This window comes from Pseudophryne corroboree, unplaced genomic scaffold, assembly GCF_028390025.1.
Source record: "Pseudophryne corroboree isolate aPseCor3 unplaced genomic scaffold, aPseCor3.hap2 scaffold_645, whole genome shotgun sequence".
In the NCBI taxonomy this organism is placed as follows: Eukaryota; Metazoa; Chordata; class Amphibia; order Anura; family Myobatrachidae; genus Pseudophryne; species Pseudophryne corroboree.
This window is the reverse complement of record NW_026970234.1, coordinates 122738-192086: the sequence shown is the minus strand read 5'-3', so window position 1 is coordinate 192086 and position 69349 is coordinate 122738. Positions and strand designations below refer to the sequence as shown.

Here is a 69349-nt window from a genome sequence, read left to right as displayed (position 1 = left end):
TTCCGCGGCCGTGTTTTGGGTTCGACCGCGTTTTGGCAAAACCTCACCGAATTTTTTTTGTCGGATTCGGGTGTGTTTTGGATTCGGGTGTTTTTTTCAAAAAACACTAAAAAACAGCTTAAATCATAGAATTTGGGGGTCATTTTGATCCCAAAGTATTATTAACCTCAAAAACCATAATTTCCACTCATTTTCAGTCTATTCTGAACGCCTCACACCTCACAATATTATTTTTAGTCCTAAAATTTGCACCGAGGTCGCTGGATGACTAAGCTAAGCGACCCTAGTGGCCGACACAAACACCTGGCCCATCTAGGAGTGGCACTGCAGTGTCACGCAGGATGGCCCTTCCAAAAAAACACTCCCCAAACAGCATATGACGCAAAGAAAAAAAGAGGCGCAATGAGGTAGCTGTGTGAGTAAGCTAAGCGACTCTAGCGGCCGACACAAACACCTGGCCCATCTAGGAGTGGCACTGCAGTGTCACGCAGGATGGCCCTTCCAAAAAACACTCCCCAAACAGCACATGACGCAAAGAAAAAAAGAGGCGCAATGAGGTAGCTGTGTGAGTAAGATAAGCGACCCTAGTGGCCGACACAAACACCTGGCCCATCTAGGAGTGGCACTGCAGTGTCACGCAGGATGGCCCTTCCAAAAAACACTCCCCAAACAGCACATGACGCAAAGAAAAAAAGAGGCGCAATGAGGTAGCTGTGTGAGTAAGATAAGCGACCCTAGTGGCCGACACAAACACCTGGCCCATCGAGGAGTGGCACTGCAGTGTCACGCAGGATGGCCCTTCAAAAAAATACTCCCCAAACAGCACATGACGCAAAGAAAAATGAAAGAAAAAAAAGAGGTGCAAGATGGAATTGTCCTTGGGCCCTCCCACCCACCCTTATGTTGTATAAACAGGACATGCACACTTTAACCAACCCATCATTTCAGCGACAGGGTCTGCCACACGACTGTGACTGAAATGACGGGTTGGTTTGGACCCCCACCAAAAAAGAAGCAATTAATCTCTCCTTGCACAAACTGGCTCTACAGAGGCGAGATGTCCACCTCATCATCATCCTCCGATATATCACCGTGTACATCCCCCTCCTCACAGATTATCAATTCGTCCCCACTGGAATCCACCATCTCAGCTCCCTGTATACTTTGTGGAGGCAATTGCTGCTGGTCAATGTCTCCACGGAGGAATTGATTATAATTCATTTTAATGAACATCATCTTCTCCACATTTTCTGGAAGTAACCTCGTACGCCGATTGCTGACAAGGTGAGCGGCGGCACTAAACACTCTTTCGGAGTACACACTTGTGGGAGGGCAACTTAGGTAGAATAAAGCCAGTTTGTGCAAGGGCCTCCAAATTGCCTCTTTTTCCTGCCAGTATAAGTACGGACTGTCTGACGTGCCTACTTGGATGCGGTCACTCATATAATCCTCCACCATTCTTTCAATGGGGAGAGAATCATATGCAGTGCCAGTAGACGACATGTCCGACTCCGTAATCGTTGTCAGGTCCTTCAGTCCGGACCAGATGTCAGCATCAGCAGTCGCTCCAGACTGCCCTGCATCACCGCCAGCGGGTGGGCTCGGAATTCTGAGCCTTTTCCTCGCACCCCCAGTTGCGGGAGAATGTGAAGGAGGAGATGTTGACAGGTCGCGTTCCGCTTGACTTGACAATTTTCTCACCAGCAGGTCTTTGAACCCCAGCAGACTTGTGTGTGCCGGAAAGAGAGATCCAAGGTAGGTTTTAAATCTAGGATCGAGCACGGTGGCCAAAATGTAGTGCTCTGATTTCAACGGATTGACCACCCGTGAATCCTTGTTAAGCGAATTAAGGGCTCCATCCACAAGTCCCACATGCCTAGCGGAATCGCTTTGTGTTAGCTCCTTCTTCAATGTCTCCAGCTTCTTCTGCAAAAGCCTGATGAGGGGAATGACCTGACTCAGGCTGGCAGTGTCTGAACCTACTTCACGTGTGGCAAGTTCAAAGGGCAGCAGAACCTTGCACAACGTTGAAATCATTCTCCACTGCGCTTGAGACAGGTGCATTCCACCTCCTATATCGTGCTCAATTGTATAGGCTTGAATGGCCTTTTGCTGCTCCTCCAACCTCTGAAGCATATATAGGGTTGAATTCCACCTCGTTACCACTTCTTGCTTCAGATGATGGCAGGGCAGGTTCAGGCGTTTTTGGTGTTGCTCCAGTCTTCTGTACGTGGTGCCTGTACGCCGAAAGTGTCCCGCAATTCTTCTGGCCACCGACAGCATCTCTTGCATGCGCCTCTCGTTTTTTAAATAATTCTGCACCACCAAATTCAAGGTAGAGATGAGCGCCTGAAATTTTTCGGGTTTTGTGTTTTGGTTTTGGGTTCGGTTCCGCGGCCGTGTTTTGGGTTCGAACGCGTTTTGGCAAAACCTCACCGAATTTTTTTTGTCGGATTCGGGTGTGTTTTGGATTCGGGTGTTTTTTTCAAAAAACACTAAAAAACAGCTTAAATCATAGAATTTGGGGGTCATTTTGATCCCAAAGTATTATTAACCTCAAAAACCATAATTTACACTCATTTTCAGTCTATTCTGAATACCTCACACCTCACAATATTATTTTTAGTCCTAAAATTTGCACCGAGGTCGCTGTGTGAGTAAGATAAGCGACCCTAGTGGCCGACACAAACACCGGGCCCATCTAGGAGTGGCACTGCAGTGTCACGCAGGATGTCCCTTCCAAAAAACCCTCCCCAAACAGCACATGACGCAAAGAAAAAAAGAGGCGCAATGAGGTAGCTGTGTGAGTAAGATTAGCGACCCTAGTGGCCGACACAAACACCGGGCCCATCTAGGAGTGGCACTGCAGTGTCACGCAGGATGGCCCTTCCAAAAAACCCTCCCCAAACAGCACATGACGCAAAGAAAAAAAGAGGCGCAATGAGGTAGCTGTGTGAGTAAGATTAGCGACCCTAGTGGCCGACACAAACACCGGGCCCATCTAGGAGTGGCACTGCAGTGTCACGCAGGATGTCCCTTCCAAAAAACCCTCCCCAAACAGCACATGACGCAAAGAAAAAAAGAGGCGCAATGAGGTAGCTGTGTGAGTAAGATTAGCGACCCTAGTGGCCGACATAAACACCGGGCCCATCTAGGAGTGGCACTGCAGTGTCACGCAGGATGTCCCTTCCAAAAAACCCTCCCCAAACAGCACATGACGCAAAGAAAAAAAGAGGCGCAATGAGGTAGCTGACTGTGTGAGTAAGATTAGCGACCCTAGTGGCCGACACAAACACCGGGCCCATTTAGGAGTGGCACTGTAGTGTCACGCAGGATGTCCCTTCCAAAAAACCCTCCCCAATCAGCACATGATGCAAAGAAAAAGAAAAGAAAAAAGAGGTGCAAGATGGAATTGTCCTTGGGCCCTCCCACCCACCCTTATGTTGTATAAACAAAACAGGACATGCACACTTTAACCAACCCATCATTTCAGTGACAGGGTCTGCCACACGACTGTGACTGATATGACGGGTTGGTTTGGACCCCCCCAAAAAAGAAGCAATTAATCTCTCCTTGCACAAACTGGCTCTACAGAGGCAAGATGTCCACCTCATCATCACCCTCCGATATATCACCGTGTACATCCCCCTCCTCACAGATTATCAATTCGTCCCCACTGGAATCCACCATCTCAGCTCCCTGTGTACTTTGTGGAGGCAATTGCTGCTGGTCAATGTCTCCGCGGAGGAATTGATTATAATTCATTTTAATGAACATCATCTTCTCCACATTTTCTGGATGTAACCTCGTACGCCGATTGCTGACAAGGTGAGCGGCGGCACTAAACACTCTTTCGGAGTACACACTTGTGGGAGGGCAACTTAGGTAGAATAAAGCCAGTTTGTGCAAGGGCCTCCAAATTGCCTCTTTTTCCTGCCAGTATAAGTACGGACTGTGTGACGTGCCTACTTGGATGCGGTCACTCATATAATCCTCCACCATTCTATCAATGTTGAGAGAATCATATGCAGTGACAGTAGACGACATGTCCGTAATCGTTGTCAGGTCCTTCAGTCCGGACCAGATGTCAGCATCAGCAGTCGCTCCAGACTGCCCTGCATCACCGCCAGCGGGTGGGCTCGGAATTCTGAGCCTTTTCCTCGCACCCCCAGTTGCGGGAGAATGTGAAGGAGGAGATGTTGACAGGTCGCGTTCCGCTTGACTTGACAATTTTCTCACCAGCAGGTCTTTCAACCCCAGCAGACTTGTGTCTGCCGGAAAGAGAGATCCAAGGTAGGCTTTAAATCTAGGATCGAGCACGGTGGCCAAAATGTAGTGCTCTGATTTCAACAGATTGACCACCCGTGAATCCTTGTTAAGCGAATTAAGGGCTCCATCCACAAGTCCCACATGCCTAGCGGAATCGCTCCGTGTTAGCTCCTCCTTCAATGTCTCCAGCTTCTTCTGCAAAAGCCTGATGAGGGGAATGACCTGACTCAGGCTGGCAGTGTCTGAACTGACTTCACGTGTGGCAAGTTCAAAGGGCATCAGAACCTTGCACAACGTTGAAATCATTCTCCACTGCGCTTGAGACAGGTGCATTCCACCTACTATATCGTGCTCAATTGTATAGGCTTGAATGGCCTTTTGCTGCTCCTCCAACCTCTGAAGCATATAGAGGGTTGAATTCCACCTCGTTACCACTTCTTGCTTCAGATGATGGCAGGGCAGGTTCAGTAGTTTTTGGTGGTGCTCCAGTCTTCTGTACGTGGTGCCTGTACGCCGAAAGTGTCCCGCAATTCTTCTGGCCACCGACAGCATCTCTTGCACGCCCCTGTCGTTTTTTAAAAAATTCTGCACCACCAAATTCAAGGTATGTGCAAAACATGGGACGTGCTGGAATTTGCCCATATTTAATGCACACACAATATTGCTGGCGTTGTCCGATGCCACAAATCCACAGGAGAGTCCAATTGGGGTAAGCCATTCCGCGATGATCTTCCTCAGTTGCCGTAAGAGGTTTTCAGCTGTGTGCGTATTCTGGAAAGCGGTGATACAAAGCGTAGCCTGCCTAGGAAAGAGTTGGCGTTTGCGAGATGCTGCTACTGGTGCCGCCGCTGCTGTTCTTGCGGCGGGAGTCCATACATCTACCCAGTGGGCTGTCACAGTCATATAGTCCTGACCCTGCCCTGCTCCACTTGTCCACATGTCCGTGGTTAAGTGGACATTGGGTACAACTGCATTTTTTAGGACACTGGTGAGTCTTTTTCTGACGTCCGTGTACATTCTCGGTATCGCCTGCCTAGAGAAGTGGAACCTAGATGGTATTTGGTAACGGGGGCACACTGCCTCAATAAATTGTCTAGTTCCCTGTGAACTAACGGCGGATACCGGACGCACGTCTAACACCAACATAGTTGTCAAGGCCTCAGTTATCCGCTTTGCAGCAGGATGACTGCTGTGATATTTCATCTTCCTCGCAAAGGACTGTTGAACAGTCAATTGCTTACTGGAAGTAGTACAAGTGGGCTTACGACTTCCCCTCTGGGATGACCATCGACTCCCAGCGGCAACAACAGCAGCGCCAGCAGCAGTAGGCGTTACACGCAAGGATGCATCGGAGGAATCCCAGGCAGGAGAGGACTCGTCAGAATTGCCAGTGACATGGCCTGCAGGACTATTGGCATTCCTGGGGAAGGAGGAAATTGACACTGAGGGAGTTGGTGGGGTGGTTTGCGTGAGCTTGGTTACAAGAGGAAGGGATTTACTGGTCAGTGGACTGCTTCCGCTGTCACCCAAAGTTTTTGAACTTGTCACTGACTTATTATGAATGCGCTGCAGGTGACGTATAAGGGAGGATGTTCCGAGGTGGTTAACGTCCTTACCCCTACTTATTACAGCTTGACAAAGGGAACACACGGCTTGACACCTGTTGTCCGCATTGCTGGTGAAATACCTCCACACCGAAGAGCTGATTTTTTTGGTATTTTCACCTGGCATGTCAACGGCCATATTCCTCCCACGGACAACAGGTGTCTCCCCGGGTGCCTGACTTAAACAAACCACCTCACCATCAGAATCCTCCTGGTCAATTTCCTCCCCAGCGCCAGCAACACCCATATCCTCCTCATCCTGGTGTACTTCAACACTGACATCTTCAATCTGACTATCAGGAACTGGACTGCGGGTGCTCCTTCCAGCACTTGCAGGGGGCGTGCAAATGGTGGAAGGCGCATGCTCTTCACGTCCAGTGTTGGGAAGGTCAGGCATCGCAACCGACACAATTGGACTCTCCTTGTGGATTTGGGATTTCGAAGAATGCACAGTTCTTTGCTGTGCTGCTTTTGCCAGCTTGAGTCTTTTCATTTTTCTAGCGAGAGGCTGAGTGCTTCCATCCTCATGTGAAGCTGAACCACTAGCCATGAACATAGGCCAGGGCCTCAGCCGTTCCTTGCCACTCTGTGTCGTAAATGGCATATTGGCAAGTTTACGCTTCTCCTCCGACAATTTTATTTTAGGTTTTGGAGTCCTTTTTTTTCTGATATTTGGTGTTTTGGATTTGACATGCTCTGTACTATGACATTGGGCATCGGCCTTGGCAGACGACGTTGCTGGCATTTCATCGTCTCGGCCATGACTAGTGGCAGCAGCTTCAGCACGAGGTGGAAGTGGATCTTGATCTTTCCCTAATTTTGGAACCTCAACATTTTTGTTCTCCATATTTTAATAGGCACAACTAAAAGGCACCTCAGGTAAACAATGGAGATGGATACTAGTATACAATTATGGACTGCCTGCCGAGTGCAGACACAGAGGTAGCCACAGCCGTGAACTACCGTACTGTACTGTGTCTGCTGCTAATATAGACTGGTTGATAAAGAGATAGTATACTCGTAACTAGTATGTATGTATAAAGAAAGAAAAAAAAACCACGGTTAGGTGGTATATACAATTATGGACGGGCTGCCGAGTGCCGACACAGAGGTAGCCACAGCCGTGAACTACCGCACTGTACTGTGTCTGCTGCTAATATATAGACTGGTTGATAAAGAGATAGTATACTCGTAACTAGTATGTATGTATAAAGAAAGAAAAAAAAACCACGGTTAGGTGGTATATACAATTATGGACGGGCTGCCGAGTGCCGACACAGAGGTAGCCACAGCCGTGAACTACCGCACTGTACTGTGTCTGCTGCTAATATATAGACTGGTTGATAAAGAGATAGTATACTCGTAACTAGTATGTATGTATAAAGAAAGAAAAAAAAACCACGGTTAGGTGGTATATACAATTATGGACGAGCTGCCGAGTGCCGACACAGAGGTAGCCACAGCCGTGAACTACCGCACTGTACTGTGTCTGCTGCTAATATAGACTGGTTGATAAAGAGATAGTATACTCGTAACTAGTATGTATGTATAAAGAAAGAAAAAAAAACCACGGTTAGGTGGTATATACAATTATGGACGGGCTGCCGAGTGCCGACACAGAGGTAGCCACAGCCGTGAACTACCGCACTGTACTGTGTCTGCTGCTAATATATAGACTGGTTGATAAAGAGATAGTATACTCGTAACTAGTATGTATGTATAAAGAAAGAAAAAAAAACCACGGTTAGGTGGTATATACAATTATGGACGGGCTGCCGAGTGCCGACACAGAGGTAGCCACAGCCGTGAACTACCGCACTGTACTGTGTCTGCTGCTAATATAGACTGGTTGATAAAGAGATAGTATACTCGTAACTAGTATGTATGTATAAAGAAAGAAAAAAAAACCACGGTTAGGTGGTATATACAATTATGGACGGGCTGCCGAGTGCCGACACAGAGGTAGCCACAGCCGTGAACTACCGCACTGTACTGTGTCTGCTGCTAATATATAGACTGGTTGATAAAGAGATAGTATACTCGTAACTAGTATGTATGTATAAAGAAAGAAAAAAAAACCACGGTTAGGTGGTATATACAATTATGGACGGGCTGCCGAGTGCCGACACAGAGGTAGCCACAGCCGTGAACTACCGCACTGTACTGTGTCTGCTGCTAATATAGACTGGTTGATAAAGAGATAGTATACTCGTAACTAGTATGTATGTATAAAGAAAGAAAAAAAAACCACGGTTAGGTGGTATATACAATTATGGACGGGCTGCCGAGTGCCGACACAGTGGTAGCCACAGCCGTGAACTACCGCACTGTACTGTGTCTGCTGCTAATATAGACTGGTTGATAAAGAGATAGTATACTCGTAACTAGTATGACTATAAAGAAAGAAAAAAAAACCACGGTTAGGTGGTATATACAATTATGGACGGGCTGCCGAGTGCCGACACAGAGGTAGCCACAGCCGTGAACTACCGCACTGTACTGTGTCTGCTGCTAATATAGACTGGTTGATAAAGAGATAGTATACTACTAATATTATATATACTGGTGGTCAGGTCACTGGTCACTAGTCACACTGGCAGTGGCACTCCTGCAGCAAAAGTGTGCACTGTTTAATTTTAATATAATATTATGTACTCCTGGCTCCTGCTATAACCTATAACTGGCACTGCAGTGCTCCCCAGTCTCCCCCACAATTATAAGCTGTGTGAGCTGAGCACAGTCAGATATATATATACATTGATGCAGCACACTGGGCTGAGCAGTGCACACAGATATGGTATGTGACTGAGTCACTGTGTGTATCGTTTTTTTCAGGCAGAGAACGGATATATTAAATAAAACAAACAACTGCACTGTCTGGTGGTCACTGTGGTCGTCAGTCACTAAACTCTGCACTCTCTTCTACAGTATCACAGCCTCAGGTCAATCTCTCTCTCTCTCTCTCAACCCTAATCTAAATGGAGAGGACGCCAGCCACGTCCTCTCCCTATCAATCTCAATGCACGTGTGAAAATGGCGGCGACGCGCGGCTCCTTATATAGAATCCGAGTCTCGCGATAGAATCCGAGCCTCGCGAGAATCCGACAGCGTCATGATGACGTTCGGGCGCGCTCGGGTTAACCGAGCAAGGCGGGAAGATCCGAGTCGCTCGGATCCGTGTAAAAAAAGCTGAAGTTCGGGCGGGTTCGGATTCCGAGGAACCGAACCCGCTCATCTCTAATTCAAGGTATGTGCAAAACATTGGACGTGCTGGAATTTGCCCATATTTAATGCACACACAATATTGCTGGCGTTGTCCGATGCCACAAATCCACAGGAGAGTCCAATTGGGGTAAGCCATTCCGCGATGATCTTCCTCAGTTGCCGTAAGAGGTTTTCAGCTGTGTGCGTATTCTGGAAACCGGTGATACAAAGCGTAGCCTGCCTAGGAAAGAGTTGGCGTTTGCGAGATGCTGCTACTGGTGCCGCCGCTGCTGTTCTTGCGGCGGGAGTCCATACATCTACCCAGTGGGCTGTCACAGTCATATAGTCCTGACCCTGCCCTGCTCCACTTGTCCACATGTCCGTGGTTAAATGGACATTGGGTACAACTGCATTTTTTAGGACACTGGTGAGTCTTTTTCTGACGTCCGTGTACATTCTCGGTATCGCCTGCCTAGAGAAGTGGAACCTAGATGGTATTTGGTAACGGGGGCACACTACCTCAAGAAATTGTCTAGTTCCCTGTGAACTAACGGCGGATACCGGACGCACGTCTAACACCAACATAGTTGTCAAGGCCTCAGTTATCCGCTTTGCAACAGGATGACTGCTGTGATATTTCATCTTCCTCGCAAAGGACTGTTGGACAGTCAATTGCTTGGTGGAAGTAGTAAAAGTGGGCTTACGACTTCCCCTCTGGGATGACCATCGACTCCCAGCAGCAACAACAGCAGCGCCAGCAGCAGTAGGCGTTACACGCAAGGATGCATCGGAGGAATCCCAGGCAGGAGAGGACTCGTCAGAATTGCCAGTGACATGGCCTGCAGGACTATTGGCATTCCTGGGGAAGGAGGAAATTGACACTGAGGGAGTTGGTGGGGTGGTTTGCGTGAGCTTGGTTACAAGAGGAAGGGATTTACTGGTCAGTGGACTGCTTCCGCTGTCGCCCAAAGTTTTTGAACTTGTCACTGACTTATTATGAATGCGCTGCAGGTGACGTATAAGGGAGGATGTTCCGAGGTGGTTAACGTCCTTACCCCTACTTATTACAGCTTGACAAAGGCAACACACGGCTTGACACCTGTTGTCCGCATTTCTGTTGAAATACTTCCACACCGAAGAGCTGATTTTTGGGGTATTTTCACCAGGCATGTCAATGGCCATATTCCTCCCACGGACAACAGGTGTCTCCCCGGGTGCCTGACTTAAACAAACCACCTCACCATCAGAATCCTCCTGGTCAATTTCCTCCCCAGCGCCAGCAACACCCATATCCTCCTCATCCTGGTGTACTTCAACACTGACATCTTCAATCTGACTATCAGGAACTGGACTGCGGGTGCTCCTTCCAGCACTTGCAGGGGGCGTGCAAATGGTGGAAGGCGCATGCTCTTCACGTCCAGTGTTGGGAAGGTCAGGCATCGCAACCGACACAATTGGACTCTCCTTGTGGATTTGGGATTTCAAAGAACGCACAGTTCTTTGCTGTGCTTTTGCCAGCTTGAGTCTTTTCATTTTTCTAGCGAGAGGCTGAGTGCTTCCATCCTCATGTGAAGCTGAACCACTAGCCATGAACATAGGCCAGGGCCTCAGCCGTTCCTTGCCACTCCGTGTGGTAAATGGCATATTGGCAAGTTTACGCTTCTCCTCCGACAATTTTATTTTAGATTTTTGAGTCCTTTTTTTACTGATATTTGGTGTTTTGGATTTTACATGCTCTGTACTATGACATTGGGCATCGGCCTTGGCAGACAACGTTGCTGGCATTTCATCGTCTCGGCCATGACTAGTGGCAGCAGCTTCAGCACGAGGTGGAAGTCGATCTTGATCTTTCCCTATTTTTGGAACCTCAACATTTTTGTTCTCCATATTTTAATAGGCACAACTAAAAGGCACCTCAGGTAAACAATGGAGATGGATGGATACTAGTATACTTATGGATGACGAGCGACTGCCGACACAGAGGTAGCTACAGCCGTGGACTACCGTACTGTGTCTGCTGCTAATATAGACTGGATGATAATGAGATAAAATTAAAATATATATATATATATCACACTAGTACTGCAGCCGGACAGGTATATATTATGTAATGACGGACCTTCTGGACACTGTCTGTCAGCACTGCAGACTCCTAAAGTAAGCTACTAGTATCAAGAAGATAGAAAAAAAAAAACCACGGGTAGGTGGTATACAATTATGGATGGACGAGCGACTGCCGACACAGAGGTAACTACAGCCGTGGACTACCGTACTGTGTCTGCTGCTAATATAGACTGGATGATAATGAGATAAAATTAAAATATATATATATATATATCACACTAGTACTGCAGCCGGACAGGTATATATTATGTAATGACGGACCTGCTGGACACTGTCTGTCAGCACTGCAGACTCCTAAAGTAAGCTACTAGTATCAAGAAGATAGAAAAAAAAAAACACGGGTAGGTGGTATACAATTATGGATGGACGAGCGACTGCCGACACAGAGGTAGCTACAGCCGTGGACTACCGTACTGTGTCTGCTGCTAATATAGACTGGATGATAATGAGATAAAATTAAAATATATATATATATCACACTAGTACTGCAGCCGGACAGGTATATATTATGTAATGACGGACCTGCTGGACACTGTCTGTCAGCACTGCAGACTCCTAAAGTAAGCTACTAGTATCAAGAAGATAGAAAAAAAAAAAAACACGGGTAGGTGGTATACAATTATGGATGGACGAGCGACTGCCGACACAGAGGTAGCTACTACAGCCGTGGACTACCGTACTGTGTCTGCTGCTAATATAGACTGGATGATAATGAGATAAAATTAAAATATATATATATATATATATATCACACTAGTACTGGCGCCGGACAGGTATATATTATGTAATGACGGACCTGCTGGACACTGTCTGTCAGCACTGCAGACTCCTAAAGTAAGCTACTAGTATCAAGAAGATAGAAGAAAAGAAAAAACACGGGTAGGTGGTATACAATTATGGATGGACGAGCGACTGCCGACACAGAGGTAGCTACAGCCGTGGACTACCGTACTGTGTCTGCTGCTAATATAGACTGGATGATAATGAGATAAAATTAAAATATATATATATTATATATCACACTAGTACTGCAGCCGGACAGGTATATATTATGTAATGACGGACCTGCTGGACACTGTCTGTCAGACTCAGCACTGCAGACTCCTAAAGTAAGCTACTAGTATCAAGAAGATAGAAAAAAAAAACCACGGGTAGGTGGTATACAATTATGGATGGACGAGCGACTGCCGACACAGAGGTAGCTACAGCCGTGGACTACCGTACTGTGTCTGCTGCTAATATAGACTGGATGATAGTGAGATAAAATTAAAATATATATATATATCACACTAGTACTGCAGCCGGACAGGTATATATTATGTAATGACGGACCTGCTGGACACTGTCTGCAGAATGCGTTTATAAAAACACCACACGACGAGTGTTTAACTTTTTCAGGCAGACAATCACAATATACTGGTGGTCAGCAGACAATCACAATACTGGTGGTCAGTGGTCACTGGTCAGTCACACTGGCAGTGGCACTCTGGCAGCAAAAGTGTGCACTGTACTTAAAATATGTACTCCTGCTATAACTGCTCCCCAGTCTCCCCCACAATTAAGCTGTGTGAGCAGTGAGCACTCAGCACAGTCAGATAATGATATACAGTATTACATATAATGCAGCACACTGGGCTGAGCACAGATATGGTATGTGACTGTGTCACACTGTGTATCGTTTTTTTTCAGGCAGAGAACGGATTAATTAAACTGGTGGTCACTGGTCACACTATCAGCAGCAAGTAGTACTCCTCCTAATAATATGCTCCCCAAAATTTGTGTCTCTCTCTAGTACTCTAGTCTAAACGGAGAGGACGCCAGCCACGTCCTCTCCCTATCAATCTCAATGCACGTGTGAAAATGGCGGCGACGCGCGGCTCCTTATATAGAATCCGAGTCTCGCGATAGAATACGAGCCTCGCGAGAATCCGACAGCGGGATGATGACGTTCGGGCGCGCTCGGGTTAACCGAGCAAGGCGGGAAGATCCGAGTCGCTCGGCCCCGTGTAAAAAAACCTGAAGTTCGGGCGGGTTCGGATTCCGAGGAACCGAACCCGCTCATCTCTACCCTCTATACAGTACACTGACCTCTATATACCTGCTAGTACATCCCTGATGCCTATATTTCCTAAGCTAAATCCCTGACGCCTCTATACCCTACGCTACATCCCTGATGCCTCTATTCCCTACGCTACATTCCTGATGCCTCTATAACCTACGCTACATCCCTGACGCCTCTATACCCTACGCTACATCCCTGACGCCTCTATACAGTACAATGCATTACTGATCCCTCTAGACCATACATCCTCATTACATCAGAGAGATAGTGAAACACTGGAAAAAATAAGGATAAAGTGGACTACAGAAACTGATGCTCTAAACAAAGGAGAGAGAGAGAGAGAGAAAAGCACAAGGGAAAGTGGGCAATCGGAACACCATAGAGAGAGGAGAGATAGAAATGCCTGAAAAAGTAAAGGGGGTTGGGTATGGCATCCGGCGCTCGGGATTCCAGCAGTCATATGATACCTAATCCTAACCCTCTGGGGGGGTGGCGGATAGGGCTAACCCTCAGGGGGTGGCAGCTAGGACTAACCCCCCCCCCCTAGTGCCTTCCCTAACACCCCCTCCCCCGGTCCTAACCCTCCCTCCAATACTCGCCTTCGGGATGTTGGCTGTCAGCAAGATGCATCCTCATTTCAATGTCTACTGAAATAATTCAGGTTGACACCAGGAAACATTAACGCCACTGCATCCTTGCTGCTTTCTCATGTGGAAGTCTGTTTAATGTGAAAACAAGGTGATATCTAATTATCTAATTAGCACACAGGTAAGGAATTAAGAAAATCTTTATTTAAGGGTGAAGATGTTTCTCACAAAATCGTTGCCCCAATGCATCATTGAAATTCAAGCTGGAAAGATGATTTTAATATATCACTTGTACATTTTGTATTGCTCTTCTGGTGACAATGTAGTTTGTTTTTGTCAATTACCATTTTAATAATAGGGTAAATAAAATTAAGTGGATTTTTGAAAGAAAACAATACTGTCAATATACTATTAAAACAAATTAAAATGGTAAAAGTTATTGTACTTTAAGTAAAAATAAAAGAGCCAAAATATCAATCCCAGTTTTGGATTACTTTAATTAACAAAAAAAAAAGCATACAGCAGAGGATAGTTTCAATCTGCCTACCTCTGGGTTATGGGTCCAGCATGCTTCCATTGCAGTACTCTGCTGCACATGTAAGTGCAAGAGATCCTGAAGCACTCACTCATCATGGGAAAGTACCAATGTGTTTCTTCGTTGGTTGATGGAAGAAACATCTTACAAAAACTCTCCAGATTATTGACTTTTTAAAGTTTTGCTAGGAAACGTTTTAGATGAATGCTTATTAGCCTTTGTCAGTATGGACTTTTGCAAAGTGTCTCTGTGGCGCAATCAGTTAGTATGTACGGCTATTAACCAAAAGGTTGGTGGTTCAATCCCACCCAGGGACCTAATTGACCTTGTTATCAGATTTTGGTGATCTTTAAGTAGACTAGTCAAAATTTCAAACCCCCTGTTATGGTGTAGGGTACTTGGCCTTCTCTGATGTAATCAGAGTTAGATTTGATTCAGTGATTTTATAAAAACAGCTAGGAAGCACAATTTAGCAGTGGGTTGCAGAGAAAAAAAATATGCTGGCAGAAAAATCCAATTGAGTGATTAAACAGTTTTTTATTTTCTGGCTTTATTTTTATGCTAACAAATTTGTTCTCTGAAAAGTGTCCACAAAGCCAAGTCTCTGATTAACACCTTTGTAAGGATGGTTTTTCACCTATTACTAAATTAAACTTGCTTCATTGGAAAGGCAGCAAGATGCATCCTCATTTCAATGTCTACTGAAATAATACAGGTTGACACCAGGAAACATTAACGCCACTGCATCCTTGCTGCTTTCTCATGTGGAAGTCTGTTTAATGTGAAAACAAGGTGATATCTAATTAGCACACAGGTAAGGAATTAAGAAAATCTTTATTTAAGGGTGAAGATGTTTCTCACAAAATCGTTGCCCCAATGCATCATTGAAATTATAGCTGGAAAGATGATTTTAATATATCACTTGTACATTTTGTATTGCTCTTCTGGTGACAATGTAGTTTGTTTTTGTCAATTACCATTTTAATAATAGGGTAAAGAAAATGAAGTGGATTTTTGAAAGAAAACAATACTGTCAATATACTATTAAAACAAATTAAAATGGTAAAAGTTATTGTACTTTAAGTAAAAATAAAAGAGACAAAATATCAATCCCAGTTTTGGATTACTTTAATTAACAAACAAAAAAATGCATATAGCAGAGGATAGTTTCAATCTGCCTACCTCTGGGTTATGGGCCCAGCATGCTTCCATTGCAGTACTCTGCTGCACATGTAAGTGCAAGAGATCCTGAAGCACTCACTCATCATGGGAAAGTACCAATGTGTTTCTTCGTTGGTTGATGGAAGAAACATCTTACAAAAACTCTCCTGATTATTGACTTTTTAAAGTTTTTCTAGGAAACGTTTTAGATGAATGCTTATTAGCCTTTGTCAGTATGAACTTTTGCAAAGTGTCTCTGTGGCGCAATCAGTTAGTATGTACGGCTATTAACCAAAAGGTTGGTGGTTCAATCCCACCCAGGGACCTAATTGACCTTGTTATCAGATTTTGGTGATCTTTAAGTAGACAAGTCAAATTTCATACCCCCTGTTATGGTGTAGGGTACCTGGCCTTCTCTGATGTAATCAGAGTTAGATTTGATTCAGTGATTTTATAAAAACATCTAGGAAGCACAATTTAGCAGTGGGTTGCAGAGAAAAAGAAATATGCTGGCAAAAAAATCAAATTGCGTGATTAAACAGCTCTTCATTTTCTGGCTTTATTTTTATGCTAACAAATTTGTTCTCTGAAAAGTGTCCACAAAGCCAAGTCTCTGATTAACACCTTTGTAAGGATGGTTTTTCACCTATTACTAAATTAAACTTGCTTCATTGGAAAGGCAGCAAGATGCATCCTCATTTCAATGTCTACTGAAATAATACAGGTTGACACCAGGAAACATTAACGCCACTGCATCCTTGCTGCTTTCTCATGTGGAAGTCTGTTTAATGTGAAAACAAGGTGATATCTAATTAGCACACAGGTAAGAAATTACGAAAATCTTTATTTAAGGGTGAAGATGTTTCTCACAAAATTGTTGCCCCAATGCATCATTGAAATTCAAGCTGGAAAGATGATTTTAATATATCACTTGTACATTTTGTATTGCTCTTCTGGTGACAATGTAGTTTTTTTTGTCAATTACCATTTTAATAATAGGGTAAAGAAAATGAAGTGGATTTTTGAAAGAAAACAATACTGTCAATATACTATTAAAACAAATTAAAATGGTAAAAGTTATTGTACTTTAAGTAAAAATAAAAGAGACAAAATATCAATCCCAGTTTTGGATTACTTTAATTAACAAAAAAAAAAAGCATACAGCAGAGGATAGTTTCAATCTGCCTACCTCTGGGTTATGGGTCCAGCATGCTTCCATTGCAGTACTCTGCTGCACATGTAAGTGCAAGAGATCCTGAAGCACTCACTCATCATGGGAAAGTACCAATGTGTTTCTTCGTTGGTTGATGGAAGAAACATCTTACAAAAACTCTCCAGATTATTGACTTTTTAAAGTTTTGCTAGGAAACGTTTTAGATGAATGCTTATTAGCCTTTGTCAGTATGGACTTTTGCAAAGTGTCTCTGTGGCGCAATCAGTTAGTATGTACGGCTATTAACCAAAAGGTTGGTGGTTCAATCCCACCCAGGGACCTAATTGACCTTGTTATCAGATTTTGGTGATCTTTAAGTAGACAAGTCAAAATTTCAAACCCCCTGTTATGGTGTAGGGTACTTGGCCTTCTCTGATGTAATCAGAGTTAGATTTGATTCAGTGATTTTATAAAAACAGCTTGGAAGCACAATTTAGCAGTGGGTTGCAGAGAAAAAAAATATGCTGGCAGAAAAATCCAATTGAGTGATTAAACAGTTTTTTATTTTCTGGCTTTATTTTTATGCTAACAAATTTGTTCTCTGAAAAGTGTCCACAAAGCCAAGTCTCTGATTAACACCTTTGTAAGGATGGTTTTTCACCTATTACTAAATTAAACTTGCTTCATTGGAAAGGCAGCAAGATGCATCCTCATTTCAATGTCTACTGAAATAATACAGGTTGACACCAGGAAACATTAACGCCACTGCATCCTTGCTGCTTTCTCATGTGGAAGTCTGTTTAATGTGAAAACAAGGTGATATCTAATTAGCACACAGGTAAGGAATTAAGAAAATCTTTATTTAAGGGTGAAGATGTTTCTCACAAAATCGTTGCCCCAATGCATCATTGAAATTATAGCTGGAAAGATGATTTTAATATATCACTTGTACATTTTGTATTGCTCTTCTGGTGACAATGTAGTTTGTTTTTGTCAATTACCATTTTAATAATAGGGTAAAGAAAATGAAGTGGATTTTTGAAAGAAAACAATACTGTCAATATACTATTAAAACAAATTAAAATGGTAAAAGTTATTGTACTTTAAGTAAAAATAAAAGAGACAAAATATCAATCCCAGTTTTGGATTACTTTAATTAACAAACAAAAAAATGCATATAGCAGAGGATAGTTTCAATCTGCCTACCTCTGGGTTATGGGCCCAGCATGCTTCCATTGCAGTACTCTGCTGCACATGTAAGTGCAAGAGATCCTGAAGCACTCACTCATCATGGGAAAGTACCAATGTGTTTCTTCGTTGGTTGATGGAAGAAACATCTTACAAAAACTCTCCAGATTATTGACTTTTTAAAGTTTTTCTAGGAAACGTTTTAGATGAATGCTTATTAGCCTTTGTCAGTATGAACTTTTGCAAAGTGTCTCTGTGGCGCAATCAGTTAGTATGTACGGCTATTAACCAAAAGGTTGTTGGTTCAATCCCACCCAGGGACCTAATTGACCTTGTTATCAGATTTTGGTGATCTTTAAGTAGACAAGTCAAATTTCATACCCCCTGTTATGGTGTAGGGTACCTGGCCTTCTCTGATGTAATCAGAGTTAGATTTGATTCAGTGATTTTATAAAAACATCTAGGAAGCACAATTTAGCAGTGGGTTGCAGAGAAAAAGAAATATGCTGGCAAAAAAATCAAATTGCGTGATTAAACAGCTCTTCATTTTCTGGCTTTATTTTTATGCTAACAAATTTGTTCTCTGAAAAGTGTCCACAAAGCCAAGTCTCTGATTAACACCTTTGTAGGGATGGTTTTTCACCTATTACTAAATTAAACTTGCTTCATTGGAAAGGCAGCAAGATGCATCCTCATTTCAATGTCTACTGAAATAATACAGGTTGACACCAGGAAACATTAACGCCACTGCATCCTTGCTGCTTTCTCATGTGGAAGTCTGTTTAATGTGAAAACAAGGTGATATCTAATTAGCACACAGGTAAGAAATTACGAAAATCTTTATTTAAGGGTGAAGATGTTTCTCACAAAATTGTTGCCCCAATGCATCATTGAAATTCAAGCTGGAAAGATGATTTTAATATATCACTTGTACATTTTGTATTGCTCTTCTGGTGACAATGTAGTTTTTTTTGTCAATTACCATTTTAATAATAGGGTAAAGAAAATTAAGTGGATTTTTGAAAGAAAACTATACTGTCAATATACTATTAAAACAAATTAAAATGGTAAAAGTTATTGTACTTTAAGTAAAAATAAAAGAGCAAAAATATCAATCCCAGTTTTGATTACTTAAATTAACCAAAAAAAATGCATATAGCAAAGGATAGTTTCAATCTGCCTACCTCTGGGTTATGGGTCCAGCATGCTTCCATTGCAGTACTCTGCTGCACATGTAAGTGCAAGAGATCCTGAAGCACTCCCTCATCATGGGAAAGTACCAATGTGTTTATTCATTGGTTGATGGAAGAAACATCTTACAAAAACTCTCCAGATTATTGATTTTTTAATATTTTTCTAGGAAACGTTCTAGATGTATGCTTATTAGCCTTTGTCAGTATGTACTGTTTGCAAAGTGTCTCGGTGGCGCAATCGGTTAGTGTGTTCGGCTATTAACCAAAAGGTTGGTGGTTCAATCCCACCCAGGGACGTAATTGACCTTGTGATCAGATTTTGGTGATATTTAAGTAGACAAGTCAAAATTTCAAACCCCCTCTTATTGTGTAGGGTACCTGGCCTTCTCTGATGTAATCAGAGTTAGATTTGATTCAGTGATTTTATAAAAAACAGCTAGGAAGCACAATTTAGCAGTGGGTTGCAGAGAAAAAAAATATGCTGGCAGAAAAATCCAATTGAGTGATTAAACAGCTCTTCATTTTCTGGAATTTATTTTTATGCTAACAAATTTGTTCTCTGAAAAGTGTCCACAAAGCCAAGTCTCTGATTAACACCTTTGTAAGGATGGTTTTTCACCTATTACTAAATTAAACTTGCTTCATTGGAAAGGCAGCAAGATGCATCCTCATTTCAATGTCTACTGAAATAATACAGGTTGACACCAGGAAACATTAACGCCACTGCATCTTTGCTGCTTTCTCACATGGAAGTCTGTTTAATGTGAAAACAAGGTGATATCTAATTAGCACACAGGTAAGGAATTACGAAAATCTTTATTTAAGGGTGAAGATGTTTCTCACAAAATTGTTGCCCCAATGCATCATTGAAATTCAAGCTGGAAAGATGATTTTAATATATCACTTGTACATTTTGTATTGCTCTTCTGGTGACAATGTAGTTTTTTTGTCAATTACCATTTTAATAACAGGGTAAAGAAAATTAAGTGGATTTTTGAAAGAAAACTATACTGTCAATATACTATTAAAACAAATTAAAATGGTAAAAGTTATTGTACTTTAAGTAAAAATAAAAGAGCAAAAATATCAATCCCAGTTTTGATTACTTAAATTAACAAAAAAAATGCATATAGCAAAGGATAGTTTCAATCTGCCTACCTCTGGGTTATGGGTCCAGCATGCTTCCATTGCAGTACTCTGCTGCCCATGTAAGTGCAAGAGATCCTGAAGCACTCACTCATCATGGGAAAGTACCAATGTGTTTATTCGTTGGTTGATGGAAGAAACATCTTACAAAAACTCTCCAGATTATTGATTTTTTAATATTTTTCTAGGAAACGTTCTAGATGTATGCTTATTAGCCTTTGTCAGTATGTACTTTTTGCAAAGTGTCTCTGTGGCGCAATCGGTTAGTGTGTTTGGCTGTTAACCAAAAGGTTGGTGGTTCAATCCCACCCAGGGATGTAATTAACCTTGTGATCAGATTTTGGTGATATTTAAGTAGACAAGTCAAAATTTCAAACCTCCTCTTATGGTGTAGGGTACATGGCCTTCTCTGATGTAATCAGAGTTAGATTTGATTCAGTGATTTTATAAAAAACAGCTAGGAAGCACAATTTAGCAGTGGGTTGCAGAGAAAAAAAATTTGCTGGCAGAAAAATCCAATCGAGTGATTAAACAGCTCTTCATTTTCTGGCTTTATTTTTATGCTAACAAATTTGTTCTCTGAAAAGTGTCCACAAAGCCAAGTCTCTGATTAACACCTTTGTAAGGATGGTTTTTCACCTATTACTAAATTAAACTTGCTTCATTGGAAAGGCAGCAAGATGCATCCTCATTTCAATGTCTACTGAAATAATACAAGTTGACACCAGGAAACATTAACGCCACTGCATCCTTGCTGCTTTCTCATGTGGAAGTCTGTTTAATGTGAAAACAAGGTGATATCTAATTAGCACACAGGTAAGGAATTAAGAAAATCTTTATTTAAGGGTGAAGATGTTTCTCACAAAATTGTTGACCCAATGCATCATTGAAATTCAAGCTGGAAAGATGATTTTAATATATCACTTGTACATTTTGTATTGCTCTTCTGGTGACAATGTAGTTTGTTTTTGTCAATTACCATTTTAATAATAGGGTAAAGAAAATGAAGTGGATTTTTGAAAGAAAACAATACTGTCAATATACTATTAAAACAAATTAAAATGGTAAAAGTTATTGTACTTTAAGTAAAAATAAAAGAGACAAAATATCAATCCGAGTTTTGGATTACTTTAATTAACAAAAAAAAATGCATATAGCAGAGGATAGTTTCAATCTGCCTACCTCTGGGTTATGGGCCCAGCATGCTTCCATTGCAGTACTCTGCTGCACATGTAAGTGCAAGAGATCCTGAAGCACTCACTCATCATGGGAAAGTACCAATGTGTTTCTTCGTTGGTTGATGGAAGAAACATCTTACAAAAACTCTCCAGATAATTGACATTTTAAAGTTTTTCTAGGAAACGTTTTAGATGAATGCTTATTAGCCTTTGTCAGTATGAACTTTTGCAAAGTGTCTCTGTGGCGCAATCAGTTAGTATGTACGGCTATTAACCAAAAGGTTGGTGGTTCAATCCCACCAATTGACCTTGTTATCAGATTTTGGTGATATTTAAGTAGACAAGTCAAATTTCATACCCCCTGTTATGGTGTAGGGTACCTGGCCTTCTCTGATGTAATCAGAGTTAGATTTGATTCAGTGATTTTATAAAAACATCTAGGAAGCACAATTTAGCAGTGGGTTGCAGAGAAAAAGAAATATGCTGGCAAAAAAATCAAATTGCGTGATTAAACAGCTCTTCATTTTCTGGCTTTATTTTTATGCTAACAAATTTGTTCTCTGAAAAGTGTCCACAAAGCCAAGTCTCTGATTAACACCTTTGTAGGGATGGTTTTTCACCTATTACTAAATTAAACTTGCTTCATTGGAAAGGCAGCAAGATGCATCCTCATTTCAATGTCTACTGAAATAATACAAGTTGACACCAGGAAACATTAACGCCACTGCATCCTTGCTGCTTTCTCATGTGGAAGTCTGTTTAATGTGAAAACAAGGTGATATCTAATTAGCACACAGGTAAGAAATTCCGAAAATCTTTATTTAAGGGTGAAGATGTTTCTCACAAAATTGTTGCCCCAATGCATCTTTGAAATTCAAGCTGGAAAGATGATTTTAATATATCACTTGTACATTTTGTATTGCTCTTCTGGTGACAATGTAGTTTTTTTTGTCAATTACCATTTTAATAATAGGGTAAAGAAAATTAAGCGGATTTTTGAAAGAAAACTATACTGTCAATATACTATTAAAACAAATTAAAATGGTAAAAGTTATTGTACTTTAAGTAAAAATAAAAGAGCAAAAATATCAATCCCAGTTTTGATTACTTAAATTAACAAAAAAAAATGCATATAACAAAGGATAGTTTCAATCTGCCTACCTCTGGGTTATGGGTCCAGCATGCTTCCATTGCAGTACTCTGCTGCACATGTAAGTGCAAGAGATCCTGAAGCACTCACTCATCATGGGAAAGTACCAATGTGTTTATTCATTGGTTGATGGAAGAAACATCTTACAAAAACTCTCCAGATTATTGATTTTTTAATGTTTTTCTAGGAAACGTTCTAGATGTATGCTTATTAGCCTTTGTCAGTATGTACTGTTTGCAAAGTGTCTCTGTGGCGCAATCGGTTAGTGTGTTCGGCTATTAACCAAAAGGTTGGTGGTTCAATCCCACCCAGGGACGTAATTAACCTTGTGATCAGATTTTGGTGATATTTAAGTAGACAAGTCAAAATTTCAAACCTCCTCTTATGGTGTAGGGTACATGGCCTTCTCTGATGTAATCAGAGTTAGATTTGATTCAGTGATTTTATAAAAAACAGCTAGGAAGCACAATTTAGCAGTGGGTTGCAGAGAAAAAAAATATGCTGGCAGAAAAATCCAATCGAGTGATTAAACAGCTCTTCATTTTCTGGCTTTATTTTTATGCTAACAAATTTGTTCTCTGAAAAGTGTCCACAAAGCCAAGTCTCTGATTAACACCTTTGTAAGGATGGTTTTTCACCTATTACTAAATTAAACTTGCTTCATTGGAAAGGCAGCAAGATGCATCCTCATTTCAATGTCTACTGAAATAATACAAGTTGACACCAGGAAACATTAACGCCACTGCATCCTTGCTGCTTTCTCATGTGGAAGTCTGTTTAATGTGAAAACAAGGTGATATCTAATTAGCACACAGGTAAGGAATTAAGAAAATCTTTATTTAAGGGTGAAGATGTTTCTCACAAAATTGTTGACCCAATGCATCATTGAAATTCAAGCTGGAAAGATGATTTTAATATATCACTTGTACATTTTGTATTGCTCTTCTGGTGACAATGTAGTTTGTTTTTGTCAATTACCATTTTAATAATAGGGTAAAGAAAATTAAGTGGATTATTGAAAGAAAACAATACTGTCAATATACTATTAAAACAAATTAAAATGGTAAAAGTTATTGTACTTTAAGTAAAAATAAAAGAGACAAAATATCAATCCCAGTTTTGGATTACTTTAATTAACAAAAAAAAAATGCATATAGCAGAGGATAGTTTCAATCTGCCTACCTCTGGGTTATGGGCCCAGCATGCTTCCATTGCAGTACTCTGCTGCACATGTAAGTTCAAGAGATCCTGAAGCACTCACTCATCATGGGAAAGTACCAATGTGTTTCTTCGTTGGTTGATGGAAGAAACATCTTACAAAAACTCTCCAGATTATTGACTTTTTAAAGTTTTGCTAGGAAACGTTTTAGATGAATGCTTATTAGCCTTTGTCAGTATGGAAATTTGCAAAGTGTCTCTGTGGCGCAATCAGTTAGTATGTACGGCTTTTAACCAAAAGGTTGGTGGTTTAATCCCACCTAGGGACCTAATTGACCTTGTTATCAGATTTTGGTGATCTTTAAGTAGACAAGTCAAAATTTCAAACCCCCTGTTAAGGTGTAGGGTACTTGGCCTTCTCTGATGTAATCAGAGTTAGATTTGATTCAGTGATTTTATAAAAACAGCTAGGAAGCACAATTTAGCAGTGGGTTGCAGAGAAAAAAAATATGCTGGCAGAAAAATCCAATTGAGTGATTAAACAGCTCTTTATTTTCTGGCTTTATTTTTATGCTAACAAATTTGTTCTCTGAAAAGTGTCCACAAAGCCAAGTCTCTGATTAACACCTTTGTAAGGATGGTTTTTCACCTATTACTAAATTAAACTTGCTTCATTGGAAAGGCAGCAAGATGCATCCTCATTTCAATGTCTACTGAAATAATACAGGTTGACACCAGGAAACATTAACGCCACTGCATCCTTGCTGCTTTCTCATGTAAAAGTCTGTTTAATATGAAAACAAGGTGATATCTAATTAGCACACAGGTAAGGAATTAAGAAAATCTTTATTTAAGGGTGAAGATGTTTCTCACAAAATCGTTGCCCCAATGCATCATTGAAATTCAAGCTGGAAAGATGATTTTAATATATCACTTGTACATTTTGTATTGCTCTTCTGGTGACAATGTAGTTTGTTTTTGTCAATTACCATTTTAATAATAGGGTAAAGAAAATGAAGTGGATTTTTGAAAGAAAACAATACTGTCAATATACTATTAAAACAAATTAAAATGGTAAAAGTTATTGTACTTTAAGTAAAAATAAAAGAGCCAAAATATCAATCCCAGTTTTGGATTACTTTAATTAACAAAAAAAAATGCATATAGCAGAGGATAGTTTCAATCTGCCTACCTCTGGGTTATGGGCCCAGCATGCTTCCATTGCAGTACTCTGCTGCACATGTAAGTGCAAGAGATCCTGAAGCACTCACTCATCATGGGAAAGTACCAATGTGTTTCTTCGTTGGTTGATGGAAGAAACATCTTACAAAAACTCTCCAGATTATTGACTTTTTAAAGTTTTTCTAGGAAACGTTTTAGATGAATGCTTATTAGCCTTTGTCAGTATGAACTTTTGCAAAGTGTCTCTGTGGCGCAATCAGTTAGTATGTACGGCTATTAACCAAAAGGTTGGTGGTTCAATCCCACCCAGGGACCTAATTGACCTTGTTATCAGATTTTGGTGATCTTTAAGTAGACAAGTCAAATTTCATACCCCCTGTTATGGTGTAGGGTACCTGGCCTTCTCTGATGTAATCAGAGTTAGATTTGATTCAGTGATTTTATAAAAACATCTAGGAAGCACAATTTAGCAGTGGGTTGCAGAGAAAAAGAAATATGCTGGCAAAAAAATCTAATTGCGTGATTAAACAGCTCTTCATTTTCTGGCTTTATTTTTATGCTAACAAATTTGTTCTCTGAAAAGTGTCCACAAAGCCAAGTCTCTGATTAACACCTTTGTAGGGATGGTTTTTCACCTATTACTAAATTAAACTTGCTTCATTGGAAAGGCAGCAAGATGCATCCTCATTTCAATGTCTACTGAAATAATACAGGTTGACACCAGGAAACATTAACGCCACTGCATCCTTGCTGCTTTCTCATGTGGAAGTCTGTTTAATGTGAAAACAAGGTGATATCTAATTAGCACACAGGTAAGAAATTACGAAAATCTTTATTTAAGGGTGAATATGTTTCTCACAAAATTGTTGCCCCAATGCATCATTGAAATTCAAGCTGGAAAGATGATTTTAATATATCACTTGTACATTTTGTATTGCTCTTCTGGTGACAATGTAGTTTTTTTTGTCAATTACCATTTTAATAATAGGGTAAAGAAAATTAAGTGGATTTTTGAAAGAAAACTATACTGTCAATATACTATTAAAACAAATTAAAATGGTAAAAGTTATTGTACTTTAAGTAAAAATAAAAGAGCAAAAATATCAATCCCAGTTTTGATTACTTAAATTAACAAAAAAAAATGCATATAGCAAAGGATAGTTTCAATCTGCCTACCTCTGGGTTATGGGTCCAGCATGCTTCCATTGCAGTACTCTGCTGCACATGTAAGTGCAAGAGATCCTGAAGCACTCCCTCATCATGGGAAAGTACCAATGTGTTTATTCATTGGTTGATGGAAGAAACATCTTACAAAAACTCTCCAGATTATTGATTTTTTAATATTTTTCTAGGAAACGTTCTAGATGTATGCTTATTAGCCTTTGTTAGTATGTACTGTTTGCAAAGTGTCTTGGTGGCGCAATCGGTTAGTGTGTTCGGCTATTAACTAAAAGGTCGGTGGTTCAATCCCACCCAGGGACGTAATTGACCTTGTGATCAGATTTTGGTGATATTTAAGTAGACAAGTCAAAATTTCAAACCCCCTCTTATTGTGTAGGGTACCTGGCCTTCTCTGATGTAATCAGAGTTAGATTTGATTCAGTGATTTTATAAAAAACAGCTAGGAAGCACAATTTAGCAGTGGGTTGCAGAGAAAAAAAATATGCTGGCAGAAAAATCCAATTGAGTGATTAAACAGCTCTTCATTTTCTGGAATTTATTTTTATGCTAACAAATTTGTTCTCTGAAAAGTGTCCACAAAGCCAAGTCTCTGATTAACACCTTTGTAAGGATGGTTTTTCACCTATTACTAAATTAAACTTGCTTCATTGGAAAGGCAGCAAGATGCATCCTCATTTCAATGTCTACTGAAATAATACAGGTTGACACCAGGAAACATTAACGCCACTGCATCTTTGCTGCTTTCTCACATGGAAGTCTGTTTAATGTGAAAACAAGGTGATATCTAATTAGCACACAGGTAAGGAATTACGAAAATCTTTATTTAAGGGTGAAGATGTTTCTCACAAAATTGTTGCCCCAATGCATCATTGAAATTCAAGCTGGAAAGATGATTTTAATATATCACTTGTACATTTTGTATTGCTCTTCTGGTGACAATGTAGTTTTTTTGTCAATTACCATTTTAATAACAGGGTAAAGAAAATTAAGTGGATTTTTGAAAGAAAACTATACTGTCAATATACTATTAAAACAAATTAAAATGGTAAAAGTTATTGTACTTTAAGTAAAAATAAAAGAGCAAAAATATCAATCCCAGTTTTGATTACTTAAATTAACAAAAAAAATGCATATAGCAAAGGATAGTTTCAATCTGCCTACCTCTGGGTTATGGGTCCAGCATGCTTCCATTGCAGTACTCTGCTGCCCATGTAAGTGCAAGAGATCCTGAAGCACTCACTCATCATGGGAAAGTACCAATGTGTTTATTCGTTGGTTGATGGAAGAAACATCTTACAAAAACTCTCCAGATTATTGATTTTTTAATGTTTTTCTAGGAAACGTTCTAGATGTATGCTTATTAGCCTTTGTCAGTATGTACTTTTTGCAAAGTGTCTCTGTGGCGCAATCGGTTAGTGTGTTTGGCTGTTAACCAAAAGGTTGGTGGTTCAATCCCACCCAGGGACGTAATTAACCTTGTGATCAGATTTTGGTGATATTTAAGTAGACAAGTCAAAATTTCAAACCTCCTCTTATGGTGTAGGGTACATGGCCTTCTCTGATGTAATCAGAGTTAGATTTGATTCAGTGATTTTATAAAAAACAGCTAGGAAGCACAATTTAGCAGTGGGTTGCAGAGAAAAAAAATATGCTGGCAGAAAAATCCAATCGAGTGATTAAACAGCTCTTCATTTTCTGGCTTTATTTTTATGCTAACAAATTTGTTCTCTGAAAAGTGTCCACAAAGCCAAGTCTCTGATTAACACCTTTGTAAGGATGGTTTTTCACCTATTACTAAATTAAACTTGCTTCATTGGAAAGGCAGCAAGATGCATCCTCATTTCAATGTCTACTGAAATAATACAGGTTGACACCAGGAAACATTAACGCCACTGCATCCTTGCTGCTTTCTCATGTAAAAGTCTGTTTAATATGAAAACAAGGTGATATCTAATTAGCACACAGGTAAGGAATTAAGAAAATCTTTATTTAAGGGTGAAGATGTTTCTCACAAAATCGTTGCCCCAATGCATCATTGAAATTCAAGCTGGAAAGATGATTTTAATATATCACTTGTACATTTTGTATTGCTCTTCTGGTGACAATGTAGTTTTTTTTGTCAATTACCATTTTAATAATAGGGTAAAGAAAATTAAGTGGATTTTTGAAAGAAAACTATACTGTCAATATACTATTAAAACAAATTAAAATGGTAAAAGTTATTGTACTTTAAGTAAAAATAAAAGAGCAAAAATATCAATCCCAGTTTTGATTACTTAAATTAACAAAAAAAATGCATATAGCAAAGGATAGTTTCAATCTGCCTACCTCTGGGTTATGGGTCCAGCATGCTTCCATTGCAGTACTCTGCTGCACATGTAAGTGCAAGAGATCCTGAAGCACTCACTCATCATGGGAAAGTACCAATGTGTTTATTCATTGGTTGATGGAAGAAACATCTTACAAAAACTCTCCAGATTATTGATTTTTTAATATTTTTCTAGGAAACGTTCTAGATGTATGCTTATTAGCCTTTGTCAGTATGTACTGTTTACAAAGTGTCTCGGTGGCGCAATCGGTTAGTGTGTTCGGCTATAAACCAAAAGGTTGGTGGTTCAATCCCACCCAGGGACGTAATTGACCTTGTGATCAGATTTTGGTGATATTTAAGTAGACAAGTCAAAATTTCAAACCCCCTCTTATTGTGTAGGGTACCTGGCCTTCTCTGATGTAATCAGAGTTAGATTTGATTCAGTGATTTTATAAAAAACAGCTAGGAAGCACAATTTAGCAGTGGGTTGCAGAGAAAAAAAATATGCTGGCAGAAAAATCCAATCGAGTGATTAAACAGCTCTTCATTTTCTGGCTTTATTTTTATGCTAACAAATTTGTTCTCTGAAAAGTGTCCACAAAGCCAAGTCTCTGATTAACACCTTTGTAAGGATGGTTTTTCACCTATTACTAAATTAAACTTGCTTCATTGGAAAGGCAGCAAGATGCATCCTCATTTCAATGTCTACTGAAATAATACAAGTTGACACCAGGAAACATTAACGCCACTGCATCCTTGCTGCTTTCTCATGTGGAAGTCTGTTTAATGTGAAAACAAGGTGATATCTAATTAGCACACAGGTAAGGAATTAAGAAAATCTTTATTTAAGGGTGAAGATGTTTCTCACAAAATTGTTGACCCAATGCAACATTGAAATTCAAGCTGGAAAGATGATTTTAATATATCACTTGTACATTTTGTATTGCTCTTCTGGTGACAATGTAGTTTGTTTTTGTCAATTACCATTTTAATAATAGGGTAAAGAAAATGAAGTGGATTTTTGAAAGAAAACAATACTGTCAATATACTATTAAAACAAATTAAAATGGTAAAAGTTATTGTACTTTAAGTAAAAATAAAAGAGACAAAATATCAATCCCAGTTTTGGATTACTTTAATTAACAAAAAAAAAATGCATATAGCAGAGGATAGTTTCAATCTGCCTACCTCTGGGTTATGGGCCCAGCATGCTTCCATTGCAGTACTCTGCTGCACATGTAAGTTCAAGAGATCCTGAAGCACTCACTCATCATGGGAAAGTACCAATGTGTTTCTTCGTTGGTTGATGGAAGAAACATCTTACAAAAACTCTCCAGATTATTGACTTTTTAAAGTTTTTCTAGGAAACGTTTTAGATGAATGCTTATTAGCCTTTGTCAGTATGGACTTTTGCAAAGTGTCTCTGTGGCGCAATCAGTTAGTATGTACGGCTATTAACCAAAAGGTTGGTGGTTCAATCCCACCCAGGGACCTAATTGACCTTGTTATCAGATTTTGGTGATCTTTAAGTAGACAAGTCAAAATTTCAAACCCCCTGTTATGGTGTAGGGTACCTGGCCTTCTCTGATGTAATCAGAGTTAGATTTGATTCAGTGATTTTATAAAAACAGCTAGGAAGCACAATTTAGCAGTGGGTTGCAGAGAAAAAAAATATGCTGGCAGAAAAATCCAATTGAGTGATTAAACAGCTCTTTATTTTCTGGCTTTATTTTTATGCTAACAAATTTGTTCTCTGAAAAGTGTCCACAAAGCCAAGTCTCTGATTAACACCTTTGTAGGGATGGTTTTTCACCTATTACTAAATTAAACTTGCTTCATTGGAAAGGCAGCAAGATGTATCCTCATTTCAATGTCTACTGAAATAATACAGGTTGACACCAGGAAACATTAACGCCACTGCATCCTTGCTGCTTTCTCATGTGGAAGTCTGTTTAATGTGAAAACAAGGTGGTATCTAATTAGCACACAGGTAAGGAATTACGAAAATCTTTATTTAAGGGTGAAGATGTTTCTCACAAAATTGTTGCCCCAATGCATCATTGAAATTCAAGCTGGAAAGATGATTTTAATATATCACTTGTACATTTTGTATTGCTCTTCTGGTGACAATGTAGTTTTTTTGTCAATTACCATTTTAATAACAGGGTAAAGAAAATTAAGTGGATTTTTGATAGAAAACTATACTGTCAATATACTATTAAAACAAATTAAAATGGTAAAAGTTATTGTACTTTAAGTAAAAATAAAAGAGCCAAAATATCAATCCCAGTTTTGGATTACTTTAATTAACAAACAAAAAAATGCATATAGCAGAGGATAGTTTCAATCTGCCTACCTCTGGGTTATGGGCCCAGCATACTTCCATTGCAGAACTCTGCTGCACATGTAAGTGCAAGAGATCCTGAAGCACTCACTCATCATGGGAAAGTACCAATGTGTTTCTTCGTTGGTTGATGGAAGAAACATCTTACAAAAACTCTCCAGATTATTGACTTTTTAAAGTTTTTCTAGGAAACGTTTTAGATGAATGCTTATTAGCCTTTGTCAGTATGGACTTTTGCAAAGTGTCTCTGTGGTGCAATCGGTTAGTGTGTTTGGCTATTAACCAAAAGGTTGGTGGTTCAATCCCACCCAGGGACATAATTAACCTTGTGATCAGATTTTGGTGATATTTAAGTAGACAAGTCAAAATTTCAAACCTCATCTTATGGTGTAGGGTACATGGCCTTCTCTGATGTAATCAGAGTTAGATTTGATTCAGTGATTTTATAAAAAACAGCTAGGAAGCACAATTTAGCAGTGGGTTGCAGAGAAAAAAAATATGCTGGCAGAAAAATCCAATCGAGTGATTAAACAGCTCTTCATTTTCTGGCTTTATTTTTATGCTAACAAATTTGTTCTCTGAAAAGTGTCCACAAAGCCAAGTCTCTGATTAACACCTTTGTAAGGATGGTTTTTCACCTATTACTAAATTAAACTTGCTTCATTGGAAAGGCAGCAAGATGCATCCTCATTTCAATGTCTACTGAAATAATACAAGTTGACACCAGGAAACATTAACGCCACTGCATCCTTGCTGCTTTCTCATGTGGAAGTCTGTTTAATGTGAAAACAAGGTGATATCTAATTAGCACACAGGTAAGGAATTAAGAAAATCTTTATTTAAGGGTGAAGATGTTTCTCACAAAATTGTTGCCCCAATGCATCATTGAAATTCAAGCTGGAAAGATGATTTTAATATATCACTTGTACATTTTGTATTGCTCTTCTGGTGACAATGTAGTTTTTTTGTCAATTACCATTTTAATAACAGGGTAAAGAAAATTAAGTGGATTTTTGATAGAAAACTATACTGTCAATATACTATTAAAACAAATTAAAATGGTAAAAGTTATTGTACTTTAAGTAAAAATAAAAGAGCCAAAATATCAATCCCAGTTTTGGATTACTTTAATTAACAAACAAAAAAATGCATATAGCAGAGGATAGTTTCAATCTGCCTACCTCTGGGTTATGGGCCCAGCATACTTCCATTGCAGTACTCTGCTGCACATGTAAGTGCAAGAGATCCTGAAGCACTCACTCATCATGGGAAAGTACCAATGTGTTTCTTCGTTGGTTGATGGAAGAAACATCTTACAAAAACTCTCCAGATTATTGACTTTTTAAAGTTTTTCTAGGAAACGTTTTAGATGAATGCTTATTAGCCTTTGTCAGTATGGACTTTTGCAAAGTGTCTCTGTGGTGCAATCGGTTAGTGTGTTTGGCTATTAACCAAAAGGTTGGTGGTTCAATCCCACCCAGGGACATAATTAACTTTGTGATCAGATTTTGGTGATATTTAAGTAGACAAGTCAAAATTTCAAACCTCATCTTATGGTGTAGGGTACATGGCCTTCTCTGATGTAATCAGAGTTAGATTTGATTCAGTGATTTTATAAAAAACAGCTAGGAAGCACAATTTAGCAGTGGGTTGCAGAGAAAAAAAATATGCTGGCAGAAAAATCCAATCGAGTGATTAAACAGCTCTTCATTTTCTGGCTTTATTTTTATGCTAACAAATTTGTTCTCTGAAAAGTGTCCACAAAGCCAAGTCTCTGATTAACACCTTTGTAAGGATGGTTTTTCACCTATTACTAAATTAAACTTGCTTCATTGGAAAGGCAGCAAGATGCATCCTCATTTCAATGTCTACTGAAATAATACAAGTTGACACCAGGAAACATTAACGCCACTGCATCCTTGCTGCTTTCTCATGTGGAAGTCTGTTTAATGTGAAAACAAGGTGATATCTAATTAGCACACAGGTAAGGAATTAAGAAAATCTTTATTTAAGGGTGAAGATGTTTCTCACAAAATTGTTGACCCAATGCAACATTGAAATTCAAGCTGGAAAGATGATTTTAATATATCACTTGTACATTTTGTATTGCTCTTCTGGTGACAATGTAGTTTGTTTTTGTCAATTACCATTTTAATAATAGGGTAAAGAAAATGAAGTGGATTTTTGAAAGAAAACAATACTGTCAATATACTATTAAAACAAATTAAAATGGTAAAAGTTATTGTACTTTAAGTAAAAATAAAAGAGACAAAATATCAATCCCAGTTTTGGATTACTTTAATTAACAAAAAAAAAAAATGCATATAGCAGAGGATAGTTTCAATCTGCCTACCTCTGGGTTATGGGCCCAGCATGCTTCCATTGCAGTACTCTGCTGCACATGTAAGTTCAAGAGATCCTGAAGCACTCACTCATCATGGGAAAGTACCAATGTGTTTCTTCGTTGGTTGATGGAAGAAACATCTTACAAAAACTCTCCAGATTATTGACTTTTTAAAGTTTTTCTAGGAAACGTTTTAGATGAATGCTTATTAGCCTTTGTCAGTATGGACTTTTGCAAAGTGTCTCTGTAGCGCAATCAGTTAGTATGTACAGCTATTAACCAAAAGGTTGGTGGTTCAATCCCACCCAGGGACCTAATTGACCTTGTTATCAGATTTTGGTGATCTTTAAGTAGACAAGTCAAATTTCATATCCCCCTGTTATGGTGTAGGGTACCTGGCCTTCTCTGATGTAATCAGAGTTAGATTTGATTCAGTGATTTTATAAAAACATCTAGGAAGCACAATTTAGCAGTGGGTTGCAGAGAAAAAGAAATATGCTGGCAAAAAAATCAAATTGCGTGATTAAACAGCTCTTCATTTTCTGGCTTTATTTTTATGCTAACAAATTTGTTCTCTGAAAAGTGTCCACAAAGCCAAGTCTCTGATTAACACCTTTGTAGGGATGGTTTTTCACCTATTACTAAATTAAACTTGCTTCATTGGAAAGGCAGCAAGATGCATCCTCATTTCAATGTCTACTGAAATAATACAGGTTGACACCAGGAAACATTAACGCCACTGCATCCTTGCTGCTTTCTCATGTGGAAGTCTGTTTAATGTGAAAACAAGGTGATATCTAATTAGCACACAGGTAAGAAATTACGAAAATCTTTATTTAAGGGTGAAGATGTTTCTCACAAAATTGTTGCCCCAATGCATCATTGAAATTCAAGCTGGAAAGATGATTTTAATATATCACTTGTACATTTTGTATTGCTCTTCTGGTGACAATGTAGTTTTTTTTGTCAATTACCATTTTAATAATAGGGTAAAGAAAATTAAGTGGATTTTTGAAAGAAAACTATACTGTCAATATACTATTAAAACAAATTAAAATGGTAAAAGTTATTGTACTTTAAGTAAAAATAAAAGAGCAAAAATATCAATCCCAGTTTTGATTACTTAAATTAACAAAAAAAAATGCATATAGCAAAGGATAGTTTCAATCTGCCTACCTCTGGGTTATGGGTCCAGCATGCTTCCATTGCAGTACTCTGCTGCACATGTAAGTGCAAGAGATCCTGAAGCACTCACTCATCATGGGAAAGTACCAATGTGTTTATTCATTGGTTGATGGAAGAAACATCTTACAAAAACTCTCCAGATTATTGATTTTTTAATATTTTTCTAGGAAACGTTCTAGATGTATGCTTATTAGCCTTTGTCAGTATGTACTGTTTGCAAAGTGTCTCGGTGGCGCAATCGGTTAGTGTGTTTGGCTATTAACCAAAAGGTTGGTGGTTCAATCCCACCCAGGGACGTAATTGACCTTGTGATCAGATTTTGGTGATATTTAAGTAGACAAGTCAAAATTTCAAACCCCCTCTTATTGTGTAGGGTACCTGGCCTTCTCTGATGTAATCAGAGTTAGATTTGATTCAGTGATTTTATAAAAAAACAGCTAGGAAGCACAATTTAGCAGTGGGTTGCAGAGAAAAAAAATATGCTGGCAGAAAAATCCAATTGAGTGATTAAACAGCTCTTCATTTTCTGGAATTTATTTTTATGCTAACAAATTTGTTCTCTGAAAAGTGTCCACAAAGCCAAGTCTCTGATTAACACCTTTGTAAGGATGGTTTTTCACCTATTACTAAATTAAACTTGCTTCATTGGAAAGGCAGCAAGATGCATCCTCATTTCAATGTCTACTGAAATAATACAGGTTGACACCAGGAAACATTAAAGCCACTGCATCCTTGCTGCTTTCTCATGTGGAAGTCTGTTTAATGTGAAAACAAGGTGATATCTAATTAGCACACAGGTAAGAAATTACAAAAATCTTTATTTAAGGGTGAAGATGTTTCTCACAAAATTGTTGCCCCAATGCATCATTGAAATTCAAGCTGGAAAGATGACTTGTACATTTTGTATTGCTCTTCTGGTGACAATGTAGTTTTTTTTGTCAATTACCATTTTAATAATAGGGTAAAGAAAATTAAGTGGATTTTTGAATGAAAACTATACTGTCAATATACTATTAAAACAAATTAAAATGGTAAAAGTTATTGTACTTTAAGTAAAAATAAAAGAGCAAAAATATCAATCCCAGTTTTGATTACTTAAATTAACAAAAAAAAATGCATATAGCAAAGGATAGTTTCAATCTGCCTACCTCTGGGTTATGGGTCCAGCATGCTTCCATTGCAGTACTCTGCTGCACATGTAAGTGCAAGAGATCCTGAAGCACTCACTCATCATGGGAAAGTACCAATGTGTTTATTCATTGGTTGATGGAAGAAACATCTTACAAAAACTCTCCAGATTATTGATTTTTTAATATTTTTCTAGGAAACGTTCTAGATGTATGCTTATTAGCCTTTGTCAGTATGTACTTTTTGCAAAGTGTCTCGGTGGCGCAATCGGTTAGTGTGTTTGGCTATTAACCAAAAGGTTGGTGGTTCAATCCCACCCAGGGACGTAATTGACCTTGTGATCAGATTTTGGTGATATTTAAGTAGACAAGTCAAAATTTCAAACCCCCTCTTATTGTGTAGGGTACCTGGCCTTCTCTGATGTAATCAGAGTTAGATTTGATTCAGTGATTTTATAAAAAAACAGCTAGGAAGCACAATTTAGCAGTGGGTTGCAGAGAAAAAAAATATGCTGGCAGAAAAATCCAATTGAGTGATTAAACAGCTCTTCATTTTCTGGAATTTATTTTTATGCTAACAAATTTGTTCTCTGAAAAGTGTCCACAAAGCCAAGTCTCTGATTAACACCTTTGTAAGGATGGTTTTTCACCTATTACTAAATTAAACTTGCTTCATTGGAAAGGCAGCAAGATGCATCCTCATTTCAATGTCTACTGAAATAATACAGGTTGACACCAGGAAACATTAAAGCCACTGCATCCTTGCTGCTTTCTCATGTGGAAGTCTGTTTAATGTGAAAACAAGGTGATATCTAATTAGCACACAGGTAAGGAATTACGAAAATCTTTATTTAAGGGTGAAGATGTTTCTCACAAAATTGTTGCCCCAATGCATCATTGAAATTCAAGCTGGAAAGATGATTTTAATATATCACTTGTACATTTTGTATTGCTCTTCTGGTGACAATGTAGTTTTTTTGTCAATTACCATTTTAATAACAGGGTAAAGAAAATTAAGTGGATTTTTGAAAGAAAACTATACTGTCAATATACTATTAAAACAAATTAAAATGGTAAAAGTTATTGTACTTTAAGTAAAAATAAAAGAGCCAAAATATCAATCCCAGTTTTGGATTACTTTAATTAACAAACAAAAAAATGCATATAGCAGAGGATAGTTTCAATCTGTCTACCTCTGGGTTATGGGCCCAGCATGCTTCCATTGCAGTACTCTGCTGCACATGTAAGTGCAAGAGATCCTGAAGCACTCACTTATCATGGGAAAGTACCAATGTGTTTCTTCGTTGGTTGATGGAAGAAACATCTTACAAAAACTCTCCAGATTATTGACTTTTTAAAGTTTTTCTAGGAAACGTTTTAGATGAATGCTTATTAGCCTTTGTCAGTATGGACTTTTGCAAAGTGTCTCTGTGGCGCAATCAGTTAGTGTGTTTGGCTATTAACCAAAAGGTTGGTGGTTCAATCCCACCCAGGGACGTAGTTAACCTTGTGATCAGATTTTGGTGATATTTAAGTAGACAAGTCAAAATTTCAAACCTCCTCTTATGGTGTAGGGTACATGGCCTTCTCTGATGTAATCAGAGTTAGATTTGATTCAGTGATTTTATAAAAACAGCTAGGAAGCACAATTTAGCAGTGGGTTGCAGAGAAAAAAAATATGCTGGCAGAAAAATCCAATTGAGTGATTAAACAGCTCTTTATTTTCTGGCTTTATTTTTATGCTAACAAATTTGTTCTCTGAAAAGTGTCCACAAAGCCAAGTCTCTGATTAACACCTTTGTAAGGATGGTTTTTCACCTATTACTAAATTAAACTTGCTTCATTGGAAAGGCAGCAAGATGCATCCTCATTTCAATGTCTACTGAATTAATACAGGTTGACACCAGGAAACATTAACGCCACTGCATCCTTGCTGCTTTCTCTTGTGGAAGTCTGTTTAATGTGAAAACAAGGTGATATCTAATTAGCACACAGGTAAGGAATTAAGAAAATCTTTATTTAAGGGTGAAGATGTTTCTCACAAAATCGTTGCCCCAATGCATCATTGAAATTCAAGCTGGAAAGATGATTTTAATATATCACTTGTACATTTTGTATTGCTCTTCTGGTGACAATGTAGTTTGTTTTTGTCAATTACCATTTTAATAATAGGGTAAAGAAAATTAAGTGGATTTTTGAAAGAAAACAATACTGTCAATATACTATTAAAACAAATTAAAATGGTAAAAGTTATTGTACTTTAAGTAAAAATAAAAGAGCCAAAATATCAATCCCAGTTTTGGATTACTTTAATTAACAAACAAAAAAATGCATATAGCAGAGGATAGTTTCAATCTGCCTACCTCTGGGTTATGGGCCCAGCATGCTTCCATTGCTGTACTCTGCTGCACATGTAAGTGCAAGAGATCCTGAAGCACTCACTCATCATGGGAAAGTACCAATGTGTTTCTTCGTTGGTTGATGGAAGAAACATCTTACAAAAACTCTCCAGATTATTAACTTTTGAAAGTTTTTCTAGGAAACGTTTTAGATGAATGCTTATTAGCCTTTGTCAGTATGTGCTTTTGAAAAAGTGTCTCTGTGGCGCAATCAGTTAGTGTGTACGGCTATTAACCAAAAGGTTGGTGGTTCAATCCCACCCAGGGACCTAATTGACCTTGTTATCAGATTTTGGTGATCTTTAAGTAGACAAGTCAAATTTCATACCCCCTGTTATGGTGTAGGGTACCTGGCCTTCTCTGATGTAATCAGAGTTAGATTTGATTCAGTGATTTTATAACAACAGCTAGGAAGCACAATTTAGCAGTGGGTTGCAGAGAAAAAAAATATGCTGGCAGAAAAATCCAATTGAGTGATTAAACAGCTCTTCATTTTCTGGCTTTATTTTTATGCTAACAAATTTGTTCTCTGAAAAGTGTCCACAAAGCCAAGTCTCTGATTAACACCTTTGTAAGGATGGTTTTTCACCTATTACTAAATTAAACTTGCTTCATTGGAAAGGCAGCAAGATGCATCCTCATTTCAATGTCTACTAAAATAATACAAGTTGACACCAGGAAACATTAACGCCACTGCATCCTTGCTGCTTTCTCATGTGGAAGTCTGTTTAATATGAAAACAAGGTGATATCTAATTAGCACACAGGTAAGGAATTAAGAAAATCTTTATTTAAGGGTGAAGATGTTTCTCACAAAATCGTTGCCCCAATGCATCATTGAAATTCAAGCTGGAAATGTGATTTTAATATATCACTTGTACATTTTGTATTGCTCTTCTGGTGACAATGTAGTTTGTTTTTGTCAATTACCATTTTAATAATAGGGTAAAGAAAATGAAGTGGATTTTTGAAAGAAAACAATACTGTCAATATACTATTAAAACAAATTAAAATGGTAAAAGTTATTGTACTTTAAGTAAAAATAAAAGAGACAAAATATCAATCCCAGTTTTGGATTACTTTAATTAACAAAAAAAAAATGCATATAGCAGAGGATAGTTTCAATCTGCCTACCTCTGGGTTATGGGCCCAGCATGCTTCCATTGCAGTACTCTGCTGCACATGTAAGTTCAAGAGATCCTGAAGCACTCACTCATCATGGGAAAGTACCAATGTGTTTCTTCGTTGGTTGATGGAAGAAACATCTTACAAAAACTCTCCAGATTATTGACTTTTTAAAGTTTTTCTAGGAAACGTTTTAGATGAATGCTTATTAGCCTTTGTCAGTATGGACTTTTGCAAAGTGTCTCTGTGGCGCAATCAGTTAGTATGTACGGCTATTAACCAAAAGGTTGGTGGTTCAATCCCACCCAGGGACCTAATTGACCTTGTTATCAGATTTTGGTGATCTTTAAGTAGACAAGTCAAAATTTCAAACCCCCTGTTATGGTGTAGGGTACCTGGCCTTCTCTGATGTAATCAGAGTTAGATTTGATTCAGTGATTTTATAAAAACAGCTAGGAAGCACAATTTAGCAGTGGGTTGCAGAGAAAAAAAATATGCTGGCAGAAAAATCCAATTGAGTGATTAAACAGCTCTTTATTTTCTGGCTTTATTTTTATGCTAACAAATTTGTTCTCTGAAAAGTGTCCACAAAGCCAAGTCTCTGATTAACACCTTTGTAAGGATGGTTTTTCACCTATTACTAAATAAAACTTGCTTCATTGGAAAGGCAGCAAGATGCATCCTCATTTCAATGTCTACTGAAATAATACAGGTTGACACCAGGAAACATTAACGCCACTGCATCCTTGCTGCTTTCTCATGTGGAAGTCTGTTTAATGTGAAAACAAGGTGATATCTAATTAGCACACAGGTAAGGAATTAAGAAAATCTTTATTTAAGGGTGAAGATGTTTCTCACAAAATCGTTGCCCCCATGCATCATTGAAATTCAAGCTGGAAAGATGATTTTAATATATCACTTGTACATTTTGTATTGCTCTTCTGGTGACAATGTAGTTTGTTTTTGTCAATTACCATTTTATTATAGGGTAAAGAAAATTAAGTGGATTTTTGAAAGAAAACAATACTGTCAATATACTATTAAAACAAATTAAAATGGTAAAAGTTATTGTACTTTAAGTAAAAATAAAAGAGCCAAAATATCAATCCCAGTTTTGGATTACTTTAATTAACAAACAAAAAAATGCATATAGCAGAGGATAGTTTCAATCTGCCTACCTCTGGGTTATGGGCCCAGCATGCTTCCATTGCAGTACTCTGCTGCACATGTAAGTGCAAGAGATCCTGAAGCACTCACTTATCATGGGAAAGTACCAATGTGTTTCTTCGTTGGTTGATGGAAGAAACATCTTACAAAAACTCTCCAGATTATTGACTTTTTAAAGTTTTTCTAGGAAACGTTTTAGATGAATGCTTATTAGCCTTTGTCAGTATGGACTTTTGCAAAGTGTCTCTGTGGCGCAATCGGTTAGTGTGTTCGGCTATTAACCAAAAGGTTGGTGGTTCAATCCCACCCAGGGACGTAATTAACCTTGTGATCAGATTTTGGTGATATTTAAGTAGACAAGTCAAAATTTCAAACCTCCTCTTATGGTGTAGGGTACATGGCCTTCTCTGATGTAATCAGAGTTAGATTTGATTCAGTGATTTTATAAAAAACAGCTAGGAAGCACAATTTAGCAGTGGGTTGCAGAGAAAAAAAATATGCTGGCAGAAAAATCCAATCGAGTGATTAAACAGCTCTTCATTTTCTGGCTTTATTTTTATGCTAACAAATTTGTTCTCTGAAAAGTGTCCACAAAGCCAAGTCTCTGATTAACACCTTTGTAAGGATGGTTTTTCACCTATTACTAAATTAAACTTGCTTCATTGGAAAGGCAGCAAGATGCATCCTCATTTCAATGTCTACTGAAATAATACAAGTTGACACCAGGAAACATTAATGCCACTGCATCCTTGCTGCTTTCTCATGTGGAAGTCTGTTTAATGTGAAAACAAGGTGATATCTAATTAGCACACAGGTAAGGAATTAAGAAAATCTTTATTTAAGGGTGAAGATGTTTCTCACAAAATTGTTGACCCAATGCAACATTGAAATTCAAGCTGGAAAGATGATTTTAATATATCACTTGTACATTTTGTATTGCTCTTCTGGTGACAATGTAGTTTGTTTTTGTCAATTACCATTTTAATAATAGGGTAAAGAAAATGAAGTGGATTTTTGAAAGAAAGCAATACTGTCAATATACTATTAAAACAAATTAAAATGGTAAAAGTTATTGTACTTTAAGTAAAAATAAAAGAGACAAAATATCAATCCCAGTTTTGGATTACTTTAATTAACAAAAAAAAAAATGCATATAGCAGAGGATAGTTTCAATCTGCCTACCTCTGGGTTATGGGCCCAGCATGCTTCCATTGCAGTACTCTGCTGCACATGTAAGTTCAAGAGATCCTGAAGCACTCACTCATCATGGGAAAGTACCAATGTGTTTCTTCGTTGGTTGATGGAAGAAACATCTTACAAAAACTCTCCAGATTATTGACTTTTGAAAATTTTTCTAGGAAACGTTTTAGATGAATGCTTATTAGCCTTTGTCAGTATGGACTTTTGCAAAGTGTCTCTGTGGCGCAATCAGTTAGTATGTACGGCTATTAACCATAAGGTTGGTGGTTCAATCCCACCCAGGGACCTAATTGACCTTGTTATCAGATTTTTGTGATCTTTAAGTAGACAAGTCAAAATTTCAAACCCCCTGTTATGGTGTAGGGTACCTGGCCTTCTCTGATGTAATCAGAGTTAGATTTGATTCAGTGATTTTATAAAAACAGCTAGGAAGCACAATTTAGCAGTGGGTTGCAGAGAAAAAAAATATGCTGGCAGAAAAATCCAATTGAGTGATTAAACAGCTCTTTATTTTCTGGCTTTATTTTTATGCTAACAAATTTGTTCTCTGAAAAGTGTCCACAAAGCCAAGTCTCTGATTAACACCTTTGTAAGGATGGTTTTTCACCTATTACTAAATTAAACTTGCTTCATTGGAAAGGCAGCAAGATGCATCCTCATTTCAATGTCTACTGAATTAATACAGGTTGACACCAGGAAACATTAACGCCACTGCATCCTTGCTGCTTTCTCTTGTGTAAGTCTGTTTAATGTGAAAACAAGGTGATATCTAATTAGCACACAGGTAAGGAATTAAGAAAATCTTTATTTAAGGGTGAAGATGTTTCTCACAAAATCGTTGCCCCAATGCATCATTGAAATTCAAGCTGGAAAGATGATTTTAATATATCACTTGTACATTTTGTATTGCTCTTCTGGTGACAATGTAGTTTGTTTTTGTCAATTACCATTTTAATAATAGGGTAAAGAAAATTAAGTGGATTTTTGAAAGAAAACAATACTGTCAATATACTATTAAAACAAATTAAAATGGTAAAAGTTATTGTACTTTAAGTAAAAATAAAAGAGCCAAAATATCAATCCCAGTTTTGGATTACTTTAATTAACAAACAAAAAAATGCATATAGCAGAGGATAGTTTCAATCTGCCTACCTCTGGGTTATGGGCCCAGCATGCTTCCATTGCTGTACTCTGCTGCACATGTAAGTGCAAGAGATCCTGAAGCACTCACTCATCATGGGAAAGTACCAATGTGTTTCTTCGTTGGTTGATAGAAGAAACATCTTACAAAAACTCTCCAGATTATTGACTTTTTTAAGTTTTTCTAGGAAACGTTTTAGATGAATGCTTATTAGCATTTGTCAGTATGTACTTTTGCAAAGTGTCTCTGTGGCGCAATCAGTTAGTGTGTACGGCTATTAACCAAAAGGTTGGTGGTTCAATCCCACCCAGGGACGTAATTGACCTTGTTATCAGATTTTGGTGATCTTTAAGTAGACAAGTCAAATTTCATACCCCCTGTTATGGTGTAGGGTACCTGGCCTTCTCTGATGTAATCAGAGTTAGATTTGATTCAGTGATTTTATAAAAACATCTAGGAAGCACAATTTAGCAGTGGGTTGCAGAGAAAAAGAAATATGCTGGCAAAAAAATCAAATTGCGTGATTAAACAGCTCTTCATTTTCTGGCTTTATTTTTATGCTAACAAATTTGTTCTCTGAAAAGTGTCCACAAAGCCAAGTCTCTGATTAACACCTTTGTAGGGATGGTTTTTCACCTATTACTAAATTAAACTTGCTTCATTGGAAAGGCAGCAAGATGTATCCTCATTTCAATGTCTACTGAAATAATACAGGTTGACACCAGGAAACATTAACGCCACTGCATCCTTGCTGCTTTCTCATGTGGAAGTCTGTTTAATGTGAAAACAAGGTGATATCTAATTAGCACACAGGTAAGGAATTAAGAAAATCTTTATTTAAGGGTGAAGATGTTTCTCACAAAATTGTTGACCCAATGCATCATTGAAATTCAAGCTGGAAAGATGATTTTAATATATCACTTGTACATTTTGTATTGCTCTTCTGGTGACAATGTAGTTTGTTTTTGTCAATTACCATTTTAATAATAGGGTAAAGAAAATGAAGTGGATTTTTGAAAGAAAACAATACTGTCAATATACTATTAAAACAAATTAAAATGGTAAAAGTTATTGTACTTTAAGTAAAAATAAAACAGACAAAATATCAATCCCAGTTTTGGATTACTTTAATTAACAAACAAAAAAATGCATATAGCAGAGGATAGTTTCAATCTGCCTACCTCTGGGTTATGGGCCCAGCATGCTTCCATTGCAGTACTCTGCTGCACATGTAAGTTCAAGAGATCCTGAAGCACTCACTCATCATGGGAAAGTACCAATGTGTTTCTTCGTTGGTTGATGGAAGAAACATCTTACAAAAACTTTCCAGATTATTGACTTTTTAAAGTTTTTCTAGGAAACGTTTTAGATGAATGCTTATTAGCCTTTGTCAGTATGGACTTTTGCAAAGTGTCTCTGTGGCGCAATCAGTTAGTATGTACGGCTATTAACCAAAAGGTTGGTGGTTCAATCCCACCCAGGGACCTAATTGACCTTGTTATCAGATTTTGGTGATCTTTAAGTAGACAGTCAAAATTTCATACCCCCTTTTATGGTGTAGGGTACCTGGCCTTCTCTGATGTAATCAGAGTTAGATTTGATTCAGTGATTTTATAAAAACAGCTAGGAAGCACAATTTAGCAGTGGGTTGCAGAGAAAAAAAATATGCTGGCAGAAAAATCCAATTGAGTGATTAAACAGCTCTTTATTTTCTGGCTTTATTTTTATGCTAACAAATTTGTTCTCTGAAAAGTGTCCACAAAGCCAAGTCTCTGATTAACACCTTTGTAAGGATGGTTTTTCACCTATTACTAAATTAAACTTGCTTCATTGGAAAGGCAGCAAGATGCATCCTCATTTCAATGTCTACTGAAATAATACAGGTTGACACCAGGAAACATTAACGCCACTGCATCCTTGCTGCTTTCTCATGTGGAAGTCTGTTTAATGTGAAAACAAGGTGATATCTAATTAGCACACAGGTAAGGAATTAAGAAAATCTTTATTTAAGGGTGAAGATGTTTCTCACAAAATCGTTGCCCCAATGCATCATTGAAATTCAAGCTGGAAAGATGATTTTAATATATCACTTGTACATTTTGTATTGCTCTTCTGGTGACAATGTAGTTTGTTTTTGTCAATTACCATTTTAATAATAGGGTAAAGAAAATGAAGTGGATTTTTGAAAGAAAACAATACTGTCAATATACTATTAAAACAAATTAAAATGGTAAAAGTTATTGTACTTTAAGTAAAAATAAAAGAGACAAAATATCAATCCCAGTTTTGGATTACTTTAATTAACACAAAAAAAATGCATATAGCAGAGGATAGTTTCAATCTGCCTACCTCTGGGTTATGGGCCCAGCATCACTGTATGCAAATCCGTCTTCTGCAGACCTTCCCCCAGGAATGCTTGTACTAGTTGTTGCATTTGGTTTGTTGTTTGGGGGTGCTTCAGTATTAGGCAGCCTTCTGCCCTCCCATGTTCATTTGAAAATATGTGTTCTCCCTGCAGTTGTTGTCCCCAGATGAGAGTTCCCTTGTGCTGCCTCAGTTGAATCGCCTTTACTTGACAGAGATGTGCCTGAGCAGCGGCCCTCCCCAGCCCTATCCCAAATCATACTTATTTTGCATAGGAGATATCATGGTCATGAAGATTGTTCTCCCAGGGTGAGGTTCATTCATTGCATTCTGGGTATGATGACCCCTGTGATTTCCCCAAATATGGGAAACTCGACTGCATTATTTGTGGTAGTGGGGGACTGTGTTTGTGCTTTCCTCTGGTCAGCTCTGGTAAAAGTCAGATTTCTTTGTCTCAGATCTTCCTCTAGCCTTGTTCTTCTTTCGAGAGTTCCCTTGTGCTGCCTCAGTTGGATCTCCTTCACTTGACAGGGGGGTGCCCGAGCAGCGACCCTCCCCAGCTCTAGCCCAACTCCTACTTACCTGCCAGGTGAGATACTATGATCAGGAAGGTGCTTCTCCCAGGGCAAGGCTCACCCATTGCACTCTGGGTGTGCTGCCCCTTTGATTTCCCCAAATGTGGGACACTTGACTGCATAATTTGTGTTTCCCCTGGTCGGCTCTCATATAATTCAGATCTCTTTGTCTCAGGTCTCTCTTCAGCCTAGTTTGCTGTCTGTTTCCACTTCTCTTTTCTTGAGCCGCTCCCTTCTATGCCCTTGCACACTAGCCTGACTTCTCCCATCTGCTTACTTTGTGCCTTCCAACGCACAATGCGAACTACAGGTAGTGCTGCAGGGCCCACACCCTTTTACTTGCCTTACAGAGCAGCTCTGGAGCTGTTACAGTGCCCAGCTGCTGCAAGAAATCAGCTTGAATGCTTCAGGGGCTGGGGCATAGCCAACATGAGCCCCACACCGAAGGAGGGTGGAGGTGTTTAATGCGAACTAGGGGTCATCCAAGCGCCGCAAAAGGCCGCCATGCCCTGCATGCCCCTTTTCTCTTTTCATATGCAGACGAGGGTTGAAGCCAACTTTGACCCACTGCTTGGATGACATCACCATATGCAAATCCATCTGCTGCAGGCCTTCCCCCAGGAATGCTTGCACTAGTTGTTGCATTTGGTTTGTTGTTTGGGGGTGCTTCAGTATTAGGCAGCCTTCTGCCCTCCCATGTTCATCTGAAAATATGTGTTCTCCCTGCAGTTGTTGTCCCCAGATGAGAGTTCCCTTGTGCTGCCTCAGTTGAATCTCCTTTACTTGACAGAGATGTGCCTGAGCAGCGGCCCTCCCCAGCCCTATCCCAAATCATACTTATTTTGCATAGGAGATACCATGGTCATGAAGATTGTTCTCCCAGGGTGAGGTTCATTCATTGCATTCTGGGTATGCTGACCCCTGTGATTTCCCCAAATGTGGGAAACTCGACTGCATTATTTGTGGTAGTGGGGGACTGTGTTTGTGCTTTCCTCTGGTCAGCTCTGGTAAAAGTCAGATTTCTTTGTCTCAGATCTTCCTCTAGCCTTGTTCTTCTTTCGAGAGTTCCCTTGTGCTGCCTCAGTTGGATCTCCTTCACTTGACAGGGGGGTGCCCGAGCAGCGACCCTCCCCAGCTCTAGCCCAACTCCTACTTACCTGCCAGGTGAGATACTATGATCATGAAGGTGCTTCTCCCAGGGCAAGGCTCATCCATTGCACTCTGGGTGTGCTGCTCCTGTGATTTCCCCAAATGTGGGAAACTTGACTGCATAATTTGTGTTTCCACTGGTCGGCTTTCATATAATTCAGATCTCTTTGTCTCAGGTCTCTCTCCAGCCTAGTTTGCTGTCTGTTTCCACTTCTTTTTTTTTTAGCCCCTCCCTTCTATACCCTTGTGCACTATCCTGACTTCTACTCCTGTCTGCTTACTTTGTGCCTTCCAATGCACAATGCAAACTACAGGTAGTGCTGCAGGGCCCACAACCTTTTACTTGCCTTACAGAGCAGCTCTGGAGCTGTTATAGTGCCAAGCTGCTGCAAGAAATCAGCTTGAATGCTGGGGCATTGCCAATATGAGCCCCACACCGAAGGATGGTGGGGGTGTTTAATGCGAACTAAGGGTCATCCAAGCGCCGCAAAAGGCCGCCATGCCCTGCATACCCCTTTTCTCTTTTCATATGCAGATGAGGGTTCCAGCCAACTTTGGCCCACTGCTTGGATGACATCACTGTATGCAAATCCGTCTTCTGCAGACCTTCCCCCAGGAATGCTTGTACTAGTTGTTGCATTTGGTTTGTTGTTTGGGGGTGCTTCAGTATTAGGCAGCCTTCTGCCCTCCCATGTTCATTTGAAAATATGTGTTCTCCCTGCAGTTGTTGTCCCCAGATGAGAGTTCCCTTGTGCTGCCTCAGTTGAATCTCCTTTACTTGACAGAGATATGCCTGAGCAGCGGCCCTCCCCAGCCCTATCCCAAATCATACTTATTTTGCATAGGAGATACCATGGTCATGAAGATTGTTCTCCCAGGGTGAGGTTCATTCATTGCATTCTGGGTATGCTGACCCCTGTGATTTCCCCAAATGTGGGAAACTCGACTGCATTATTTGTGGTAGTGGGGGACTGTGTTTGTGCTTTCCTCTGGTCAGCTCTGGTAAAAGTCAGATTTCTTTGTCTCAGATCTTCCTCTAGCCTTGTTCTTCTTTCGAGAGTTCCCTTGTGCTGCCTCAGTTGGATCTCCTTCACTTGACAGGGGGGTGCCCGAGCAGCGACCCTCCCCAGCTCTAGCCCAACTCCTACTTACCTGCCAGGTGAGATACTATGATCAGGAAGGTGCTTCTCCCAGGGCAAGGCTCACCCATTGCACTCTGGGTGTGCTGCTCCTGCGATTTCCCCAAATGTGGGACACTTGACTGCATAATTTGTGTTTCCTCTGGTCGGCTCTCGTATAATTCAGATCTCTTTGTCTCAGGTCTCTCTCCAGCCTAGTTTGCTGTCTGTTTCCACTTCTCTTTTCTTGAGCCGCTCCCTTCTATGCCCTTGCGCACTATCCTGACTTCTCCCGTCTGCTTACTTTGTGCCTTCCAACGCACAATGCGAACTACAGGTAGTGCTGCAGGGCCCACACCCTTTTAGTTGCCTTACAGAGCAGCTCTGGAGCTGTTACAGTGCCCAGCTGCTGCAAGAAATCAGCTGGAATGCTTCAGGGGCTGGGGCATTGCCAACATGAGCCCCACACCGAAGGAGGGTGGGGGTGTTTAATGCGAACTGAGGGTCATCCAAGCGCCGCAAAAGGCCGCCATGCCCTGCATACCCCTTTTCTCTTTTCATATGCAGATGAGGGTTCCAGCCAACTTTGGCCCACTGCTTGGATGACATCACTGTATGCAAATCCGTCTTCTGCAGACCTTCCCCCAGGAATGCTTGTACTAGTTGTTGCATTTGGTTTGTTGTTTGGGGGTGCTTCAGTATTAGGCAGCCTTCTGCCCTCCCATGTTCATTTGAAAATATGTGTTCTCCCTGCAGTTGTTGTCCCCAGATGAGAGTTCCCTTGTGCTGCCTCAGATGAATCTCCTTTACTTGACAGATATATGCCTGAGCAGCGGCCCTCCCCAGCCCTATCCCAAATCATACTTATTTTGCATAGGAGATACCATGGTCATGAAGATTGTTCTCCCAGGGTGAGGTTCATTCATTGCATTCTGGGTATGCTGACCCCTGTGATTTCCCCAAATGTGGGAAACTCGACTGCATTATTTGTGGTAGTGGGGGACTGTGTTTGTGCTTTCCTCTGCTCAGCTCTGGTAAAAGTCAGATTTCTTTGTCTCAGATCTTCCTCTAGCCTTGTTCTTCTTTCGAGAGTTCCCTTGTGCTGCCTCAGTTGGATCTCCTTCACTTGACAGGGGGGTGCCCTAGCAGCGACCCTCCCCAGCTCTAGCCCAACTCCTACTTACCTGCCTGGTGAGATATTATGATCAGGAAGGTGCTTCTCCCAGGGCAAGGCTCACCCATTGCACTCTGGGTGTGCTGCTCCTGCGATTTCCCCAAATGTGGGGCACTTGACTGCATAATTTGTGTTTCCTCTGGTCGGCTCTCGTATAATTCAGATCTCTTTGTCTCAGGTCTCTCTCCAGCCTAGTTTGCTGTCTGTTTCCACTTCTCTTTTCTTGAGCCGCTCCCTTCTATGCCCTTGCGCACTATCCTGACTTCTCCCGTCTGCTTACTTTGTGCCTTCCAACGCACAATGCGAACTACAGGTAGTGCTGCAGGGCCCACACCCTTTTACTTGCCTTACAGAGCAGCTCTGGAGCTGTTACAGTGCCCAGCTGCTGCAAGAAATCAGCTTGAATGCTTCAGGTGCTGGGGCATAGCCAACATGAGCCCCACACCGAAGGAGGGTGGAGGTGTTTAATGCGAATTAGGGGTCATGCAAGCGCCGCAAAAGGCCGCCATGCCCTGCACATCCCTTTTTTCTTTTCATATGCAGACGAGGGTTGAAGCCAACTTTGACCCACTGCTTGGATGACATCACCATATGCAAATCCATCTGCTGCAGGCCTTCCCCCAGGAATGCTTGCACTAGTTGTTGCATTTGGTTTGTTGTTTTTTGGGTGCTTCAGTATTAGGCAGCCTTCTGCCCTCCCATGTTCATCTGAAAATATGTGTTCTCCCTGCAGTTGTTGTCCCCAGATGAGAGTTCCCTTGTGCTGCCTCAGTTGAATCGCCTTTACTTGACAGAGATGTGCCTGAGCAGCGGCCCTCCCCAGCCCTATACCAAATCATACTTATTTTGCATAGGAGATATCATGGTCATGAAGATTGTTCTCCCAGGGTGAGGTTCATTCATTGCATTCTGGGTATGATGACCCCTGTGATTTCCCCAAATGTGGGAAACTCGACTGCATTATTTGTGGTAGTGGGGGACTGTGTTTGTGCTTTCCTCTGGTCAGCTCTGGTAAAAGTCAGATTTCTTTGTCTCAGATCTTCCTCTAGCCTTGTTCTTCTTTCGAGAGTTCCCTTGTGCTGCCTCAGTTGGATCTCCTTCACTTGACAGGGGGGTGCCCGAGCAGCGACCCTCCCCAGCTCTAGCCCAACTCCTACTTACCTGCCAGGTGAGATACTATGATGATGTCGGTGCTTCTCCCAGGGCAAGGCTCACCCATTGCACTCTGGGTGTGCTGCCCCTTTGATTTCCCCAAATGTGGGAAACTTGACTGCATAATTTGTGTTTCCCCTGGTCGGCTCTCATATAATTCAGATCTCTTTGTCTCAGGTCTCTCTTCAGCCTAGTTTGCTGTCTGTTTCCACTTCTCTTTTCTTGAGCCGCTCCCTTCTATGCCCTTGCGCACTATCCTGACTTCTCCCATCTGCTTACTTTGTGCCTTCCAACGCACAATGCGAACTACAGGTAGTGCTGCAGGGCCCACACCCTTTTACTTGCCTTACAGAGCAGCTCTGGAGCTGTTACAGTGCCCAGCTGCTGCAAGAAATCAGCTTGAATGCTTCAGGGGCTGGGGCATAGCCAACATGAGCCCCACACCGAAGGAGGGTGGAGGTGTTTAATGCGAACTAGGGGTCATCCAAGCGCCGCAAAAGGCCGCCATGCCCTGCACGCCCCTTTTCTCTTTTCATATGCAGATGAGGGTTGAAGCCAACTTTGACCCACTGCTTGGATGACATCACCATATGCAAATCCATCTGCTGCAGGCCTTCCCCCAGGAATGCTTGTACTAGTAGTTGCATTTGGTTTGTTGTTTGGGGGTGCTTCAGTATTAGGCAGCCTTCTGCCCTCCCATGTTCATCTGAAAATATGTGTTCTCCCTGCAGTTGTTGTCCCCAGATGAGAGTTCCCTTGTGCTGCCTCAGTTGAATCTCCTTTACTTGACAGAGATGTGCCTGAGCAGCGGCCCTCCCCAGCCCTATCCCAAATCATACTTATTTTGCATAGGAGATACCATGGTCATGAAGATTGTTCTCCCAGGGTGAGGTTCATTCATTGCATTCTGAGTATGCTGACCCCTGTGATTTCCCCAAATGTGGGAAACTCGACTGCATTATTTGTGGTAGAGGGGGACTATGTTTGTGCTTTCCTCTGGTCAGCTCTGTTAAAAGTCAGATTTCTTTGTCTCAGATCTTCCTCTAGCCTTGTTCCTCTTTCGAGAGTTCCCTTGTGCTGCCTCAGTTGGATCTCCTTCACTTGACAGGGGGGTTCCCGAGCAGCGACCCTCCCCAGCTCTAGCCCAACTCCTACTTACCTGCCAGGTGAGATACTATGATCATGAAGGTGCTTCTCCCAGGGCAAGGCTCACCCATTGCACTCTGGGTGTGCTGCTCCTGCAATTTCCCCAAATGTGGGACACTTGACTGCATAATTTGTGATTCCTCTGGTCGGCTCTCGTATAATTCAGATCTCTTTGTCTCAGGTCTCTCTCCAGCCTAGTTTGCTGTCTGTTTCCACTTCTCTTTTCTTGAGCCGCTCCCTTCTATGCCCTTGCGCACTATCCTGACTTCTCCCATCTGCTTACTTTGTGCCTTCCAACGCACAATGCATACTACAGGTAGTGCTGCAGGGCCCACACCCTTTTACATGCTTTACAGAACAGCTCTGGAGCTGTTACAGTGCCCAGCTGCTGCAAGAAATCATCTTGAATGCTTCAGGGGCTGGGGCATAGCCAACATGAGCCCCACACCGAAGGAGGGTGGAGATGTTTAATGCGAATTAAGGGTCATCCAAGCGCCACAAAAGGACGCCATGCCCTGCACATCCCTTTTTTCTTTTCATATGCAGACGAGGGTTGAAGCCAACTTTGACCCACTGCTTGGATGACATCACCATATGCAAATCCATCTGCTGCAGGCCTTCCCCCAGGAATGCTTACACTAGTTGTTGCATTTGGTTTGTTGTTTGGGGGTGCTTCAGTATTAGGCAGCCTTCTGCCCTCCCATGTTCATCTGAAAATATGTGTTCTCCCTGCAGTTGTTGTCCCCAGATGAGAGTTCCCTTGTGCTGCCTCAGTTGAATCTCCTTTACTTGACAGAGATGTGCCTGAGCAGCGGCCCTCCCCAGCCCTATCCCAAATCATACTTATTTTGCATAGGAGATACCATGGTCATGAAGATTGTTCTCCCAGGGTGAGGTTCATTCATTGCATTCTGGGTATGCTGACCCCTGTGATTTCCCCAAATGTGGGAAACTCGACTGCATTATTTGTGGTAGTGGGGGACTGTGTTTGGGCTTTCCTCTGCTCAGCTCTGGTAAAAGTCAGATTTCTTTGTCTCAGATCTTCCTCTAGCCTTGTTCTTCTTTCGAGAGTTCCCTTGTGCTGCCTCAGTTGGATCTCCTTCACTTGACAGGGGGGTGCCCGAGCAGCGACCCACCCCAGCTCTAGCCCAACTCCTACTTACCTGCCAGGTGAGATACTATGATCAGGAAGGTGCTTCTCCCAGGGCAAGGCTCACCCATTGCACTCTGGGTGTGCTGCTCCTGTGATTTCCCCAAATGTGGGAAACTTGACTGCATAATTTGTGTTTCCTCTGGTCGGCTCTCGTATAATTCAGATCTCTTTGTCTCAGGTCTTTCTCCAGCCTAGTTTGCTGTCTGTTTCCACTTCTCTTTTCTTGAGCCGCTCCCTTCTATGCCCTTGCGCACTATCCTGACCTCTCCCGTCTGCTTACTTTGTGCCTTCCAACGCACAATGCATACTACAGGTAGTGCTGCAGGGCCCACACCCTTTTACATGCTTTACAGAACAGCTCTGGAGCTGTTACAGTGCCCAGCTGCTGCAAGAAATCATCTTGAATGCTTCAGGGGCTGGGGCAAAGCCAACATGAGCCCCACACCGAAGGAGGGTGGAGATGTTTAATGCGAATTAAGGGTCATCCAAGCGCCACAAAAGGACGCCATGCCCTGCACATCCCTTTTTTGTTTTCATATGCAGACGAGGGTTGAAGCCAACTTTGACCCACTGCTTGGATGACATCACCATATGCAAATCCATCTGCTGCAGGCCTTCCCCCAGGAATGCTTACACTAGTTGTTGCATTTGGTTTGTTGTTTGGGGGTGCTTCAGTATTAGGCAGCCTTCTGCCCTCCCATGTTCATCTGAAAATATGTGTTCTCCCTGCAGTTGTTGTCCCCAGATGAGAGTTCCCTTGTGCTTCCTCAGTTGAATCTCCTTTACTTGACAGAGCTGTGCCTGAGCAGCGGCCCTCCCCAGCCCTATCCCAAATCATACTTATTTTGCATAGGAGATACCATGGTCATGAAGATTGTTCTCCCAGGGTGAGGTTCATTCATTGCATTCTGGGTATGCTGACCCCTGTGATTTCCCCAAATGTGGGAAACTCGACTGCATTATTTGTGGTAGTGGGGGACTGTGTTTGTGCTTTCTTCTGGTCAACTCTGGTAAAAGTCAGATTTCTTTGTCTCAGATCTTCCTCTAGCCTTGTTCTTCTTTCGAGAGTTCCCTTGTGCTGCCTCAGTTGGATCTCCTTCACTTGACAGGGGGGTGCCCGAGCAGCGACCCTCCCCAGCTCTAGCCCAACTCCTACTTACCTGCCAGGTGAGATACTATGATCAGGAAGGTGCTTCTCCCAGGGCAAGGCTCACCCATTGCACTCTGGGTGTGCTGCTCCTGCGATTTCCCCAAATGTGGGACACTTGACTGCATAATTTGTGTTTCCTCTGGTCGGCTCTCGTATAATTCAGATCTCTTTGTCTCAGGTCTCTCTCCAGCCTAGTTTGCTGTCTGTTTCCACTTCTCTTTTCTTGAGCCGCTCCCTTCTATGCCCTTGCGCACTATCCTGACTTCTCCCGTCTGCTTACTTTGTGCCTTCCAACGCACAATGCGAACTACAGGTAGTGCTGCAGGGCCCACACCCTTTTAGTTGCCTTACAGAGCAGCTCTGGAGCTGTTACAGTGCCCAGCTGCTGCAAGAAATCAGCTTGAATGCTTCAGGTGCTGGGGCATAGCCAACATGAGCCCCACACCTAAGGAGGGTGGAGGTGTTTAATGCGAATTAGGGGTCATGCAAGCGCCGAAAAAGGCCGCCATGCCCTGCACATCCCTTTTTTCTTTTCATATGCAGACGAGGGTTGAAGCCAACTTTGACCCACTGCTTGGATGACATCACCATATGCAAATCCATCTGCTGCAGGCCTTCCCCCAGGAATGCTTGCACTAGTTGTTGCATTTGGTTTGTTGTTTGGGGGTGCTTCAGTATTAGGCAGCCTTCTGCCCTCCCATGTTCATCTGAAAATATGTGTTCTCCCTGCAGTTGTTGTCCCCAGATGAGAGTTCCCTTGTGCTGCCTCAGTTGAATCTCCTTTACTTGACAGAGATGTGCCTGAGCAGCGGCCCTCCCCAGCCCTATCCCAAATCATACTTATTTTGCATAGGAGATACCATGGTCATGAAGATTGTTCTCCCAGGGTGAGGTTCATTCATTGCATTCTGGGTATGATGACCCCTGTGATTTCCCCAAATGTGGGAAACTCGACTGCATTATTTGTGGTAGTGGGGGACTGTGTTTGTGCTTTCTTCTGGTCAACTCTGGTAAAAATCAGATTTCTTTGTCTCAGATCTTCCTCTAGCCTTGTTCCTCTTTCGAGAGTTCCCTTGTGCTGCCTCAGTTGGATCTCCTTCACTTGACAGGGGGGTACCCGAGCAGCGACCCTCCCCAGCTCTAGCCCAACTCCTACTTACCTGCCAGGTGAGATACTATGATCATGTAGGTGCTTCTCCCAGGGCAAGGCTCACCCATTGCACTCTGGGTGTGCTGCCCCTGTGATTTCCCCAAATGTGGGAAACTTGACTGCATAATTTGTGTTTCCCCTGGTCGTCTCTCGTATAATTCAGATCTCTTTGTCTCAGGTCTCTCTCCAGCCTAGTTTGCTGTCTGTTTCCACTTCTCTTTTCTTGAGCCGCTCCCATCTATGCCCTTGCGCACTATCCTGACTTCTCCCGTCTGCTTACTTTGTGCCTTCCAACACACAATGCAAACTACAGGTAGTGCTGCAGGGCCCACACCCTTTTACTTGCCTCACAGAGCAGCTCTGGAGCTGTTACAGTACCCAGCTGCTGCAAGAAATCAGCTTGAATGCTTCAGGGGCTGGGGCATTGCCAACATGAGCCCCACACCGAAGGAGGGTGGAGGTGTTTAATGCGAACTAAGGGTCACCCAAGCGCCGCAAAAGGCCGCCATGCCCTGCACGCCCCTTTTCTCTTTTCATATGCAGACGAGGGTTGAAGCCAACTTTGACCCACTGCTTGGATGGCATTACCATATGCAAATCAATCTGCTGCAGGCCTTCCCCCAGGAATGCTTGCACTAGTTGTTGCATTTGGTTTGTTGTTTGGGGGTGCTTCGGTATTAGGCAGCCTTCTGCCCTCCCATGTTCATCTGAAAATATGTGTTCTCCCTGCAGTTGTTGTCCCCAGATGAGAGTTCCCTTGTGCTGCCTCAGTTGAATCTCCTTTACTTGACAGAGATGTGCCTGAGCAGCGGCCCTCCCCAGCCCTATCCCAAATCATACTTATTTTGCATAGGAGATACCATGGTCATGAAGATTGTTCTCCCAGGGTGAGGTTCATTCATTGCATTCTGGGTATGCTGACCCCTGTGATTTCCCCAAATGTGGGAAACTCGACTGCATTATTTGTGGTAGTGGGGGACTGTGTTTGTGCTTTCTTCTGGTCAACTCTGGTAAAAGTCAGATTTCTTTGTCTCAGATCTTCCTCTAGCCTTGTTCTTCTTTCGAGAGTTCCCTTGTGCTGCCTCAGTTGGATCTCCTTCACTTGACAGGGGGGTGCCCGAGCAGCGACCCTCCCCAGCTCTAGCCCAACTCCTACTTATCTGCCAGGTGAGATACTATGATCAGGAAGGTGCTTCTCCCAGGGCAAGGCTCACCCATTGCACTCTGGGTGTGCTGCTCCTGCGATTTCCCCAAATGTGGGACACTTGACTGCATAATTTGTGTTTCCTCTGGTCGGCTCTCGTATAATTCAGATCTCTTTGTCTCAGGTCTCTCTCCAGCCTAGTTTGCTGTCTGTTTCCACTTCTCTTTTCTTGAGCCGCTCCCTTCTATGCCCTTGCGCACTATCCTGACTTCTCCTGTCTGCTTACTTTGTGCCTTCCAACGCACAATGCGAACTACAGGTAGTGCTGCAGGGCCCACACCCTTTTAGTTGCCTTACAGAGCAGCTCTGGAGCTGTTACAGTGCCCAGCTGCTGCAAGAAATCAGCTTGAATGCTTCAGGTGCTGGGGCATAGCCAACATGAGCCCCACACCTAAGGAGGGTGGAGGTGTTTAATGCGAATTAGGGGTCATGCAAGCGCCGCAAAAGGCCGCCGTGCCCTGCACATCCCTTTTTTCTTTTCATATGCAGACGAGGGTTGAAGCCAACTTTGACCCACTGCTTGGATGACATCACCATATGCAAATCCATCTGCTGCAGGCCTTCCCCCAGGAATGCTTGCACTAGTTGTTGCATTTGGTTTGTTGTTTGGGGGTGCTTCAGTATTAGGCAGCCTTCTGCCCTCCCATGTTCATCTGAAAATATGTGTTCTCCCTGCAGTTGTTGTCCCCAGATGAGAGTTCCCTTGTGCTGCCTCAGTTGAATCGCCTTTACTTGACAGAGATGTGCCTGAGCAGCGGCCCTCCCCAGCCCTATCCCAAATCATACTTATTTTGCATAGGAGATATCATGGTCATGAAGATTGTTCTCCCAGGGTGAGGTTCATTCATTGCATTCTGGGTATGATGACCCCTGTGATTTCCCCAAATGTGGGAAACTCGACTGCATTATTTGTGGTAGAGGGGGACTGTGTTTGTGCTTTCCTCTGGTCAGCTCTGGTAAAAGTCAGATTTCTTTGTCTCAGATCTTCCTCTAGCCTTGTTCTTCTTTCGAGAGTTCCCTTGTGCTGCCTCAGTTGGATCTCCTTCACTTGACAGGGGGGTGCCCGAGCAGCGACCCTCCCCAGCTCTAGCCCAACTCCTACTTACCTGCCAGGTGAGATACTATGATCAGGAAGGTGCTTCTCCCAGGGCAAGGCTCACCCATTGCACTCTGGGTGTGCTGCTCCTGCGATTTCCCCAAATGTGGGACACTTGACTGCATAATTTGTGTTTCCTCTGGTCGGCTCTCGTATAATTCAGATCTCTTTGTCTCAGGTCTCTCTCCAGCCTAGTTTGCTGTCTGTTTCCACTTCTCTTTTCTTGAGCCGCTCCCTTCTATGCCCTTGCGCACTATCCTGACTTCTCCCGTCTGCTTACTTTGTGCCTTCCAACGCACAATGCGAACTACAGGTAGTGCTGCAGGGCCCACACCCTTTTACTTGCCTTACAGAGCAGCTCTGGAGCTGTTACAGTGCCCAGCTGCTGCAAGAAATCAGCTTGAATGCTTCAGGTGCTGGGGCATAGCCAACATGAGCCCCACACCTAAGGAGGGTGGAGGTGTTTAATGCGAATTAGGGGTCATGCAAGCGCCGCAAAAGGCCGCCATGCCCTGCACATCCCTTTTTTCTTTTCATATGCAGACGAGGGTTGAAGCCAACTTTGACCCACTGCTTGGATGACATCACCATATGCAAATCCATCTGCTGCAGGCCTTCCCCCAGGAATGCTTGCACTAGTTGTTGCATTTGGTTTGTTGTTTGGGGGTGCTTCAGTATTAGGCAGCCTTCTGCCCTCCCATGTTCATCTGAAAATATGTGTTCTCCCTGCAGTTGTTGTCCCCAGATGAGAGTTCCCTTGTGCTGCCTCAGTTGAATCTCCTTTACTTGACAGAGATGTGCCTGAGCAGCGGCCCTCCCCAGCCCTATCCCAAATCATACTTATTTTGCATAGGAGATACCATGGTCATGAAGATTGTTCTCCCAGGGTGAGGTTCATTCATTGCATTCTGGGTATGCTGACCCCTGTGATTTCCCCAAATGTGGGAAACTCGACTGCATTATTTGTGGTAGTGGGGGACTGTGTTTGTGCTTTCCTCTGGTCAGCTCTGGTAAAAGCCAGATTTCTGTGTCTCAGATCTTCCTCTAGCCTTGTTCTTCTTTCGAGAGTTCTCTTGTGCTGCCTCAGTTGGATCTCCTTCACTTGACAGGGGGGTGCCCGAGCAGCGACCCTCCTCAGCTCTTGCCCAACTCCTACTTACCTGCCAGGTGAGATACTATGATCATGAAGGTGCTTCTCCCAGGGCAAGGCTCACCCATTGCACTCTGTGTGTGCTGCTCCAGCTATTTCCCCAAATGTGGGAAACTCGACTGCATAATTTGTGTTTCCCCTGGTCGGCTCTCGTATAATTCAGATCTCTTTGTCTCAGGTCTCTCTCCAGCCTAGTTTGCTGTCAGTTTCCACTTCTCTTTTCTTGAGCCGCTCCCTTCTATGCCCTTGCGCACTATCCTGACTTCTCCCGTCTGCTTACTTTGTGCCTTCCAGCGCACAATGCGAACTACAGGTAGTGCTGCAGGGCCCACACCCTTTTAGTTGCCTTACAGAGCAGCTCTGGAGCTGTTACAGTGCCCAGCTGCTGCAAGAAATCAGCATGAATGTTCTTCGTTGATTGATGGAAGAAACATCTTACAAAAACTCTCCAGATTATTGACTTTTTAAAGTTTTTCTAGGAAACGTTCTAGATGAATGCTTATTAGCGTTTGTCAGAATGTAAGTTTGCAAAGTGTCTCTGTGGCGCAATCAGTTAGCGTGTTCGGTTATTATCTAAAAGGTTGGTGGTTCAATCCCACCCAGGGACGTAATTTACCTTGTGATCAGATTTTGGTGATCTTAAAGTAGACAAGTCAAAATTTCAAACCCCCTGTTATGGTGTGGGTACCTGGCCTTCCCTGATGTAATCAGAGTTAGATTTGATTCAGTGATTTTATAAAAACAGCTAGGAAGCACAATTTAGCAGTAGGTTGCAGAGAAAAAAAAAATATGCTGGCAGAAAAATCCAATTGAGTGAATAAACAGCTCTTCATTTTCTGGCTTTATTTTTATGCTAACAAATTTGTTCTCTGAAAAGTGTCCACAAAGCCAAGTCTCTGATTAACACCTTTGTAAGGATGGTTTTTCACCTATTACTAAATTAAACTTGCTTCATTGGAAAGGCAGCAAGATGCATCCTCATTTCAATGTCTACTGAAATAATACAGGTTGACACCAGGAAACATTAACGGCACTGCATCCTTGCTGCTTTCTCATGTGGAAGTCTGTTTAATGTGAAAACAAGGTGATATCTAATTAGCACACAGGTAAGCAATTAAGAAAATCTTTATTTAAGGGTGAAGATGTTTCTCACAAAATCGTTGCCCCAATGCATCATTGAAATTCAACCTGGAAAGATGATTTTAATATATCACTTGTACATTTTGTATTGCTCTTCTGGTGACAATGTAGTTTGTTTTTGTCAATTACCATTTTAATAATAGGGTAAAGAAAATTAAGTGGATTTTTGAAAGAAAACAATACTGTCAATATACTATTAAAACAAATTAAAATGGTAAAAGTTATTGTACTTTAAGTAAAAATAAAAGAGCAAAAATATCCATCCCAGTTTTGGATTACTTTAATTACCAAAAAAATGCATATAGCAAAGGATAGTTTCAATCTGCCTACCTCTGGGTTATGGGCCCAGCATGCTTCCATTGCAGTACTCTGCTGCACATGTAAGTGCAAGAGATCCTGAAGCACTCACTCATCATGGGAAAGTACCAATGTGTTTCTTTGTTGGTTGATGGAAGAAACATCTTACAAAAACTCTCCAGATTATTGACTTTTTAAAGTTTTTCTAGGAAACGTTCTAGATGAATGCTTATTAGCCTTTGTCAGTATGTACTTTTTGCAAAGTGTCTCTGTGGCGCAATTGGTTAGTGTGTACGGCTATTAACCAAAAGGTTGGTGGTTAAATCCTACCCAGGGACGTAATTGACCTTGTGATCAGATTTTGGTAATATTTAAGTAGACAAGTCAAAATTTCAAACCCCCTCTTATTGTGTAGGGTACCTAGCCTTCTCTGATGTAATCAGAGTTAGATTTGATTCAGTGATTTTATAAAAACAGCTAGGAAGCACAATTTAGCAGTGGGTTGCAGAGAAAAAGAAATATGCTGGCAAAAAAATCCAATTGAGTGATTAAACAGCTCTTCATTTCTGGCTTTATTTTTATGCTAACAAATTTGTTCTCTGAAAAGTGTCCACAAAGCCAAGTCTCTGATTAACACCTTTGTAGGGATGGTTTTTCACGTATTACTAAATTAAACTTGCTTCATTGGAAAGGCAGCAAGATGCATCCTCATTTCAATGTCTACTGAAATAATACAAGTTGACACCAGGAAACATTAACGCCACTGCATCCTTGCTGCTTTCTCATGTGGAAGTCTGTTTAATGTGAAAACAAGGTGATATCTAATTAGCACACAGGTAAGGAATTAAGAAAATCTTTATTTAAGGGTGAAGATGTTTCTCACAAAATCGTTGCCCCAATGCATCATTGAAATTCAAGCTGGAAAGATGATTTTAATATATCACTTGTACATTTTGTATTGCTCTTCTGGTGACAATGTAGTTTGTTTTTGTCAATTACCATTTTAATAATAGGGTAAAGAAAATTAAGTGGATTTTTGAAAGAAAACAATACTGTCAATATACTATTAAAACAAATTAAAATGGTAAAAGTTATTGTACTTTAAGTAAAAATAAAAGAGCAAAAATATCAATCCCAGTTTTGGATTACTTTAATTAACAAAAAAAAATGCATATAGCAAAGGATAGTTTCAATCTGCCTACCTCTGGGTTATGGGCCCAGCATGCTTCCATTGCAGTACTCTGCTGCACATGTAAGTGCAAGAGATCCTGAAGCACTCACTCATCATGGGAAAGTACCAATGTGTTTCTTCGTTGGTTGATGGAAGAAACATCTTACAAAAACTCTCCAGATTATTGACTTTTTAAAGTTTTTCTAGGAAACGTTCTAGATGAATGCTTATTAGCCTTTGTCAGTATGTACTTTTGCAAAGTGTCTCTGTGGCGCAATTAGTTAGTGTGTAAGGCTATTAATCAAAAGGTTGGTGGTTCAATCTCACCCAGGAATGTAATTGACCTTGTGATCAGATTTTGGTGATATTTAAGTAGACAAGTCAAAATTTCAAACCCCCTCTTATTGTGTAGGGTACCTGGCCTTCTCTGATGTAATCAGAGTTAGATTTGATTCAGTGATTTTATAAAAAACAGCTAGGAAGCACAATTTAGCAGTGGGTTGCAGATAAAAAAAATATGCTGGCAGAAAAATCCAATTGAGTGATTAAACAGCTCTTCATTTTCTGGCTTTATTTTTATGCTAACAAATTTGTTCTCTGAAAAGTGTCCACAAAGCCATGTCTCTGATTAACACCTTTGTAGGGATGGTTTTTCACCTATTACTAAATTAAACTTGCTTCATTGGAAAGGCAGCAAGATGCATCCTCATTTCAATGTCTACTGAAATAATACAGGTTGACACCAGGAAACATTAACGCCACTGCATCCTTGCTGCTTTCTCATGTGGAAGTTTGTTTAATGTGAAAACAATGTGATATCTAATTAGCACACAGGTAAGGAATTAAGAAAATCTTTATTTAAGGGTGAAGATGTTTCTCACAAAATCGTTGCCCCAATGCATCATTGAAATTCAAGCTGGAAAGATGATTTTAATATATCACTTGTACATTTTGTATTGCTCTTCTGGTGACAATGTAGTTTGTTTTTGTCAATTACCATTTTAATAATAGGGTAAAGAAAATTAAGTGGATTTTTGAAAGAAAACAATACTGTCAATATACTATTAAAACAAATTAAAATGGTAAAAGTTATTGTACTTTAAGTAAAAATAAAAGAGCAAAAATATCAATCCCAGTTTTGGATTACTTTAATTAACAAAAAAAAATGCATATAGCAAAGGATAGTTTCAATCTGCCTACCTCTGGGTTATGGGCCCAGCATGCTTCCATTGCAGTACTCTGCTGCACATGTAAGTGCAAGAGATCCTGAAGCACTCACTCATCATGGGAAAGTACCAATGTGTTTCTTCATTGGTTGATGGAAGAAACATCTTACAAAAACTCTCCAGATTATTGACTTTTTAAAGTTTTTCTAGGAAACGTTCTAGATGAATGCTTATTAGCCTTTGTCAGTATGGACTTTTGCAAAGTGTCTCTGTGGCGCAATTGGTTAGTGTGTAAGGCTATTAACCAAAAGGTTGGTGGTTCAATCCCACCCAGGGACGTAATTGACCTTGTGATCAGATTTTGGTGATATTCAAGTAGACAAGTCAAAATTTCAAACCCCATCTTATTGTGTAGGGTACCTGGCCTTCTCTGATGTTATCAGAGTTAGATTTGATTCAGTGGTTTTATAAAAAACAGCTAGGAAGCACAATTTAGCAGTGGGTTGCAGAGAAAAAAAATATGCTGGCAAAAAAATCCAATTGAGTGATTAAACAGCTCTTCATTTTCTGGTTTATTTTTATGCTAACAAATTTGTTCTCTGAAAAGTGTCCACAAAGCCAAGTCTCTGATTAACACCTTTGTAGGGATGGTTTTTCACCTATTACTAAATTAAACTTGCTTCATTGGAAAGGCAGCAAGATGCATCCTCATTTCAATGTCTACTGAAATAATACAGGTTGACACCAGGAAACATTAACGCCACTGCATCCTTGCTGCTTTCTCATGTGGAAGTCTGTTTAATGTGAAAACAAGGTGATATCTAATTAGCACACAGGTAAGGAATTAAGAAAATCTTTATTTAAGGGTGAAGATGTTTCTCACAAAATCGTTGCCCCAATGCATCATTGAAATTCAAGCTGGAAAGATGATTTTAATATATCACTTGTACATTTTGTATTGCTCTTCTGGTGACAATGTAGTTTGTTTTTGTCAATTACCATTTTAATAATAGGGTAAAGAAAATTAAGTGGATTTTTGAAAGAAAACAATACTGTCAATATACTATTAAAACAAATTAAAATGGTAAAAGTTATTGTACTTTAAGTAAAAATAAAAGAGCAAAAATATCAATCCCAGTTTTGGATTACTTTAATTAACAAAAAAAAATGCATATAGCAAAGGATAATTTCAATCTGCCTACCTCTGGGTTATGAGCCCAGCATGCTTCCATTGCAGTACTCTGCTGCACATGTAAGTGCAAGAGATCCTGAAGCACTCACTCATCATGGGAAAGTACCAATGTGTTTCTTCGTTGGTTGATGGAAGAAACATCTTAAAAAACTCTCCAGATTATTGACTTTTTAAAGTTTTTCTAGGAAACGTTCTAGATGAATGCTTATTAGCCTTTGTCAGTATGTACTTTTGCAAAGTGTCTCTGTGGCGCAATTGGTTAGTGTGTAAGGCTATTAACAAAAGGTTGGTGGTTCAATCCCACCCAGGAATGTAATTGACCTTGTGATCAGATTTTGGTGATATTTAAGTAGACAAGTCAAAATTTCAAACCCCCTCTTATTGTGTAGGGTACCTGGCCTTCTCTGATGTAATCAGAGTTAGATTTGATTCAGTGATTTTATAAAAAACAGCTAGGAAGCACAATTTAGCAGTGGGTTGCAGATAAAAAAAATATGCTGGCAAAAAAATACAATTGAGTGATTAAACAGCTCTTCATTTTCTGGCTTTATTTTTATGCTAACAAATTTGTTCTCTGAAAAGTGTCCACAAAGCCAAGTCTCTGATTAACACCTTTGTAGGGATGGTTTTTCACCTATTACTAAATTAAACTTGCTTCATTGGAAAGGCAGCAAGATGCATCCTCATTTCAATGTCTACTGATATAATACAGGTTGACACCAGGAAACATTAACGCCACTGCATCCTTGCTGCTTTCTCATGTGGAAGTCTGTTTAATGTGAAAACAAGGTGATATCTAATTAGCACACAGGTAAGGAATTAAGAAAATCTTTATTTAAGGGTGAAGATGTTTCTCACAAAATCGTTGCCCCAATGCATCATTGAAATTCAAGCTGGAAAGATGATTTTAATATATCACTTGTACATTTTGTATTGCTCTTCTGGTGACAATGTAGTTTGTTTTTGTCAATTACCATTTTAATAATAGGGTAAAGAAAATGAAGTGGATTTTTGAAAGAAAACAATACTGTCAATATACTATCAAAACAAATTAAAATGGTAAAAGTTATTGTACTTTAAGTAAAAATAAAAGAGCCAAAATATCAATCCCAGTTTTGGATTACTTTAATTAACAAAAAAAATGCATATAGCAAAGGATAGTTTCAATCTGCCTACCTCTGGGTTATGGGCCCAGCATGCTTCTATTGCAGTACTCTGCTGCACATGTAAGTGCAAGAGATCCTGAAGCACTCACTCATCATGGGAAAGTACCAATGTGTTTCTTCATTGGTTGATGGAAGAAACATCTTACAAAAACTCTCCAGATTATTGACTTTTTAAAGTTTTTCTAGGAAACGTTCTAGATGAATGCTTATTAGCCTTTGTCAGTATGTACTTTTGCAAAGTGTCTCTGTGGCGCAATTGGTTAGTGTGTAAGGCTATTAACCAAAAGGTTGGTGGTTCAATCCCACCCAGGGACGTAATTGACCTTGTGATCAGATTTTGGTGATATTTAAGTAGACAAGTCAAAATTTCAAACCCCATCTTATTGTGTAGGGTACCTGGCCTTCTCTGATGTAATCAGAGTTAGATTTGATTCATTGATTTTATAAAAACAGCTAGGAAGCACAATTTAGCAGTGGTTTGCAGAGAAAAAAAATATGCTGGCAGAAAAATCCAATTGAGTGATTAAACAGATCTTCATTTTCTGGCTTTATTTTTATGCTAACAAATTTGTTCTCTGAAAAGTGTCCACAAAGCCAAGTCTCTGATTAACACCTTTGTAAGGATGGTTTTTCACCTATTACTAAATTAAACTTGCTTCATTGGAAAGGCAGCAAGATGCATCCTCATTTCAATGTCTACTGAAATAATACAGGTTGACACCAGGAAACATTAACGCCACTGCATCCTTGCTGCTTTCTCATGTGGAAGTCTGTTTAATGTGAAAACAAGGTGATATCTAATTAGCACACAGGTAAGGAATTAAGAAAATCTTTATTTAAGGGTGAAGATGTTTCTCACAAAATCGTTGCCCCAATGCATCATTGAAATTCAAGCTGGAAAGATGATTTTAATATATCACTTGTACATTTTGTATTGCTCTTCTGGTGACAATGTAGTTTGTTTTTGTCAATTACCATTTTAATAATAGGGTAAAGAAAATTAAGTGGATTTTTGAAAGAAAACAATACTGTCAATATACTATTAAAACAAATTAAAATGGTAAAAGTTATTGTACTTTAAGTAAAAATAAAAGAGCAAAAATATCAATCCCAGTTTTGGATTACTTTAATTAACAAAAAAAATGCATATAGCAAAGGATAATTTCAATCTGCCTACCTCTGGGTTATGAGCCCAGCATGCTTCCATTGCAGTACTCTGCTGCACATGTAAGTGCAAGAGATCCTGAAGCACTCACTCATCATGGGAAAGTACCAATGTGTTTCTTCATTGATTGATGGAAGAAACATCTTACAAAAACTCTCCAGATTATTGACTTTTTAAAGTTTTTCTAGGAAACGTTCTAGATGATTGCTTATTAGCCTTTGTCAGTATGTACTTTTGCAAAGTGTCTCTGTGGCGCAATTGGTTAGTGTGTAAGGCTATTAACCAAAAGGTTGGTGGTTCAATCCCACCCAGGGACGTAATTGACCTTGTGATCAGATTTTGGTGATATTTAAGTAGACAAGTCAAAATTTCAAACCCCATCTTATTGTGTAGGGTACCTGGCCTTCTCTGATGTAATCAGAGTTAGATTTGATTCATTGATTTTATAAAAACAGCTAGGAAGCACAATTTAGCAGTGGTTTGCAGAGAAAAAAAATATGCTGGCAGAAAAATCCAATTGAGTGATTAAACAGCTCTTCATTTTCTGGCTTTATTTTTATGCTAACAAATTTGTTCTCTGAAAAGTGTCCACAAAGCCAAGTCTCTGATTAACACCTTTGTAAGGATGGTTTTTCACCTATTACTAAATTAAACTTGCTTCATTGGAAAGGCAGCAAGATGCATCCTCATTTCAATGTCTACTGAAATAATACAAGTTGACACCAGGAAACATTAACGCCACTGCATCCTTGCTGCTTTCTCATGTGGAAGTCTGTTTAATGCGAAAACAAGGTGATATCTAATTATCACACAGGTAAGGAATTAAGAAAATCTTTATTTAAGGGTGAAGATGTTTCTCACAAAATCGTTGCCCTAATGCATCATTGAAATTCAAGCTGGAAAGATGATTTTAATATATCACTTGTACATTTTGTATTGCTCTTCTGGTGACAATGTAGTTTGTTTTTGTCAATTACCATTTTAATAATAGGGTAAAGAAAATTAAGTGGATTTTTGAAAGAAAACAATACTGTCAATATACTATCAAAACAAATTAAAATGGTAAAAGTTATTGTACTTTAAGTAAAAATAAAAGAGCCAAAATATCAATCCCAGTTTTGGATTACTTTAATTAACAAAAAAAATGCATTAAGCAAAGGATAGTTTCAATCTGCCTACCTCTGGGTTATGGGCCCAGCATGCTTCCATTGCAGTACTCTGCTGCACATGTAAGTGCAAAAGATCCTGAAGCACTCACTCATCATGGGAAAGTACCAATGTGTTTCTTCATTGGTTGATGGAAGAAACATCTTACAAAAACTCTCCAGATTATTGACTTTTTAAAGTTTTTCTAGGAAACGTTCTAGATGAATGCTTATTAGATTTTGTCAGTATTTACTTTTGCAAAGTGTCTCTGTGGCGCAATTGGTTAGTGTGTAAGGCTATTAACCAAAAGGTTGGTGGTTCAATCCCACCCAGGGACGTAATTGACCTTGTGTTCAGATTTTGGTGATCTTTAAGTAGACAAGTCAAAATTTCAAACCCCCTCTTATTGTGTAGGGTACCTGGCCTTCTCTGATGTTATCAGAGTTAGATTTGATTCAGTGATTTTATAAAAAACAGCTAGGAAGCACAATTTAGCAGTGGGTTGCAGAGAAAAAAATATGCTGGCAAAAAAATCCAATTGAGTGATTAAACAGCTCTTCATTTTCTGGTTTATTTTTATGCTAACAAATTTGTTCTCTGAAAAGTGTCCACAAAGCCAAGTCTCTGATTAACACCTTTGTAGGGATGGTTTTTCACCTATTACTAAATTAAACTTGCTTCATTGGAAAGGCAGCAAGATGCATCCTCATTTCAATGTCTACTGAAATAATACAGGTTGACACCAGGAAACATTAACGCCACTGCATCCTTACTGCTTTCTCATGTGGAAGTCTGTTTAATGCGAAAACAAGGTGATATCTAATTAGCACACAGGTAAGGAATTAAGAAAATCTTTATTTAAGGGTGAAGATGTTTCTCACAAAATCGTTGCCCCAATGCATCATTGAAATTCAAGCTGGAAAGATGATTTTAATATATCACTTGTACATTTTGTATTGCTCTTCTGGTGACAATGTAGTTTGTTTTTGTCAATTACCATTTTAATAATAGGGTAAAGAAAATTAAGTGGATTTTTGAAAGAAAACAATACTGTCAATATACTATTAAAACAAATTAAAATGGTAAAAGTTATTGTACTTTAAGTAAAAATAAAAGAGCCAAAATATCAATCCCAGTTTTGGATTACTTAAATTAAAAAAAAAAAGCATACAGCAGAGGATAGTTTCAATCTGCCTACCTCTGGGTTATGAGCCCAGCATGCTTCCATTGCTGTACTCTGCTGCACATGTAAGTGCAAGAGATCCTGAAGCACTCACTCATCATGGGAAAGTACCAATGTGTTTCTTCGTTGGTTGATGGAAGAAACATCTTACAAAAACTCTCCAGATTATTGACTTTTTAAAGTTTTTCTAGGAAACGTTTTAGATGAATGTTTATTAGCCTTTGTCAGTATGCACTTTCGCAAAGTGTCTCTGTGGCGCAATCAGTTAGTGTGTACGGCTATTAACTAAAAGGTTGGTGGTTCAATCCCACCCAGAGATGTAATTGATCTTGTTATCAGATTTTGGTGATCTTTCAGTAGACAAGTCAAAATTTCAAACCCCCTCTTATGGTGTAGGGTACCTGGCCTTCTCTGATGTAATCAGAGTTAGATTTGATTCATTGATTTTATAAAAACAGCTAGGAAGCACAATTTAGCAGTGGGTTGCAGAGAAAAAGAAATATGCTGGCAAAAAAATCAAATTGCGTGATTAAACAGCTCTTCATTTTCTGGCTTTATTTTTATGCTAACAAATTTGTTCTCTGAAAAGTGTCCACAAAGCCAAGTCTCTGATTAACACCTTTGTATGGATGGTTTTTCACCTATTACTAAATTAAACTTGCTTCATTGGAAAGGCAGCAAGATGCATCCTCATTTCAATGTCTACTGAAATAATACAGGTTGAAACCAGGAAACATTAACGCCACTGCATCCTTGCTGCTTTCTCATGTGGAAGTCTGTTTAATGTGAAAACAAGGTGATATCTAATTAGCACACAGGTAAGGAATTACGAAAATCTTTATTTAAGGGTGAAGATGTTTCTCACAAAATTGTTGCCCCAATGCATCATTGAAATTCAAGCTGGAAAGATGATTTTAATATATCACTTGTACATTTTGTATTGCTCTTCTGGTGACAATGTAGTTTTTTTTGTCAATTACCATTTTAATAATAGGGTAAAGAAAATGAAGTGGATTTTTGAAAGAAAACAATACTGTCAATATACTATTAAAACAAATTAAAATGGTAAAAGTTATTGTACTTTAAGTAAAAATAAAAGAGCAAAAATATCAATCCCAGTTTTGATTACTTAAATTAACAAAAAAAAATGCATATAGCAAAGAATAGTTTCAATCTGCCTACCTCTGGGTTATGGGTCCAGCATGCTTCCATTGCAGTACTCTGCTGCACATGTAAGTGCAAGAGATCCTGAAGCACTCACTCATCATGGGAAAGTACCAATGTGTTTATTTGTTGGTTGATGGAAGAAACATCTTACAAAAACTCTCCAGATTATTGATTTTTTAATGTTTTTCTAGGAAACGTTCTAGATGTATGCTTATTAGCCTTTGTCAGTATGTACTTTTCGCAAAGTGTCTCTGTGGCGCAATCGGTTAGTGTGTTCGGCTATTAACCAAAAGGTTGGTGGTTCAATCCCACCCAGGGACGTAATTGACCTTGTGGTCAGATTTTGGTGATATTTAAGTAGACAAGTCAAATTTCAAACCCCCTCTTATTGTGTAGGGTACCTGGCCTTCTCTGATGTAATCAGAGTTAGATTTGATTCAGTGATTTTATAAAAAACAGCTAGGAAGCACAATTTAGCAGTGGGTTGCAGAGAAAAAAAATATGCTGGCAGAAAAATCCAATTGAGTGATTAAACAGCTCTTCATTTTCTGGCTTTA

At 40.2% G+C, this 69349-nt stretch overlaps 26 non-coding genes and 2 pseudogenes across 26 annotated transcripts; all 28 read left to right on the top strand.

Moving 5' to 3' along the window:
- The first annotated feature begins 27469 nt into the window (after positions 1–27469).
- TRNAN-GUU (transfer RNA asparagine (anticodon GUU)) lies at positions 27470–27543 on the top strand. Its single transcript has one exon. It is a non-coding gene; the product is annotated as a tRNA-Asn (tRNA).
- Positions 27544–28636: 1093 nt separating this feature from the next.
- TRNAY-AUA (transfer RNA tyrosine (anticodon AUA)) lies at positions 28637–28710 on the top strand. The gene has a single exon. It is a non-coding gene; the product is annotated as a tRNA-Tyr (tRNA).
- Positions 28711–30974: 2264 nt separating this feature from the next.
- Positions 30975–31048, top strand: TRNAN-AUU (transfer RNA asparagine (anticodon AUU)). Its single transcript has one exon. It is a non-coding gene; the product is annotated as a tRNA-Asn (tRNA).
- Positions 31049–32143: 1095 nt separating this feature from the next.
- On the top strand, positions 32144–32217 carry TRNAN-AUU (transfer RNA asparagine (anticodon AUU)). Its single transcript has one exon. It is a non-coding gene; the product is annotated as a tRNA-Asn (tRNA).
- Positions 32218–45040: 12823 nt separating this feature from the next.
- Positions 45041–45204, top strand: LOC135036412 (U1 spliceosomal RNA). Its single transcript, XR_010231179.1, has one exon. It is a non-coding gene; the product is annotated as a U1 spliceosomal RNA (small nuclear RNA).
- A 152-nt stretch (positions 45205–45356) lies between these two features.
- LOC135036378 (U1 spliceosomal RNA) lies at positions 45357–45498 on the top strand (annotated as a pseudogene).
- Positions 45499–46190: 692 nt separating this feature from the next.
- On the top strand, positions 46191–46354 carry LOC135036392 (U1 spliceosomal RNA). The gene has a single exon (XR_010231160.1). It is a non-coding gene; the product is annotated as a U1 spliceosomal RNA (small nuclear RNA).
- Positions 46355–46506: 152 nt separating this feature from the next.
- Positions 46507–46669, top strand: LOC135036425 (U1 spliceosomal RNA). Its single transcript, XR_010231192.1, has one exon. It is a non-coding gene; the product is annotated as a U1 spliceosomal RNA (small nuclear RNA).
- Positions 46670–47334: 665 nt separating this feature from the next.
- On the top strand, positions 47335–47498 carry LOC135036391 (U1 spliceosomal RNA). The gene has a single exon (XR_010231159.1). It is a non-coding gene; the product is annotated as a U1 spliceosomal RNA (small nuclear RNA).
- A 152-nt stretch (positions 47499–47650) lies between these two features.
- Positions 47651–47813, top strand: LOC135036417 (U1 spliceosomal RNA). The gene has a single exon (XR_010231184.1). It is a non-coding gene; the product is annotated as a U1 spliceosomal RNA (small nuclear RNA).
- Positions 47814–48484: 671 nt separating this feature from the next.
- On the top strand, positions 48485–48648 carry LOC135036390 (U1 spliceosomal RNA). The gene has a single exon (XR_010231158.1). It is a non-coding gene; the product is annotated as a U1 spliceosomal RNA (small nuclear RNA).
- Positions 48649–48800: 152 nt separating this feature from the next.
- On the top strand, positions 48801–48963 carry LOC135036427 (U1 spliceosomal RNA). Its single transcript, XR_010231194.1, has one exon. It is a non-coding gene; the product is annotated as a U1 spliceosomal RNA (small nuclear RNA).
- A 672-nt stretch (positions 48964–49635) lies between these two features.
- Positions 49636–49799, top strand: LOC135036405 (U1 spliceosomal RNA). The gene has a single exon (XR_010231173.1). It is a non-coding gene; the product is annotated as a U1 spliceosomal RNA (small nuclear RNA).
- A 152-nt stretch (positions 49800–49951) lies between these two features.
- Positions 49952–50093, top strand: LOC135036386 (U1 spliceosomal RNA; annotated as a pseudogene).
- Positions 50094–50785: 692 nt separating this feature from the next.
- On the top strand, positions 50786–50949 carry LOC135036403 (U1 spliceosomal RNA). The gene has a single exon (XR_010231171.1). It is a non-coding gene; the product is annotated as a U1 spliceosomal RNA (small nuclear RNA).
- Positions 50950–51101: 152 nt separating this feature from the next.
- On the top strand, positions 51102–51264 carry LOC135036414 (U1 spliceosomal RNA). Its single transcript, XR_010231181.1, has one exon. It is a non-coding gene; the product is annotated as a U1 spliceosomal RNA (small nuclear RNA).
- Positions 51265–51935: 671 nt separating this feature from the next.
- LOC135036402 (U1 spliceosomal RNA) lies at positions 51936–52099 on the top strand. The gene has a single exon (XR_010231170.1). It is a non-coding gene; the product is annotated as a U1 spliceosomal RNA (small nuclear RNA).
- A 152-nt stretch (positions 52100–52251) lies between these two features.
- LOC135036421 (U1 spliceosomal RNA) lies at positions 52252–52414 on the top strand. Its single transcript, XR_010231188.1, has one exon. It is a non-coding gene; the product is annotated as a U1 spliceosomal RNA (small nuclear RNA).
- A 671-nt stretch (positions 52415–53085) lies between these two features.
- On the top strand, positions 53086–53249 carry LOC135036400 (U1 spliceosomal RNA). Its single transcript, XR_010231168.1, has one exon. It is a non-coding gene; the product is annotated as a U1 spliceosomal RNA (small nuclear RNA).
- A 152-nt stretch (positions 53250–53401) lies between these two features.
- LOC135036416 (U1 spliceosomal RNA) lies at positions 53402–53564 on the top strand. Its single transcript, XR_010231183.1, has one exon. It is a non-coding gene; the product is annotated as a U1 spliceosomal RNA (small nuclear RNA).
- Positions 53565–54235: 671 nt separating this feature from the next.
- On the top strand, positions 54236–54399 carry LOC135036410 (U1 spliceosomal RNA). Its single transcript, XR_010231177.1, has one exon. It is a non-coding gene; the product is annotated as a U1 spliceosomal RNA (small nuclear RNA).
- Positions 54400–54551: 152 nt separating this feature from the next.
- LOC135036376 (U1 spliceosomal RNA) lies at positions 54552–54714 on the top strand. The gene has a single exon (XR_010231149.1). It is a non-coding gene; the product is annotated as a U1 spliceosomal RNA (small nuclear RNA).
- Positions 54715–55385: 671 nt separating this feature from the next.
- On the top strand, positions 55386–55549 carry LOC135036399 (U1 spliceosomal RNA). The gene has a single exon (XR_010231167.1). It is a non-coding gene; the product is annotated as a U1 spliceosomal RNA (small nuclear RNA).
- A 152-nt stretch (positions 55550–55701) lies between these two features.
- LOC135036423 (U1 spliceosomal RNA) lies at positions 55702–55864 on the top strand. Its single transcript, XR_010231190.1, has one exon. It is a non-coding gene; the product is annotated as a U1 spliceosomal RNA (small nuclear RNA).
- Positions 55865–56535: 671 nt separating this feature from the next.
- Positions 56536–56699, top strand: LOC135036408 (U1 spliceosomal RNA). The gene has a single exon (XR_010231175.1). It is a non-coding gene; the product is annotated as a U1 spliceosomal RNA (small nuclear RNA).
- A 152-nt stretch (positions 56700–56851) lies between these two features.
- Positions 56852–57014, top strand: LOC135036415 (U1 spliceosomal RNA). Its single transcript, XR_010231182.1, has one exon. It is a non-coding gene; the product is annotated as a U1 spliceosomal RNA (small nuclear RNA).
- Positions 57015–57685: 671 nt separating this feature from the next.
- Positions 57686–57849, top strand: LOC135036389 (U1 spliceosomal RNA). Its single transcript, XR_010231157.1, has one exon. It is a non-coding gene; the product is annotated as a U1 spliceosomal RNA (small nuclear RNA).
- A 152-nt stretch (positions 57850–58001) lies between these two features.
- Positions 58002–58164, top strand: LOC135036383 (U1 spliceosomal RNA). Its single transcript, XR_010231153.1, has one exon. It is a non-coding gene; the product is annotated as a U1 spliceosomal RNA (small nuclear RNA).
- The last annotated feature ends 11185 nt before the right edge of the window (positions 58165–69349 follow it).